This window comes from Vigna unguiculata, chromosome 7 (assembly GCF_037176805.1).
Source record: "Vigna unguiculata cultivar grain cowpea cultivar isolate G323 ecotype 2 chromosome 7, ASM3717680v1, whole genome shotgun sequence".
Taxonomy (NCBI): domain Eukaryota; kingdom Viridiplantae; phylum Streptophyta; class Magnoliopsida; order Fabales; family Fabaceae; genus Vigna; species Vigna unguiculata.
Genome location: NC_140798.1, coordinates 13,837,015 through 13,909,103, shown reverse-complemented (window position 1 = coordinate 13,909,103; position 72,089 = coordinate 13,837,015). Strand labels below are relative to the sequence as shown.

The 72,089-nt window shown below is 34.2% G+C and overlaps 5 protein-coding genes across 12 annotated transcripts; 1 reads left to right on the top strand and 4 right to left on the bottom strand.

The window, feature by feature from the left end:
• Positions 1-23,661: 23,661 nt before the first annotated feature.
• Positions 23,662-27,415, top strand: GRXC5 (Glutaredoxin family protein). Its single transcript, XM_028081576.2, has 4 exons — positions 23,662-24,066; positions 24,564-24,638; positions 26,767-26,793; positions 27,088-27,415. The coding sequence occupies exons 1-4, from the start codon at positions 23,697-23,699 to the stop codon at positions 27,162-27,164; spliced, it is 549 nt and encodes a 182-aa protein (XP_027937377.1). The 5' UTR covers positions 23,662-23,696; the 3' UTR covers positions 27,165-27,415.
• Positions 27,416-27,600: 185 nt separating this feature from the next.
• Positions 27,601-29,356, bottom strand: LOC114192027 (putative glutathione S-transferase). 8 transcript variants are annotated; one of them, XM_085665062.1, is made up of 3 exons: positions 29,254-29,356; positions 28,180-28,496; positions 27,601-28,070 (listed from the first exon to the last, which is right to left on the bottom strand). In XM_085665062.1, the coding sequence occupies exons 2-3, from the start codon at positions 28,471-28,473 to the stop codon at positions 27,714-27,716; spliced, it is 651 nt and encodes a 216-aa protein (XP_085521188.1). In that variant the 5' UTR covers positions 28,474-28,496; positions 29,254-29,356; the 3' UTR covers positions 27,601-27,713. The 8 variants fall into 8 exon arrangements, with proteins under 8 accessions (XP_085521188.1, XP_027937370.1, XP_027937371.1 ...); XM_028081569.2 differs by having other exon boundaries at positions 27,653-28,070; positions 28,159-28,496; XM_028081570.2 differs by having other exon boundaries at positions 27,653-28,070; positions 28,159-28,493; positions 29,254-29,339.
• An 8,634-nt stretch (positions 29,357-37,990) lies between these two features.
• On the bottom strand, positions 37,991-38,377 carry LOC146884643 (uncharacterized). The gene has a single exon (XM_085675955.1). It carries the CDS (start codon positions 38,375-38,377, stop codon positions 37,991-37,993), a length of 387 nt encoding a protein of 128 aa, XP_085532081.1.
• Positions 38,378-40,954: 2,577 nt separating this feature from the next.
• Positions 40,955-42,905, bottom strand: LOC146884642 (uncharacterized). Its single transcript, XM_085675954.1, has 2 exons — positions 41,746-42,905; positions 40,955-41,381 (listed from the first exon to the last, which is right to left on the bottom strand). The coding sequence occupies exons 1-2, from the start codon at positions 42,903-42,905 to the stop codon at positions 40,955-40,957; spliced, it is 1,587 nt and encodes a 528-aa protein (XP_085532080.1).
• Positions 42,906-45,430: 2,525 nt separating this feature from the next.
• Positions 45,431-47,350, bottom strand: LOC114191186 (uncharacterized). Its single transcript, XM_028080367.2, has one exon. It carries the CDS (start codon positions 46,940-46,942, stop codon positions 46,154-46,156), a length of 789 nt encoding a protein of 262 aa, XP_027936168.1. The 5' UTR covers positions 46,943-47,350; the 3' UTR covers positions 45,431-46,153.
• Between the last annotated feature and the right edge of the window lie 24,739 nt (positions 47,351-72,089).

Genomic DNA, 72,089 nt, shown 5'->3' with positions numbered 1-72,089 from the left:
CATTTTTTCTAAAATATTACCAATCACAGTAACACATTACCAACAATCAAAACTTGGATTTTACACAAATCAAACAAGTTTTCCAGATTCCGGGTTCTGGAGCATATCAAAACTCTTATATTTAAGATGTGAGGTAAAAATAACTTGTAAAAATTGAAGTATATCTCGGAGAAACTTTACAAGTATTTTATCCTTAAAATGTTGATTTTTATCCTACAACGAACCTCCTCCAGACAAATAAAAAGTATATCGAAACCCTTGGTCTCTCTAACTACTGCAATAGGTCTCATCTTATAATGAACGAGTCTCATTTGAGCTTTGTCTTTTCTTATCTTCGCTACATGGCCTTGTTCTAACTAAAGCAACATTATTTCTCTAAACAATTGTACTTATACCAGGCATTACTTTTTAGACAAAAGTTAAACATAAATCACAATTTTGGAGTATATGGATGAAAGGAAGAAAGAAATTGAGAGAGAAAAGAAAGGAAATTTTGATGCAAAAGAAACTGATAAGAAGAAAAATCAGATGGAAGAGAAAAGATAACTGTGCAAATTTAACAATCCTACTTCACAGTGTGGAATCTAATAACACTTCTTTCTACTATTGTGGACTCGAATGTGAGTCTTTAGAAACTCTTCTGGTGTTGCATCAGATAATAACCACTGTACTAAATTACTTATCAAATTAATCACCAAGCTTTTAAGTGATTAACTCACACATATCCACTTTGATAACAAGGACAGTTTAACAATGGTGTCTAGAGGCCAAAGAGAAATAATATAATTAATTGGAGGCCAAGGGTCCCTCAAGCTTAAGGGCTCCTTGTGCTGTCCATGCTTGTTGAGAATTCACTTGACATTTCTATTACAGCAAGTGACCAAACACTCCGAGGATTTATTTCTTGTAAACAACAACTAGAAAATCTTTCTTGTCAACAAGTTGCTACTTTGTCAAATATGAAAATGTTGATAACTCAAGTTTCCTTAGACAATTGTATGATGAACTCATTAAACTAGAAAATGGTTTAGTAACCAACATTGACACCACAAAATAGAGAATGACTAAAACATTGGTATGGAGTATGGTGGATACATGAATAAAGTTTATAGGAGTGGTAAATAAACACACAAAATGGTACAAATATTTGTCCCCACAAACAAAATCCAATTGAGTGTAGAAGCTTGACAATGGTGATATATGACCTAGTTCAGCTTCTGAAACAGGACTGAACAAGTAGAAGAAACAGCCCATATGAGTGCCCATACTAAGTGATTCAAAATAATTTCACAAGGTTTTGAAGTGAATGGCCCATATAAATTCTTGATCTCACCAACCCTAAATAAGATGGACATTCAGTTTTCTCCAAACCCGACTGCATTTAACAGCTCCGATTTGTCTTGTTTCTATTGGCTTTATTGCATGTTTCTAACCTCTTGTAATTGGAGACAATCACTGAGAATAGCATTGAAAATAAACACATGGGATGATTACAATACCTGTTCACCACAAGGGCCCATCATTCACCTGCTAATGTTCGAAACAGAACTTGTTCTTCTATTCACATGCAAATGTCCACAAGGTGGACCTAAGAAAATCCACAAAAACATACTCCTATGGAAAATCATAGGCATTACAAAAATTCAATTTGGTGAAAGAACATCGAAGCACATTATGATCTACAATTTTTAAGTAACTGTAAGTCTACATTCCTGTCATGTACTATTTATTTAGTACTGTTGGAGTACTGCATAAAGAAAGTATTTGATTCACGACCACCACTTAAAAATTGATTCTTCGTATGAGTTGATTCTTCATGTGGGAGATGAAACGAAACATCCTTAAATATGAGAAGAGACAGTGGAAGAAAGAAAGGCATGGTCTCATGGGGTGTTGGGTAGACAATGGCAGTATCCTGATGCCAAGGCTGCCACCTCTAATGAAGCAGGCCTAGTTGTGAGTCCACCCTCATGTTCACTACTGGACAATGATACCACATTACCATCATCACTGTGAATTGTTATCTCCAATGAGACTTCATGATTGAACCCAAAACACCAAAGAATTGTGAAACCACCAAAACAGTGGCATGTGAAACACCAGCTCCTTTGACATGACTATACAGGTCTAGACCTTCCTATTTCAGTGGGTGAATGCATCACAATTTGGACCAACAAATCTAGATTCTGCATACAAAAATACTTACTTCTGATGCATACATCTCATCCACAAGTGTATCATTTCAAGCTTACTTTTTTTAACTTTCTGGACAAAAGCTAGTGTTAAGATAAGAGTGGATCTCGTAAGAGCGATCCTTGTGAGGTAACAACACAAGGAGATATGAGACACAGAAGAGAAACAGAGATACAGAATTCGCCCTTCTTCTTACACCCCATGTTTTCCTCCTGCTCCCCCAATTTCTCAAAAATTTTCATTTTACTCTTTTTCTATTCTATAATTCATTCATCCTCCAAAATATCCATACTTCTAACCTCATATTTCAACATTGAATTTTATTCAAAAATCAGTTTAACTCATCATTACAAAATTAGTTTCTAAACTATGGATGCTTTTCTTAAATATTAGGTTTATCACACTAGTTTATAAATAATAATGTTTTATAGACCTAACTTGCAAATATAATTATGAAATTTGGATTATAAAGTCTTAAATACATTTACAAAATATAGGAGAAATCATTTGGGTGCACAGAAAGGAGATATAAAAGATACATGTTACACTCGAGCTTTTAGATTTAGTACGTGAGGGTCTTTATACTACATGCACTACACTATGGAGCCAATTTCTTCCTTCACCCTCCATATATACCGTACCCTAATAATTTTTTGTATTTTAAATTATATAATTCAAAATGTAAATTCTATCTAAATAAACATAGAATTTACATTTTGAATTATATAAACAAGAATGTGCTTTTTATTTTTTTGTATTTTAAAATATATAATTTAGAATATAACTTTTTATATTTGGATGCATGAGCCAAAATGCAAAAATATATATTGAATTATGCAATTCAAAATACATATTTTGTTTTGTATTGTAGGTGTATAGTTCAGAATACAATCAATTGTACTTCACATTGTACATTCTAAAATAGTAAAGTTTATAGCGGTGCAAGCTGAAATTATAGAGGTGTGGAAAGAAATGAGGCACCGAGAATTGCAATAAATATACTAAACTAATTTTAGGTCCATTAATGCAACCCCCGTAAATGTTATCTAAACCCCCTCCCTTCATTACATTCAAAAGTAACATATACCCTTACCATTGCTACACATTTAAAATACCCTCTTTTGGGCAATGATGGATTTTTATATGGAACTTGAAAATAAAGTTTGTGTGATCAAATATGCTAATAACTTAGAAGTATTCAAAGTTCATATAAAAGACAAAAGATTTGTGTTGGATTTGATGAAAGAGAAATTGACTACAAATAAAGAGAATATAAAAGAAGGATTAAAATCAGAAAAAAATAAATATCTCTTGAAGAAATTTGATGTCCAAGTGAAGAAAGTAGATGAAGGTCCACATTCTAATATTCATCAAAGGTTCAATGCTAATACCATGAAATCCATACTTAGACAAAAAAAAGAAAAAAGAAGATGATGTTGAAAGAAAAAGAAATACAAAAAAAAAATGTCAAATTGAATAAAAATATAAAAATGTCAAATTGAAGAAATTCATTGGCAATCAATCGTGCATAAGCAATCAAATTTATTCCTGAAATGTTTCCAATGTGTTGTTGAATATGTAAATATTTTATAATTTGATTTTCTTTTAAACAGTTATTCTTCTTGTATGTAACCAAGTACATATTATATTGAATGTTATAATTATAGAATTCAATTATCTTATCTTAACCTTTTATTTATATTATTCATAATGAATTTGTTCTTACTATTGACTTAATCATAGTCTAATTACATTTTAATGTTGTTATTTAATTGATTAAGATCTATTTTTGTTAAACCATATTTAAGTTGGTTAATCATGAAGGTGTTACGCCATGTAGATAGTTGTCGATTGGTCTTACGCATCAATGAACACAATGTGTGTCCAATATAACCTCTATCAATAGTTTAGTCGAGAAAAAAAAAAAGTGAGGTCATGTGATTTTTTCCGTTTTCAACTAACCTATACAACAACCGAAGAACAATGTTTACCACCCTAATTTTTCATGAGATTACCAAAACCGTCTTTCACCTTCCATACTCCAATATCTATGTAACTATCCACACTCCATACCAACAAATTGTCTATAAGACAAAATTTTCATAATTAGAAATTCTCTATCTCAAGTAGCTCGTAGCAATAAACTTTTCGAAATATATATATATATATATATATATATATATATATATATATATATATATATATATATATATATATATATATATATATATAACTTTAATGCTATCATAATCTTTATCTCTATATATAATCAAAATATTACATTCGAAAGTTTGCATGCACTAAAATTAATCACATAATATTTTTCCATCAAAACGTCTACAAAATTTTGGCATTATAATGGCTAAAATTTTGACATCTCAAAATTAAAAGAGTCAATAAAACACAATTAATCATTAATCTAATTAAAATATATTCATTTATGATCTCAGTTCACTCAATTATCATGAACTCAAGGGATAAAAAATAAATCAATATTCATAGGCAGTGGCGGAGGATCATTGGGACAGGGGTGGCCATGGTCCCTCCCCTTCCCCACAATTTTTAATTTTTTATATTATATATATTAATTATTTTCAATTTTTTAATTTTTTATTATATATAACATATAAAAATTGATAAAAATTAAATGAGATATATTTTTATTTATTTTATAAGGCATAATATTTAATGTTAATAAATATTAAAATATAAAATCAAATGTAATAAATAATAAAAATATTTATTAAGATATTTTTTATTTTCTTTCTCATTGTATTTTTCATTTTTTCACAAGTTATATTAATTTCACATTTTCACATGTTTTCTTTTCGTTTTGAGAAGAAAAAATAGTTAAATACAAACTTATTCTTTTTCCTTTCATTTATCATTTGTTCTCTTTCATTTGTGAAGACAAAAGGTAACTCTCTCGCATTACTTGATAGTGAAATATTTGTTTAATAGTTAATATTATTTTTTACCTCATGAGCCTTATATTTATTTTTTATGATTATAGGAAAAAAATGATTGTACTATGTGTTTTTTCATAATCAGCTTTTAATGGTAATTGATTGTCATTGATTTTTTTCTTTTAGTAACTTAATTTTTATTTTTTTAATTAAATTATGATAAATTATTTTTTAATCTTAAACTTAAAAAGGAAATAGGTATATTGATGAAGAATAAAAAAATGGATTTATTTCTTAAAAGTGATAAAAAGAAAGCTATTGGTGAAGATGAAATCAATACAAATTCAATATCTTAGCTTTATGTATCCTGAATCATGATACAAATAATCATATTGTTCTATTAGAGAAACATGTTTTATATTAATATTTTGGAACATGTTTATCTTTACATTGAAAAAGAAATAGTTAAAAATTTTAGTTTTGACTCAATTATGGATGAGTTCAAAAATCTGAAAAACAAAGGACAATTCTTTGTATATGTGTGATTTCTTTTGTAGATACACGATTATACTAAATTATTTATACATTTTTATTGTGTTAATGACAATAATTAAATATATAAATTTTGAATTTTGAGTATATTATTTTGGCTCCCCCAACATTATTAGTCAAGATCCGCCATTGTTCATAGGTATTGTTTGAACTCGTCCTCGTTTTAACGGAAAATCTTCGCATTGACTGAGTATTGTTATGAGTAGGGATGTCAACGAGGTGGATAGGGTACGGGTAGTAGCTCCCCCATACCCTATCTGCTGGATAAATATTCTCCCCGTACTTGTACCCAAATTCGTCGGGTATCCGTTATGCGGGTAATCGCATAATTTTTAATATCCACGGGTACCCGTGGATATTTAAAAAAAATAAAAAAAAATATTTAACAATATATTTTAATCGTAAATTCAAATAAAATACAATACATAACATTCATAAATTTAAACAAAGTCCAAAAACTCATTTAAATAGTGTTAAATGACAGTTTACAAAGAAGTGAACTTTTTTAAAACTAATTGATAAAAAAATAACTCATTCAAAATTAATATGTTAGTATTTTAATCATGTTTTTTTTTATTTTAATTTAAATTAGAGTATAGCGGGTACGAGTATCCATGGGTACAAATACTATGATACTCGTACCCATCCCGTTAACATGCGAGTATTAAAAATAAACGTACCTGTTACCCGCGAGTATCCATTTACAATATCTATTTCTTACCCGTTATGGATTTTATCCACGAATACCCGTGTACGGATTTTTTTGACATCCCCTAGTTATGAGTATGGGTAATACTTGATTTCTCAAGTACCCCTAGTTTATTAGGTAACCTACACACACACACACACACCTATTCATATCTCCGAGGTCTTTTTCTTCTTATGTGTTTTCAAATGTGTATTATCAATTATAGCGAATCAAATAATATTTAGGTCTCACATTTGATTATTTCTACTCCTTTTTAATATTTTTATTTATTGTTTTATATTTTATAATGAGAATGTTTGATTTTGAGTGTTCAATTGCATAAATCCTTAATTTTTGTTTTACTGAAAACTTTTTGTTTTGCTAAAACAATTTTCATTCAATGGTTTTACTATTCAATATATGAATTTTTTTTTTTAAATATCCAAGGTATTTCTATCTTATGATAATCTTAATTATACATTTGACCTATTTTTCTTTGTGCGGTTTCATTTAATGGTGTAAAAATATTTCTAAGAAATATATTTGATTATTTTTACTTCTTTTTAATATTCTTATTTGTTATTTATTTTTATCATGTGAAATTTTGTTTTTGATGATTTTTTATATTAGTATTTTTATTTTCTAACTCATTTTGATAATATTTGTAATTTTATATCACTGGAATTATATAAAGACATTTTATTTACTATAATATAATAATTTAAAGTGATTGTCACGAATCTTATTTATCACAATTGAATATAGATTGAAGTTCAAAAGATGAAAGATCTAAGGTAAATTTAAATTATCACCATTGTCTTGATGCTTGTTTCAAACCATATAAGGCCTTTTTCAATTTGAAAACATGGTTAGGATAGAGATGATCCTTAAATCCAGGATGTTGTGATACATACACTTTTTCATTTAGGAAATCATTCAAGAATGCAATTTTCACATCCATTTGATGCAATTTAAAGTTACATATGCAAGTAGATGCTAAGAGTAATCTCACAGCTTCTAGCCTAGCTACAAGTGCATAAGTTTCACCAAAATCAATGTCTTCTTCTTCATTATATCCTTTAGCAACTAATCTAGTTTTTTTTCTTACTATAGTACAATCTTCATCCATTTTGTTTCTAAAAAACCCATTTGGTTCCAATTATATTCATATGATCAGTTTTACGCACTAGAAACCACACATCATTTCTTATGAATTGATTGAGTTCATCTTGCATAGCAACAATCCAATTACTATCATTCAAAACATCATTCACATTCTTAGGTTCAATTTGAGATACAAAAGCAACATGTTCACAAAATACAATCATATGTCTAGTAGATACTCCCTGTTTGATATCACCTATGATGTTGTCCTTTGATAAACATCTAGGCTGAATCCAATCCTTGGGCAAGTTGTTGTCTGCAGCTTTTTCAGACGACTATTTTTCCTTTTCAGTCGATTGATTTCCTGCAGTAGAGGTTTTTTTTGCAGCAGAAATCTGTTCCTGTAGTAGATCTTCCTCATCTGCATTCTTTGACACTTGATCTTGCAACTTTGGGTTAGTTTCATCAAATACAACATGCATAGACTCTTCAACAGTCATCAATCTCTTATTATAGACTATATATGCACGAATTTGTGTAGCATAGCCTAGAAAAACACCATCATCCACTTTTGCATCAAATTTGCCAAAACTTTCTTTGTCATTATTTAAGATGAAGCACTTACATCCAAATACTTTTAGGTGACTTAAAATAGGCATCCTCCCTTTGAAAAGATCATAGGGGGTTTTCTTCAAAATTGACCTAATCAACTCTCTATTTAAAACATAGCAAGCAGTGTTGACTGCATCAACCCAAAAATACTTAGGTAGTGAGTTTTCATTCAACATAGTTCTAGCTAGTTCCTCAAGTGACCTGTTTTTCCTTTCAACAAACTTGAGAAATGACACATCCCATCATATTCATTTATGCACTCAAATAGATTCAAACTCTTTTATTGACTTGAACGTCAAAGAATATTTTGCGGATGGATCTTCTGTTGTGCTTTAGTCTCCAAGAGTATTTACCAGGAGTGATCGAGCTACATAGATCTTGCTGTTTGTCAGAAGTTGAATGTCCTAGATTCTAGTAAAAAAAAAAAAAAAAAAATATATATATATATATATATATATATATATATATATATATAAAAGGTTATATAAAGTAATTAACAGGAGATCGACTGATCCGTGGCTGTATTCATTGTTCACGGATGGCATATGTCACTACAACTAACGGTGGGGAAACCCAATGGAACATTTACCCTTTGGTGAAGAAAAGAAATTCGAGAAAATAAAAAGAAAAATGAGAAAGAATGTGAATAAAAAACTAAGAAAGGGAGTCATATTTTGTCTTATTTGATTGTTTTAAATATTGTTTTTTTTGTAATCGTAAACACTTAATTGGAAAGAAAGGGCCAAATAATAATAATAATAATAATAATAATAATAATAATAATAATAATAATTCTTTCTTAAAAAAACAACAAATGTGCCACTAAAATTACGAGTTGTATATGGGGTAGAGTTGAATGAACTAGGACTAAATCTACGACCATATTCACTGATAGCATGTGACAGTTTAATAGTGGTTGAGAAAGCCGGAGAATTTCTGAATAAAAAAGAAGAAGATAATATAAATTTATTATTTAATATTTAAATACTCCATCAAGACGCATTAGAATCATACAAAATTATTTCTACTTTCCATTTATTTAATTAAAAAGAAAGCAGAAAGTTGATTTTTTTTTCTTAAAGATGATTCTGAAAGTAAGAAGTAAATGTGAAATGAACTGACACTTCAACATCTTAAAAATATATATGTTTTTTTATGAAGGAAAATTATTTTTAACAAAATTTTTTGTTGACAAACTTTTAATTATATATCATAGTGGTTCTTAAAAATTATTTTTTGACAAAATTTTGCTTACAAACTTTGTCAAAAGAAAAAGTGTTAAAATATCATAATCTTTTTAGAAATAAAACAAATTTAGATAAAGCAATATCATGCAAAACAAACATAAAATGAAAGAAACTTTAGACTAAATAACTTCTTTTCATTTGAAAGTTTTATACTTCGACTCAAAAGAGAGAAAAAACATATTTAAAATTATGGCAAAATAAGTTGGGCCCAACGGGTCAACCTGTAGAAAAAAACGTGGATTATGCCAAGAATTTTGGTCCGTCAACACATATTAACTTGATTCGTTTGGTCCAGCCTGTTGGGTTGCAGGACAAGTTGACTACCGGCTAGCCTATGACCCATATCAATTTTTTTTGTTTTTTCTTTTTCACCTTTATTTATAGCTAACATAAATAATGAAACCAAAGTTCTTTAAGAGTTTATTTTCATGAATGAATATGTGATTTTTATCTTCATATATTATTGTAGTGTACTTCTATTTATCTTTTCTATTCTAATCAGTAATTTAGTAGGCAATAAAAAACAATCAAGTTAAAAAAACATTTTTTTTCTTTTCTATCTCATGAAATTTTATTTGGTATTATAATCTAAAATGTAAATAATTATAATTTATTTCAAAGTATTTGATATCGAAAAAATAATCATCCTCCTAATATTGAAGTAGTAAGAAAATGAATACGGGTATGTGTACGAAATTATACCCGTTATCCAGTAAAAATGAAGATGAGACAAAAATTTGATATTTAAATTTTAAATATGAGGATAAAGATGAATTTTTTCAACAAAGTTATTAGTGTTAATGTTGACACAACCCACATCTAGAGACTGACCCAAACTGAGTGTCCCAAACACTCATGTTGACGTCAAATAATTTCAAAACACAAAAGTCAGTGATATCATTACACATGAATTTGGTAGAAACATTACCTAACATTCTAATGTACCATTTGATATATTGAATGATATAATAATGTTAATAACTTGTTGAAATCTAGTATGATTCCTCGTCCACAAAATCATCTATGAGGAATAGGTAACAACATCAAGTTGGATGTGTTTAATTAGTAAACTCTCTTGACAATTAAAGAAAGAAATTAAAAGAGATTAAAAACTTTAAAAATAATATTTATCAAGAGTTAAAATTAATTTCACATTAAAAAATATTCATTCACTCAAAGTTAATTCTCCGTTCACATATAAAAAGCTTTTAAATTCTTTAAAAAATTATTTAACCCCTTTTTAACTCGATTTATTTTTAAATTCTTTAAAAAATTATTTAACCCTTTTTAACTCGATTTATTTTCTAACAAACACACCATAAACATAAAATAATAAATGGTTAAAGAAAATAAACACATGTTGTGAATACCCAATTTCATACGAGTGAATAATTTTTTCTAAAAAAAAAATGTGAAATATTATTCTCTTCCAAGATTTTCGAACTTTAATTTTAGCAAAAAAAAGATAAAGAAAAGAAAAAAGAGAGATGAAAAAAAGGAAAAAAATGAAAAAAAGAAGGAAGAGCATAATTTGTTATCACACTCCCCTACCTGAGCCCAACAACTCAACATATCTTTTACCTTTTTCGGATATTAGTGATATGATTCTAATAATTAAAAGCAAGCTTAATTATCATTTTGGTCCCTAATTTGTTGGTTTTGTTCATTTTGGTTCCCTTATTTTTTGTTGGTTCAATATGGTCCTCTAATTCTTTAAAATTGTTCAATTTGGTCTCTGCCGTTAAAATGACGTTAACACTGTTTCTGTACATGCCACGTGTCATTTTGTGGAATTTTGTAATTTTTTTTTTAAAATTCTTTTAAATTTTTTAAAATTTGTTTTTAAATTTTTTTGAAAAAAATTAAACTGCCACGTGTCACTTTATGGTTGTGACACGTGTCAACTTGATAATTTTTTTAATTTTAATTTTTTAATTTAAAAAAAATGCCAGGTGGCACATCACAATTGTGTCACGTGTCAAACTATCATTAGTTGTTTTCAATTTAGTCCCTCTATTTACAATTTTGATTCAATTTAGTCCTCCAATTTTTTAAAATGATACAATTTTGTCTTCTCTAATTTGAGACTAAATTAGTAATTAAGCTTAATTACAACTTATATATACATGTTAAAATCATTTTTATTATATTTATAGATCAAATTACTCCTTCTAACTATTGAAATTATTTTTTTTTACATGTGTACAAAATTTGAAGTGTGAAAAATTACAAGTAAAAAATGTAAAAAAAAAACATGAGTATTTAGGGAGAGATTTGATGTATAAATGATAACAAATTATTTTAATATGAATGTATAAATTGTAATTAAGTTTAATTATTAATTTGGTATCGAATTGGAGAGGACAAAATTGAATCATTTAAAAAAATTGGGAACTAAATTGAATCAAAATTGTAAATAGAGGGACTAAATTGAAAACAACCAATGTTAGCTTGACACATGGCACAATCGTGACCTGCCACGTGGCATTATTATTATTTTTAAATAAAAAAATCTCAATTTGACGTGTGTCACAACCATAAAGTGACACGTGGCAGTTTAATATTTTTTTTAAAAAAATTTATAAAAATTAAAATTTTTTTTTTTAAAAAATACAAAATTCCATAAAATGACACGTGGCATGTACGGAAACGGTGTTACATCAACTTAACGGTAGGGACCAAATTGAATTATTTTAAAGAATTAGATGACCAAATTGAACCAACAAAAAATAAGGGGACCAAAATGAACCAAACCAACAAATTAGGGGACCAAAATGATAATTAAGCCTTAAAAGCAATATCTCTTTATATAATAAGAATCAATATTACTAATTGGGATTGATTTTTGTGCTCTGATTTGTCAAGAGTTAGAATCAATATTATTGATCTTGATTGATTTTGTGCTCTGATTTGCTATGATTTGATCTCATAATGTGCTGCTATCATGACCAATTCCTTCTCCTTATATTGTTCATTACAATTAAGACTGAGATTGCATTGATATTGCAAGATGTGAGTATAAATGCACACTTTATCATGTGAAAATCAGGGACCGAAAAAAATATTTCCTACACTTTTCTAATTCTTTCCAATCACCACTCCCACATATACACCTCATTTTTTTATCTCTCTCTAAAAAAAACATATTGAAGGAGATAAGAATCGAAAAAAAAGAAAAGAAAAAGACATTCTCTATACTCTCTCTTTCTCTCTCATTACCACGCACACAAACGCATCTCATTTTTATCCCTCTTAGAAAAAAAACACACAAAAATATTATAAAGAGAGGTAAGAAAAAGAAGAGACAGAAGATATGTCATTGTTAGTTTCTTTTTATTTTCATTTATTTTTTTAATTTTCATTATATTTTTGGAATCATAAAAAATTGTTTTTTTTTTTCATTTCTTTGGTGTCTATTCGTCCGCTCGCGTTGCATGACACCCATTTCAGACTTTCGTTCCTTTTTTTTTCTAAAAAATATATACCAATCTAAGAATAAAAAAATAGCTTTCTTTTTTTACTCTTTAATATATATCTAGTTGCTCACGTCGCAGTAACATCCACATCCACTTTTAAATAACTTTAAAAAAATATTAAAAATTTATAAATAATTAAAAAATGAAAAAAAATAAAAGATAAAAAAAAATTTATTTCAAGTGTCTGTCTGGCCACTCGCGTCACGTGACACCAATTTTAAAATAATTCAAAATACGAAAAAATTAAATAAAAAGGTTTTCAAAAATATCAAAAAATTCAAATTATTTTCCAAATAGTTTTTGTAAAAGAACTACGTAACCTTGATTCTTCATTGTAAATGGAGATACGTAGGTAGGGATGTCAAAAAAATCCGTACCCACAGTGGGTAGGAAACAAATATTAAAAATGGATACCCGCTACCCGCGGCTACGAATATTTTTTATACCCGCATGTTAACGGGGCGGGTACAGGTATCATAATATTCGTACCCGTGGATACTCGTACCCGCTAAATTTTAATTCACAAAAATACCTTTATATATATATATACATATTAGTAAAAAACATTATGATCTAATATTTTCTAAGTTGCACATCTTATCTTTTTCTGTCTTCATTCTTCCAGCTTCAAGTATTGGTACATTGTCTTCTTCCAAGTACATTCCTTAACACTTTTCTCTTTCCCTTCTTTGAAATTAAACATATACATCAAATCCTATAAAGACAGTGACGTTTGTTTATGGTATGCTTATTGTCAAATGATGGAATCAAAATAAGAATAATTGACACGTGACAGTTGAGGTTTATTATTTGATTATTTTTCAGGAATCAATCGGAGAAAGTGAGCTTGTTGATCAAAACACTAATTAAAAAATTTCCATTGTGTTGAATGTCATTTTATATTTATTTTTATAATTATTTAAACTTGTATGAACTTGAGTTTGTTTGAACTTTATTTAAAATTTATGACAGTGATGTATTTTATTTTATTTTATTTTATTTAAATTTATGATTAAATATTTATTTTTGAATAATTTTGTAAATACCCACGGGTACCCGTGGATACCCGCGGATATGAAAAAAATAAACGGGTATCCGCATAACAGATACCCGACGAATATGGGTACAGGTACGGGGCGAATATTTATCCAGCGGGTAGGGTACGGGGGAGCTACGACCCGTACCCTACCCGCCTCGTTGACATCCCTATACGTAGGAGCGAGGATTAATTCTTGTTGGACCCAAAAAAATATTTTTGTTTCTTTTATACATCCTTTTATTGTTACTTTTGGAGAAAATTAAATATTTTGAAAACAACATAACTTTTGCATATTTAATTAAAGGTATCGTCTTAAGACGGGCGTTATAGGGTGCTAATATCTTCCCCACACGTAATCGACTCCCGGACCCAAAATCTAGTTTTTCGCATACCTTGTTTTATCTTTTTTGGTTTTTCCTTAGTTTTCCAAAATAAAGTATGGTGGCGACTCCAAACTCTGTTTTTACAAATTTTATTTTTGGTTCGTTGTCCCGTTGCAATTTCGGTTTGGACAGATGGCAACTCCACTTGGGATGCTAGAGAGTCAGACCATTTATTTGGATGTGCAAAATTGATGTGGTTTTTCTTCATATTTTTTCTTTCTCATTTTTTTTTTCTTTTTGGGTATGTGTATTTTTATCTCTTTTTATATTTAGAATAATTGTATGTGTATATTCTTCTTTATTTTGGTATTTGGAATGTTTGTTAGGTGGGGGGTTTGGATATACATTGTATTCTCCCTTCACACACACACATTTTGTTCATTACATGAGTGGGGCCCTATACCCAAGTCTGAGTTGCTTAGAATTAGAGGGGATTGTGTAGCATTATCATAGTGAATGTACTTCCCAAGTGGTCATTTTGAGAACCTCAGCTAGAGTTTATTTGTTTCATTGGTACTCCCACTTCTTGTTGTTTACCAATTGTCGGGGAAATGCCATGAAGTGGGTCATAGCTCTAGTGACCTTGATCTTTAGGTATTAGAAAATTATCCTTGTGAGCACATATACTTTGCCCTAGAACTTTAAGTGTCGAACCTATGTCAAATTAAGGTACTAAAGGGAGACTATTTGCATCATTTACCCTAACATTCCCTTGTATATAATAATAAATTCATCACAATCACACCATTATAAGAAAAAAAAAGGCAAAATGCCTCCTAAGGCATAAACATACATTTCATTGGCATATCATGTGAATAAGTGTCCAGCGAGGCACAACCATGCATTGCATTCCCATTCTGTGGTCATTCACGGTACCCTATCCATAGCTTCAAACACATAGCATGTATATGCATAATTAAAAAAAAATCCAAAATGTTTGCACTGCAATAAATTCAATTATTTTCCACTTTTTTTTATCACCAAATTCTTGGAATCTTTCTTATGAAAAATGAGAAAATAATAAAACATTCTTTGGTCAAATCAGTGGATTGAATAAACAAATAAAATTTGTTTGTTATCATGTCTTTTGAAGCATCATATAGTCTTGCATACATGAAATTGCTCAAATCCATCTTCCTTTCCATCTCTCTTCCACCATAAACCTTGTTTTCATTTTCATGGAGGATTATCATAAAGGGGACAAATACCTTAAAAAGGATTACCATAAATTCTCTGAACACAAAAAAAAAAATCAGATAGACTGAAAATTTTGAAGGACAGTCTAGACAAAAATAAGACAAAAAAAGAGAACAAAACAAAAGGCATCTTGTCATATGAAATAAATTATTTTTCTGTGAATTAAATTGTTTGAGAAAAACAATTATGATTTGAAATGATGTGTGACCATGTTTCTTTATCCAAAAAAAAAGTAACTATCCTTTGCTACCCCATTTGAACTTTCAAAAAAATTTCTTTCAAATTACCCTAAACAAGGGTCACCCTCACATTGAGGAGAATTAATATAATGTTTGCATTTGTTTCATCCAAATGATAGTTCACCAATACAAAAATATCAAAAAAAAAGAAACAAAATAATATGGTCATATCAAGAAAGAAAAAAGAGAAGCAAAAGTTTAGAGAATAAGAATAAAAGGTCAAAATATAAAAAAAAAAGGTGAACAAGAAGAAGTCAAACAAATTCTGAATGAAACATTATTCAAAGATCCTTGTTTGAAACAACCATCACATCACTTTTTGGGCCTTTAATATCATTTACATTCATACCCATAGTTTTGGCAATGATACAAGCCTTTCGAAGGTTTTTATCTTTAGGGTTTAGGGTTTAGGGTTTAGGGAAACATGCTTTTGCACCCTAAGACCATCATAGGCTCTCACACTAAGGGCAAACTTTTGAAGTCCCAATCTTTTCCTTAATACCATCAATAATTGGGGAAAGCCCAAACACATTTTGTGCCTCGAGACCAATTCAAATTGGGAGAACTCCCTAGTTAATCTTCATCACCTCATTCAAACCTTTTCAAGCCCTTGGTAATTTCATGCATGTCATTCAAATAGTGTTTCAAAAGAAATGATTAAAAAAAGTGTTTGTTAGTAAATTGATTAGACCAAAGAAATGATTTGAAAAAGTAAAAAAATATCAAAGTTGAATGATTCCATGAATTCAAAATAATAATGAAATGGGAATCAATTCAAATTTGTTTTCAAAAAAATGCAAAAGAAAAATTCATACATCATACCAAGTCATGCATACATGAGTCATTCATCTTTTCGAATAAAATAGTTTCCACCTTTCCAATCAAAACCCTATTCACTCATATGAATGATTATTGAATCCTTTCGTTTTAGAAAGAAGAAATTAAAAATAAAACATAATTTTGTTTCTATGATGTTTCTCAAATTTATGGTCTTCTTCATTCATATGAATGACCAATATACCCTAAGCCCAGTTTCCACACTGGCCCCCAAGCCCAGTTTTCACATTGATCCCCAAGCCCTGTTTCTACATTGGCCTCCAAACCCAGTTTCCACATTGGCCCTCAAGCCCAATTTCCACACTAGCCCCTAATGGATTTTCTCATCATTGAGGCCCCCTACGAGGCAATGGTCATCGATTTCTTCACATCAAGACCCTCTGCAAGGCATGGTCATTTTTTCTTTGTCACATCGAGGCCCTCTAGGATGCAATGGTCATCGATTTCTTTACATCAAGGTCCTCTGCGAGACAATGGTCATTGATTTCTTTCCTTTTGATATAAACCCTCTCCTCGGGATTTGTCTAATATGTTTTTTTCAAAAAGTCAAAAAAAGAAAATAATAAAACAAAGTGATTTGTCAGATCGTGACCCTCTACATGGTAATGGTCACTGAATCTTTTGGATATAGACTCTCCCCTCGGAATTGGTCTAATCTTTTCTCAAAAAGTCAAAAAAAGAAAAATTTCGGATCGGTACCCTTTACATGGTAATGGTCACCAAATCTTTTGAATAGACCCCCTCGACGAGATTCGTCTAATTTAGTTTTTTCAAAAAGTAAAAAAAAAAAACAAAAAAATTAGTGTGTCAAATTAAGACCCTCGACTTGGTAATGACCACCTAGTTCTTTTCTTTCAGATATAGACCATCTCCTCTGGAATGGGCAAGTTTGTCTTCAAATTTGTCTTCTTTTGAAACCAGAACGAAATTAGTGTTTTTATCTTTACTTATCTTTTATTACGATAATATGAAAAAGTCAAATTTTCATATTATCTAGCAAAATCTAAGCAAAGAGGGACAGCTGTCAATGCCCAATTTCGTTCGAGTGAATAAATTTTTCTTTTTCAAAAAAATAAAAATAAAAAATGTGAAACATTATTTTCTTCCAAGATTTTCAAACTTTAATTTTAGCAACAAAAAAAAGAGATGAAAAAAAAGAAAAAAGAGAGATGAAAAAAGGAAAAAAGAAGAAGGAAGAACCTAATTTGTTATCACACTCATCTTCATGAGCCCAACAACTCAACATATCTTTTACCTTTGTTCTAATAGAGAAATTAGTGATATGATTCTAAATTAAAAGCAATATCTCTTCATATAATAAGAATCAATATTACTAATTGGGATTGATTTTTGTGCTCTGATTTGTTAAGAGTTAGAATAAATATTATTGATCTTGATTGATTTTGTGTTCTGATTTGCTATGATTTGATCTCATAATGTGCTGCTATCATGACCAATTCCTTCCTTATATTGTTCATTACAATTAAGGCTGAGATTGCATTGATATTGCAAGGTGTGAGTATAAATAGGCACTCTATTATGTGAACAGGGATCGGAAAAAATATTCCCCACACTTCTCTAATTCTTTCCCATCACCATTCCCACCTATACACCTCATTTTTTTATCTCTCTCTCCAAACAAAAAAAAAACATATTGAAGGAGATAAGAATAAAAAAAAAAGGCATTCTCTATACTCTTTTTTTCTCTATCATTACCACGCACACAAACGCATCTCATTTTATCCCTCTTAGAAAAAAAAAACACAAAAATATTATAAAAGGAGGCAAGAAAAAGAAAAGACAGAAGGTATGTCATTGTTAGTTTCTTCTTCTTTTGATTTATTTTTTTAATTTTCATTATTTTTTTAAAATCATAAAAAGTTGTTTTTTTCCCATTTCTTTGGAGTTTGTTTGACCGCTCGCGTTGCATGACACCCATTTCAGACTTTCGTTCTTTTTTTTTTCTAAAAAATATATACCAATATAAGAATTAAAAGATAGCTTTCTTTGTTTACTCTTTAATATCTATCTAGTTGCTCACGTCGCATTAACATCCACATCCACTTTTAAATAACTATAAAAAAATATTAAAAATTTATAAATGATCAAAAACTGAAAAAAATAAAAGATAAAAAAAAAGGAATTTATTTCAAGTGTTTGTCCGGCCACTCGCATCGCGTGACACCAATTTTAAAATAATTCAAAATACGAAAAACATAAATAAAAAGGTTTTCAAAAATATCAAAAAAATTCAAATCATTTTCCAAATAGTTTTTGTAAAAGAACTATGTAACCTTAATTCTTCATTGTAAATGGAGATATGTAGGAGCGAAGATTAATACTTGTCGAGCCCAAAAAAATATTTTTGTTTCTTTTGTACATCCTTTTATTGTTACTTTTGGGAAAAATTAAATATTTTGAAAACAACATAACTTTTGCACATTTAATTAAAGGTACCGTCTTAGGACGGGCGTTCTGGAGTGTTAATATCTTGCACACACATAACTGACTCTCGGACCCAAAATATGGTTTTTTTCGCAGACCTTGTTTTATCTTTTTTGGTTTTTCCTTAGTTTTCTAAAATAGACTATGGTGGTGACTCCAAACTCTGTTTTTACAAATTTTATTTTTTGTTCGTCGTCCCGTCGCGATTTCAGTTGCAACACATGTAAATAATAATTAAAATAAAAAGTAAATTTCTCTCTCTTCATCACGTGTCAATTTTTGGTTTTTTTTTTAAAATTTTTTGAATTTTTTTTGAATTTTTTTTGAATTTTTTTTTGAATTTTTTTTTGAATTTTTTACACTTGTCACTTCACAGTTGTACCACGTGTCAAAATGACTCAATTTGGTCGCTATATTTGTTTTTAGTTTCAATTTAGTCCAAACTTTTGTAAAAATGAAGCAATATTGTTCCTCCTTAAATTGACACTCAATTTAATTTTTTGTATACAACTTATGATGATATTCTTAATAAAATTGACATTTTTATTAAATATTTGTAGAAATATTTTTAAACAATTTTTTTTTTAGTTTTATTATTAAACAAAGTTAAACCCCAAACTTAATTTCAAAAATTAACAATTTTGTCATCATATATAATGGCATCAAGTATATCATATTATACAAACTTAATGAAGATTAAAAATCAAATAACTTGTTACACATAAGTTTAGGAAATAAATTTCAAGTTCAAAACAAAACCAAAGTCTAATGTTTTGTATAGAATTTAAAATTAATTTAAAATATTTATAGAAATATTTAATAAAAACGTTAATTTTAGTAAGGATATCACCATAAGATTTATAAAAATGTAAATTAAGTGTCAATTTAAGGAGGGACAATATTATTTCATTTTTAAAAAAAAATAGAACTAAATTGAAACTAAAAACAAATATAGGAACCAAATTGAGTTTTGACACATGACACAACAGTGAAGTGACACGTGTAAAAAAATCAAAAAATTCAAAAAACATTCAAAAAAAATTCAAAAAAACTAGAAATTGACACGTGGCGTTGAATTCAACACCGTTTGGTAAAACTAACGATAAGGACTAACTTGAATCATTTTTAAGAAAATGAGGACCAAATTGAGACAACAAAAAATTTGAGAACCAAAGTGATATTACTTAACAAATAGAGGGACCAAAAGAGTAATTTAACCTTATTTTAACTAAAAGTCTCTGGGATGATTTCTTCTCTTGTGTTTGGTTATTTAGAATTTTTTAAATTTCAAGACATTCAAATACATTAAATTTGAATTGATTTTATTTCAACTTTTTTTTATATTTTTCAATGTATCGTTTACATAAGACAATTCTTAGTGAATTTTATTTTTCTTGTTTAGATAAAGTATTTCAATTATCACCAAAACCAAAAATTATTTACATATTAAATAAATATTAAAATTAAAAAAAAATATCAATATTGATTATATTTTATAGTCGAACAAATAAAGTGTTGTTATTTGATGGAAGAGAAAGAATAATTTAAACATGAACCAAAATTTATCATACTATGGTGTAATTGTTATTATTGGAAGTTTCACATTAATTAAAGAAAATTCTAATTTATAGTATATAAGTGTGTGCAATTTATTAGTCAATTTTGTGTGTTAGATTTAAAATATAATTCTTAACATGATATCAAAATCATGAGTTAAAGTATATCTTAACGAAATTTGTTTTTAGTTGGGTATGTTGTCCCACGTGCTAACGAATCGCTCATTAATCTATAGTCTCACAGTCAATATATATATATATATATATATATATATATATATATATATATATATATATATATATATATATATATATATAGAGAGAGAGAGAGAGAGATGGCAAAAATATTCGTATCCGTGAGTATTTACAAATTAAATTCGTAACAGATAGTTGGTACCGGCGGGTAGCTGGTATTTTAATACCTGTATATAAATGGGTCGGGTGTAGGTATCATACTATCCGTACCCGTGGGTACCCATTCCCCGTAAAAAAATTAAAATTAAAATTATGTTTTATTAAGTTAAATTTAATTAAAATTAAATTTAATTTAATTAAAATTTAATTTAATTTATATTTAATTTTACATTTTTTTGTAATTTTATTTAAATTTAATTGCAAATATTTATAAAATATATTTTTTAAATGTTTGTAGGTATCTATGGGTATTTGCAGGTTTTAAAATACCTGCGAGTATTTTTTAACGGGTACCCATGCGGGTAGCGAGGCGGGTAGCGGACAGATTTTTTTTTTGTTGCAGGTCGGGTTACATGTAGACACTATTTGTGCCCGACCCAACTCGTTGTCATCCTTATATATATGTTTCAATGTGAGGGGGTGAGTACGACGGTCCACATGAATTAGAGATGGTCAATTTAAAATATATAATTAGATGCAAACATTACTTTATATGTCAGTTTTATAAGGTCGATCGAGATAGACTTAAAATCAACTTCATACCAATTTCTTTTCTCAACTTTAACTATTATATATTTTGACTTCATTTATTTTATCAATCTCATCCTCTTTGTGTTTATATAGATGTTTCATATAAACACACGGTAAATGTAGTATAATTTATTCCTACACGCAATGGCACACCTAAGTGTACATGAGGGTGGCCAAGCGCACTCCTGAATTTTTTAAATTATTACGAAATATCTGGAAAAAAAATTATTTTGCCCCTCCTAATTCTTTATTTGAACTTTTAAAAGCTATTAGATTGAATCTTAAATAATTTCTAATTATCCTCACTTACTTAAAATTTTAGATCTGCGAGTGGCTACATTATCCAACCATGTAAAGACGTTTTTCTTATAATAAAAAACACTTTAAAACCTTATAACAAAGTGAGTGTTTTTATTTTTTTAAATTGTGTTAAAATTGTTATTGCCATATAATGGACTATAATGTAACAATGACACTTTAAAATTAGATATCTATAACTTTCATATAAATGAATAACATTACTACTATAACATGAAAGTTAGTTAAATTGTAATATAAAATAGAGCGGTGAAAATAAAAAGGCTTAAATACCTTTTTTGTCCTCATTTTTGTAGTGTTTGTTGCGGATGATTCTCATTTTGACATAATGTTTAAAATGGTCTTTATTTTTATCGAATGTTTAAAATGGTCCTCATTTTCGTAATTCGTGTTTTATTTGGTCTTTTTCTGTAACGCCGTTTAAATCATTAACGGAACATTGTACATGTGACACAGTTTGTATTAGGGTGTGTTACGTGTACTGTACATATGGCTAATTAACGTTAATTTTTCAATTTAGGAGAAATTTTACAATTAGAGAAATTTCTTCATCTTCGTCTTTCTTGAGCTCGGATTTGCAGAGGAAGCAATTAATACTTGTCATTTCATCATTGGATTGCAGTTGCAGCTTAGGATGAAATTACAGATTAGGAGGAGGCCATGATAGCAGCTACAAACGTCTTAGTTATTTTTTGGAATTTCTGATGTAGAATTCATTATTGATGTATTGCATTTTGACTTTCCTTAAACTTCGTTCAATTTCACTTTTGCCAAACATTGATGTAGTGCATTTTGATGAGGATGAATTAATGTTATGAATTTAACTTCTTCCATACTTAGATCAATTTAATTTTTTCCAAGCTTAGATGAATATCACTTATTTCAATGCTCAGATTAAGATGTCATTTTGAACATGTTGGGACTAATATCAACATAATCAAACTAATTCATTTCTTCATTTAACAATAGTACAAAACAGATTGGACTTTAAAATATTACACACAATAACAGTACGAATAATACAATAACAACACAAGTGAACCCTATTACTAATTGCAGCCTCTTCTCAATAACCTTCAATGACTTCTCCAAATCATTATCTGCCTCATTTGTGTCATGATGATGACATCCTTTTCATCAACACCACCATTTGAAAAAGTTGCATCCCACATTATTAGAACCACCACTCTGTAAATCAATAAACAACAAATTAAAACCAATTTATTATTAACACAAAAATAAAAACAGATTGTACCAATTTTTTTTTACCAATATTCTTTGGAGTTCTTGGCATTCTCAAAACTACCATCTCTCCGCAGTTATAAATCGGGGTTAATCCATTTCTCGTTGAACCACCAACCGTGCACAAAGTGATACAACACGGTTGTCTCCAACGATTACAATCAGAGGTAAAGGAAGAAGATTGGGACCGTAACATACCTATATAATGGGATTGCAGGAAGAAGAAGATTGCAGCAATACCAATTGGGAATGGAGGAACAAGATTGCCAAAACTCACCAACTGCCCAAACATTCCTTACTAAAACCTTAGCTCACTTATTTATCTCCAATATCTAATTATCACACACTTGTACAACACACGTAACACACCCTAATACAAACCGTGCCACATGTACAATGCTCTGTTAATGATTTAAACGGCGTTACAGAAAAGGACCAAATAAAACACGAATTGCGAAAATGAGGACCATTTTAAATATTTGGTCAAAATGATGACTATTTTAAACATTATGTCAAAATAAGGACCATCCGCAACAAACACCACGAAAATGAGGATTAAAAAGGTATTTAAAAATTTATTCTATTAGTATATTAAATTATGGGTAAAAGGAAAAGAATTAAAAAGGGTAGAATGAGTGTGAAAAATAAAAAGAAGGAAAAGACGGGGTATGTAAGGAGAAGGGAAGAAAAGAAAAGAACAGAATTGAAGAATATAGTATGGCTTCGGCTTTGGGAAACGTTGCTCTTCTTTCTCTCTCAAACTTGAAACCTTCTCCAAAGCTTCCTTCTTCTTCATCTTCTTCTTCTTCCTTCTTTGTAACTAAACACTTCTTCTCTCACTCTCTTCCCATTTCCTCCATCAATGCTTCTCCATCGCCAAACCGCAACTTCCCCTCCGTTCGAGCCACCTCCTCTTCCTCTTCCTCTTCCTCCTTCGGCTCTCGCCTCGAAGACTCCATTAAGAAAACCGTTGCAGAAAACCCTGTTGTCGTTTATTCCAAGACCTGGTGCTCCTATTCTTCTGAGGTCAAATCCCTTTTCAACAAACTCGGTGTCAGCCCCTTGGTCTTCGAATTAGACGAAATGGGTATTTTTTTTTTTCGATTCATCTCTGCTTCTGAATTGTTCATTTATGTTTTCATCTTTCTCTTAGCCCTAACTTTCCTTTCTCGTATTGTTCATTTCCATCAAATTTATACACGCGCCTAGTCATAGTGGTCTTCAATCCAAGTTCGTTCCTTCATAATATAGTGTGCTTATTCCTGGACTGCCTTCTTCTTGTTGAAAAATTAAAATGATTTCAGTATGGTTACTTGAATGAATGGCAACGAAATTGCCACAGCTCAGGTTTTGAATTTTAACCGTTTCATGTATCCTACATAAACGTTTAGTCTTTTCTATAAATGTGATTTGCCTTTCTCTTGGTTACTGTATTGCCAGTAAATAGTTTCACTGATGATAGAAATTTGCGGATTTTGTCAATGTTGTTTTTAACATAATGGGGATTCTCTCTATGCAATTTGCCTTGTCAATTGTGCATTTGGGCACTTTTTTTTGTGTCTTAAATTTTGTATTTCTGTTTAGGTCCTCAAGGGCCACAGTTGCAAAAGGTGTTGGAGAGGATTACGGGGCAACACACTGTGCCAAATGTATTTATTGGTAAGCAGTACCCATCTTGGATGCACTATTCTTGCTTAATCATACTTGTATAAATATTTGGTGACTCATTGTTAGTAGAATATTTATGCCATTGGCATCTATGGATTTTGAATTGTTGTTACTGTTGGTTGATTGGATGCTAAGAGAAACTGCCTGACTGGTGGTGGATATTTCTTTTAATGTTGATAAGCTACTTATTTGACATGTCCTCCCCTTTGAATCATTTCCCCTTGGTACATCCTAAAAACCTTGTGCTTAAAGAGTAGAATGTAGAAAATAAATGGAGCAGAAATGGAAATATTTCTCTCATACTTGCACACATGGCTATGCACGAGAGATTGAGCGAGGAAAGGGATTTCTAAGATTTTATTCAATTTGATACAAGTACCTTATTCCTATAAGATTTTTTTATGGGCTGATTTCATGTAATAAAATAATCCTAAGAGAGCTTAATAGTGAAGTAAGGGATTAAATGCTTGGTCAATGATACCATGCAGTTCAGTTGTAGATTTCAGTCCTAAGACTTGCATATCAAACTTTCAGTTTGCTGTATCAGTTTGTGTCATGTTCCGCTTTCAACTTAGGCACCTATGTTACTGCCATTTCATACAATTTTAATTGAAACTAGAAATTGGTGATTTTATGGATCCACGTATTATTGACTGCTGGGTAGCTGCTGTCTCGAGGCTATAAAATAATCTTGAGTGGGGTACCAATGTGGTTACGCTTCTCAGCTTCCAAATTTCTTATCAACGATCTAGATAATTTTATAAAATGAAAACTGTTAAAACTTCAATTTTGAGTGTAACAATATTTTTGATCCTTTCATGAAATATCAACTCTGACTTATCCAAGGGAAGATGCTAAAAATATTTTATTATGGCGTTTCTGCTACTATATTCCTCTCATGCTCGTTAGGTTATGAAGACGTAATTGATATGACAAAATCTTCTGCATACGTGTATGTTCAACTTCTGCTGCTATATTGAAAATTGAAAATTGTATGATATTAAATAGGACATATGATAGGGCCTTATAGGTTGAGGACTTGGCGGGCATGCTTAAAATCTAATGATTTAGGAGAGTAAGGGTCTATGCGCCTTAAGAGAGAGACAGAAAGAATGGAAAGTTCAGATGAGAAAGTGTTCACTGTTTCTTAAATAAAATCATTTGAGAGAAGAAGAATTTTAACAATTGTACTTGAATAAGGTATCTTGAAGGTGAGTGAAAACCAGTTATGCCCCGGGGTTGCCCATTCTCAGAAACTCCCTACCAACAGTGGACTTTCAGAGTGTTTATCCTGCAATAATAAACGATAAACTGAGGAGATTCAAAACCACCAGAGTGTTTATCCTGCAATAATGTACACAGATGACAAAACGACAAAGGAGGGGATTAAGGTAAGGAGAAACTTAGAAATAATCCACCAAGCTGCCCAATCTCTCTGTAAATGTGAGATACAAACTACCTTAAAACAAACATGGACTTCCAAATGGGTAATGGAGGAGAAAAATGAGCAGATCCAAGTACCTGCAGAAGGGATTGTGTTTATGATGATACCTCAATAACAGGATTCATTCTCTTCATAAAAAGAAGAGTTAGATTAGAGCCGATAAATATTTGTTTTAAATTCATCCCAGTTTTGAATACCATATGCAATATTTGTTGTTGATCTATTCTAGTTTCATGAGGAGTCAATAGAAATGGAAAATCCCTTATGTTACACTAGATCTCGCTTGGTTATTGATGGAATAAATGGATCCACAATTTCTTGAAATCTCACTTTTGACTCAAAAAATCACGATATATTGTATAACCTACTGTCCTGGTCATGATTTTTATGAAATAAACTAAAATTAATTTTTGTTGAAGAAAGGAATTTTGTTATTATTGTTGTTCAGCCACATCATTCAACCTAAACCTGAAACCCAGCTTTAAAACCAGGCGACATTTCACGTCCCCTGAATGCAAGCAGGTGCCGATTTACTATTTCATTTCTTTTCATGCGTGAACTTTTGCATCCTTATATTATCTAAAATAAAAGCACTAAATTCTATTACCTTTATTTTAAGTCCACCTTTTGAACGGAATAGTTTATAACCCATCCTAAAATTGTTCTTCATTGCAGGTGGCAAACACATTGGCGGCTGTTCAGGTATCTTTCTTTGTTTTCTCGTCTTTTAGATAATTGATTGTCTGAGTGGTGATATATCCACAGTTCAAATTGTCTTTTATATTCTTGATTGTCAAAGTGGAAGACATTCTTATTAATTACCATTCTGTTTTTGTTGCAAAATATCTATAAATGCCAATGTATATTGTCTGCATATATGAAGTTAGTATTCTGGAAGTTTCAAGAAGTTTAACACTATACAGTTTAATAAATATATAGAAGTGCAATTTCTCTGTTTTCTCCCTTTTTGTCCAACATAGTTTTTAACTGATGCAGATACCCTGAAGCTGTACCGGAAAGGAGAACTTGAACCTTTGCTGTCAGAAGCTAAAGCTAAAACTCCAGAGAGCTAAGCGTCATAGAGAAAACCTGATCTGCCACCAATTTGTCATTTTGTTGGTCAATGCAGTTCTCTCAATGTTATGTTTGTCACAAATGTTGGTTGAAAGACATCGTAGCGCACTGATAACTCTTAAACACTGACCTTTTTAGTCAGGCCCTTCCTGTTACAAATCTGCTGTTTAATGGTTTGCAGAACTAGAAGTCGCAACTTTGGATTGTACCTGAAATAATTTTAGTGGATATATTTCTAAATTTCTTCTCAGTTATTGTTCTACTTGGCCATTTTGTTTATTGGTCTCAAGCCAAAATGCAATTAAATTCTTAATAATATAAATAAGGAACAATCTAAACCATTATTCGAAGGACACATGCTGAGTATCTAATCAATCAAGAAGGAACGCCCACCATTAAAACCCAAATTATAGTGAACATATTTTATGCATTGAATGAGGTTGAAATGTGAAGTTGGATCCTAGAAATAAAAATATTCTCAGTCTAATTCAATCATCCAAGCACAAGGAAGTTTATTGATATAATATATCGTATAGATACAAATCACTTCATGCTGTATTGGGTGGAATAATAGTCTCTCTCTTTTGCTTGAAATAACCAAACAACTCATGGTGACTTGGAAAGTTCGTTCTGATAGAGGGGTGCTCCCTGAAGTTCCGAATCCAAGTAGACAAGCGAGGAAAATCATTAACCACCAACAACTTCACGCCAACCATATCTTCAATGACTCCAAAGATCAAGGGTATCCATCCCAAGGTTATGTCCAAAACTCCAATTTCTTCACCGCCAAAATACTTTTTGTCCCCAATGGTTTCTTCTAATACTTTAAGCACTTCTCTTACTTCCTTTGTTGCCTTCTGAAACTCTTCTCCAACAGCCACAAAGAATGACATAAACGAAGTACTCTGCAATTGGGATTGCAACTAGATATATAAACGAGAGAACAACAAGAGAGAATTAAAATCTCAACTGTTTAACAAATAACCTTGTTACCTTTTCTTCAGCAAAACTCACCCAAAACCGTGCCACAGCCCTCTCATATGGGTCCTGTGGAAGCAAGTGTGGCTGTGGCCATGTTTCCTCTATGTATTCAAGAATGACAGTGGATTCTGCAATTGGCTTTCCATCAACAACAAGGACAGGAACCTTTTTGTAAACTGGGTTATACTTCAGTAGCAAATCTCTGAATTCAGGGTTATGAAATTCTCCTTGTACATGCTCATACTTTATGCCCTTCAGTTCTAACGCCCATATGATCCTGTAAACGTATGGACTAGGCCAAACTCCCAGAAGCTTCAGTTCTCCCATTCTACTACTGTAACTGCAGACTGCTACTGTGATTGTTAGAGAAGTTAAAATACGATGGTTGCACAATTTTGCCAGTTTCACAAAACCTCACTTCTCATATTATGAAGTATTAAATTGATTTTCTATACACTGTCAATTAACTACATATCATACTTCGACTTTTAAAATAGTTATAAAAAAATTGAAAACATACGATTAAATTGAAAGATATACACAAAAAAACAGTACAAATGGTCAAGATCTAGTTTGGCATGGTAGGAATTATCAAAAACACAAAGAGCAACGTTTCCTTCCATTTTCTATCCCCTCCTTTTCTGTCTTGAAGGTTGAATGTATTAAATTACTTAAAAAAGAATAAGCATTGAATAGATGTGTTTTTTCAAATACAATTTTTGCTGTATGTGAGGACTGAGGAGCTGATTTTCTTTCCCTCGTTTCTCCTCTCAAGAAATCCAAAGGAAATTGAAGCTGAAAGAAAGAAAAATAGGATGACACAAGCGAACTCGAACCAAATTCTACAGATTTGAAAAACTGCTGGTGAAACTTCGAACCTTTTCATTAATTCAATAACATAACTATCACTTCCTGAACCCTGAGAGTATAACAAGAAAGCATAAAATGTTTACTTATGGACTAGCCAAAGATCTTTACAAACCTTGCAAGAGAAGCTCATAGACATGATATCATCAATCATATGGCATCAAATTTCAATATTGCATACATTTATAACAGGCTAATCTAGTTCATACTTCAAATAAAAATTGAAAAACATTGACTCACAATGGTTGGTGTTGATCTTTAATTCAGAGGAATTGTCTCACAATTCATAGCTGCCTTCTACTTTGTTCATAATCTCTCTCCGTCTCTCTGTCTTTTATTATTTATGAAACAATTTTATTTTATAATTAAGAGAAATGATATTTTTACAATTTTTTTTACAAACTTTGACAAATAATTTTTTTTGGTAAAATAAATTTTAAAACTTTACTATTTTATTTTCTTTACTTTTAAAAAAAATAAAAAATTATTCCATTTTATAAATTTGTCAACTTTGTCGACCAATGTTTGTCAAAAAAATTATTTTCCAATAATTAAACATTAAATAAAACCATTCCATCACTGTTGGTCCAATTAATATAACTAATCTTTTATATTTATAAAATTTATAGAAATTAGCTTTTAAAAAAATACAATTATCTTTTTTTTTTTTAAATTTAAGAAAAAATTCAAACCAATTTCAATTTATTTTTTAGAATAATAAAATTCATGGTCCCTTGAGTGAATAATACGGATCAAGGGAGTAGAAAACTTTTACATTCCCTTACCTACGTATCAATTTAATGAAAATAAATATGATTTCTTTTGGTCAACGTTAATTAAAATATATAAAAGTCAATAAAAATAAAAAATTGGCATGACCAATTCAATTATACATATCTTATTCATCAATCAATGGATTCATCAATAGTAACTGGCGTGGCAATGATTCACTAAAAGAAAAAAGAAATATTATTTTGATGGACTTATTGAAAGAGGTTGTAATAATCTTTTCTGATAAACGTGTGTATTGGAGTTTTACAAATCTCGACGGTGTTTTTAGAAAATTACAATAAAATTTGGTAATTTTTTATTGTTTACTTTCTTGCTTTCCTTGATTTTTGTATATTGGTTTTGTCTTTTTTTTTTTAAAATTGTTTGTGCTTTAGAAAAATATTCGAAGTTCTCTTCAAATTTCACTTCATCTTTCAATCTTAGTGAAAGTTCAATTTCACTCTCCTCTTATTTGTGCTTTTGTAATAGTTTTCCTTTGTCCTCTTTATCTTTTCAAAATTATTTTTCAATTTTTCTTTTTCTCACACTCTAACTTACTTATTTTCCTAACTTTTAGTGCATTGTTTGTTTCTCAGAATAAATTTGTTTTAACGGTTGACAGGGAAGGAAAAAAATGAAGAGAAAGAATTATGCACATCAGTTATTTTTATTCTGTAAAAGTCTCATTGTGTTTTTATTTTTCAATTATAGCACATATTCTCTAAAAGGACTCAATGAATTTTTATTTCTCAATTACAACATACAAAAGATAGGTAACTCTTTATCTTGTTGTCAGGGAAGGACAAAAATAAGGAGAAAAAAATTATGCACATAGGGTATTTTGTAAAAGGTGTGTTTGGATAGGGTATTTTAATGAAGTAATTCATTTTTTTGAAGAATTTAGATTTTTTTGTAATGAAATGCTTTGTTTGGATACAGAAATTAAAAAGCATTTCAAATGCAAGCATTTTTTTGAAGGATTTCAATTAGTTAAATTAGTAGAAATTCAAATACCCTCAAAATAGGTGGTGGAATTTGAAATTCTTCTCACTCAACCTCACATTCTAGACTCTCTGGTAGAGTTGTCAAATGGGTACGACGACATAGATGGGACGGGCGGGCTCGACGACCAAGAAGGATCGGGCAGGTTCGACAACCAAGACGGGTCGGGCGGGCCCGACAACCAAGACGGGACAAGCGAACCTGATGACCCAACCAGGTCGGGTGGACTTGACGATCCACACGGGTCGGGCAGGCCAAACGACCTAGATGTGCGGGCAGACTCAATGATCCCAGACGACTTAGGTATGCCTGACCCAAATGACTTAGGCATGGCCGACAAATCCAAAGACCTAGCTGGGTCGGGCCAACCCAATGACACAAACTGGTAGGGCAGACCCGACGACACAAACGAGGTCGACGATCCAGACGGGTTTGACGACTTGAAAGGGTGCGATGATTCAAACGGGCCAAACGACCCAAATGAACCCGAAGACCTAGACGGGCCCGACAATCCAGACGGGTTTGATGACCCGAATGGGCTCGACGAATTGGACGAGCCAGAAGGTTCCTACGAATTGGACGGGCCCGACGACCTCGACGGGCCCGACAACTTGGACGGGTCCGATGAGTCGAATGGGCTCGACAAATTGGACGAGGTCGACAACCCGGACGGGTCTGACGGGCCCTTCCAAACTGTCAAGCCCGATGATCCAGATGGGCCCGATGACACGGACGAGCCCGACAACACGGACAGTCCCAACGACACGGACGGACCCAACGACTCGGACAAGTCAAAATATCCAGACAGGCCAAACGACCCAGATGGGACCAACGACCCGACGAACCCGACGACCTAGACGGGCCCGACAACCCAGACGGGCCTGATGACCGGACGTGTCCGATGACCCGGACGGACCAAACGGTTTGGAAGGCCCGTTTGGGTTGTTGGGCTCGTCCAGGTCGTCAGACCCATCTGGGTCGACGAGCCCTTCTTGATCGTAGGGTTTCCAAATTTATCATGAACTCAAAACATAATTAAGCCTAAAATAAATATTGTTAAAATTAAATTTTATCTCACAATAAATTCATTTTTTTTTCCAAACAAGAAATTTAAATGTAAGGTATTTTAATTTCCTTATCCAAACAAGTTATTTAGAAAATGAATGGAATTTAATTGCAAACAATTCAAATGCAATGCATTTCAATTTCAAAGCATTGTTGAAATGCTCCATCCAAACACAAGGTCAATGTATTTTTATTTCCCAATTCTAGCATACAGAAGATAGGTAACTCTTTATATAGAGTTAACCAATATACTAACAAAAACTAACTATTGAATTACAACATACACAACATTCCCCTTCAATATCGTGAATTAACAACACCTAGTTCAGCTCTCAGCATCTCAAACATTTCCTTCTTCAAAGGCTTGGATAAATTTCAGCCACTTGTAGTTTTATAGAACAATAGATCAATTTCATCTTCCCATTATTAACTTGCTCTCTTAGAAAATGAAATATGGTTTCTATATGTTTACTTCTTCCATGTGATAATGAATTATTTTTCAGATTTATTGTTGATTTGTTATCAATAATCAACTGAATTGGTCTCTTAATCTTCACTCTTATTTCAGCCATAAGAGAATCAAGCCAAATAACCAGACATGCAACATTGAACTTGCAATATGTTCAGCTTCACATGTAGATAACGCAACAATTGATTGCTTCTTACTAAACCAAGAGATTGATGCACCCATGAACTTAAAAATATAACCAGTAGTATTTCTTCTATCATTACTATCACCACACCAATATGCATAAGAAAAGCCAAGTTACTTCCCCTACATCTGATCAGTTTTAGGAAATAAAATTCCAAAATCCAAAGTTCCTTTGATGTATCTTAACACCCTCTTTGTAGCCAGCACATGCTTCTTCCTTGGCTGGTGAATAAATTTACTAAGAACTCCAATTGAGAAGGAAATATTAGGTCTATTGTTGCATAAGTATCTAAGTGATCCGACCATCTGCTTATAGAGAGTGCAATGGATTTCTTCTTCATCGTTTTTTTATGCTAAAACTTTTACCTTGGCTGGTGTTACTACAATGTTGTAGTTCTCCATACAAAATCTCCTCAACATGTTTGTTGCATACTTTCTCTGGTGTAGAATGATTCCTTAGTTGTTTTCCACAAACTCCATTCCAAGGAAGTAGTATCTCAATTTGCCAAGATCAATCATTTCAAACTCAACCATCAATAACTCCTTAAATTTGTCAATTTTTGTTTGATTGCTTTCTACAATAAGCAAATTGTCCATATATATATAAACATTAACAACAAATCAGTTGCATTTAGAGTTCTGACATAAACTTCAGGCTCTCAGGGTCTGCTTCAAACCATACAATGCCTTCCTTAATCTATAGACTTTGCTTTCACTCCCTTTAATCAGGAAGCCAGGGTGTTGAGTGACATACACTTCCTCTTCAAAAGGATTATTTAGAAATGCAGATTTCACATCCAATTGATACAAGGGCCATCCTCTTCCATGTGCGAATGAAACAACAAGCCTTATTGATAGAGGACTATACCTAGATTCTATGCATGAAGAACTTGAAGATGAACCTTTACAATTCAAAGAACTTATGACATGGGTAAGGAGCAAGAGATTGGAAGATCAAATCTATTCAAAGGCTCTTGATGCCACAAGCAACTAGAAATTCAAAAGATTATGAAGATTATGGTTTGAAGCATATTTGAAGGATAATTTTTAGGAAAATTAGTTTATGTTCTTGGACTTTGGGTTTTCTTTTAGAAATTAGTCATTGTCGCAACCGAAATCGTGACGGGATGACGAACCAAAGAAAGAGACAGGTTTGAAAAGAGATTTGGAGTCGCCACAATAGTTATTTCTGAAAAACTATGAAAAACCATAAAAATAGAGCAAGCATGCAAAAAACCAAATTTTTGGATCCATGAGTCAGTTACGCGTAGGGAAAGTTTTAACACCCTACAACACCCGCACAAAGGTGGCAACCTTTAATTAAACATGCAAAGTTGATGTGATTTTCAAAATGTTGATTTTCCCCAAAAATAATGAGACAAAAATGCCAAAAAGAAACAAAAATATTTTGTAATTTTTTAGGCCTGACAAGGATTGACCTTGGTCCTACATATTCTCATTCAAAATGAGAAATCAAGGTTACGTGGTTCTTTAAAAAAAACTGTTTGTTTGAAAATGTCGATGTTTTTAACTTTAGAATATGAAATCTTTTGTATTTATTTTATTTTTATTTTTTTTAAAACAAGAAAGGATGTTAAGTACTAGGACGATGCAAACGGTCACACGAGTACTTAAACCTTTATTATAAAGTGTCAAACGACAAATGACCAAAGAAATATCCGGAAGAAAAATGTATTTTTTGGAATTTTTTTTGAAATAAAACTTTTTAGAAAAAAAGAAAGGTATTAAGTACTAGGACAACGCAAGCGACCACACGAGTACTTATACCTTTATTTGTGAGATATTAGACAATGCGAGTGGCCGTACAAATACCCCGAAATGAGAAAAAGCTTATGAAAAATATTCTTTTAGATTTTTATTTTTTCTAAAAAAAGGATATTTACTAAAAATCGATATGCACAATTATTTTTATTGTTACTACTAGTTTTCAAATATAATTTAAAATGAAATATAAAATAAATTAAAAACACCTAAAAACAAAACTAGGAAACGTTAAAGACAAATCAATGTACACATATTATATTGAATCCAAATATCAAATTTAAGATGGGCCCACATCATACTCATCAATTTGACATGGAAAAAAGAACACACAAATACCATGCACCTTCAGTTTATATACATATACATTTACGTGAATGCCATAATGTACACAAAAGTGTTTTAATGCATTAAATATTAAGGTGGGCTTCGCACTTCACATATGCTTCAAATGACACATTACTACACATACATATGAATAAGAAACCTTGCATAATGTGCTGCACCATACTCGCCAACCCGAACTCAAAACATGAACTCGTATGGCTATATCATCCCATTTTAAAGAAAAGTAAATGAATCCCATTTAAGCATATATATATATATATATATATATATATATATATATATATATATATAGATGCCGAAAAGGCAAAGGGGTACATACATATATTTCTTTGATGCATGCAATCAAAACCATCATGCAAAAGTTAAAGCCCACGGTTAAGCATTGATTTTCACATGGCCTAAAAGCTTTGAAACCCTGCATGTTCTAAGTATGTCCTAGAAAACACCATTCAAATGCAGTTTTTAGATAAACAATCGCATGCAATGAATATCATGAGATGTACCCGTGCCTGACACCACCCAACTAAATTCTTCTCCTTTTTCTTCTCTTGTCCCTTTAAGTAAATGTATGAAATCCAAGATCATGCGTTGATCATTATGTGAAAGTAAAACAATAAACCCACATATGTAGGAACATAGCAAAAGTTAGTGCACGAAGCATACAAGTTCATTACTAATACTCTTAAGACCAAATAACTTGCATATTTTCGTGGACTTACCTGGTATGGCTGCAATGCTTTCAGTGTCACTCACCTTTTCCCTCGGATTAACTTGTATGTTTCTAACCTCTTGTTACACTTTTTCTTCTTCTCTTTGAACAATCCCCATTGGTTCCAATCGCTCCTGGAAGAGATTTAATATAAGGCTTTTCGGAACAACTCCTATCCGCTTAAGTGTTTTAGATTTGTCACAACACTATCACGATTTCTGGAGCAGCGGGATTCCCACGGTGAAGGCTTAGCTATTAATGCAAGTAGTAATGGTTGGCCTGAACCGAAAATAGAAGTTGGTTATTAGGGATTTTGGAAGAAGATGGATAGATTGAAAAGTTTAAGCTAATGAACATGAAGGTTCCCTATGTTGGTTGAGGTGTGAGCTGATGAAGGGACAACACCATTTCTTTTTTTTTGGCTGGCGCATTGGATGGGGATCATAAAAAACAGAGGCACTGTGAAATGAAAAAAATCCTAGATCATGAAGATGAGAGTAACCCCTAGTCCCGTTGCCCCCTCCCCTTTTATCCCTCTTGGAAGAAAATGAAGTTTGAATCTTGTAATCATGATACCGTGGGAAAGGGTGCAAAACCATAATGATGGGTTCTGCCATTTTTTAGTAGAAATGGAAAGAAATTTAGAGGATTGGCCGAATGAAGGTGGTGATGGCAGTAGTTAATTACTTCTCCTTCGGCCTTGCGCATGAAAATGGAGTTGGCGTGTAGAAAGAGAGAAAGTTAGTGATAGGTGTCATCAAATGAGTGGAACGAGGTTTAGGTGGATTATTGGTGAGATGGGCCATTGAATGAGTTATTCTCTAATCTAAATGTATAAAAGGTTATGAGCAAGGTGGGGTAGTGTGGATAGGCAAACAAACTGGACTTAGTTGAAAGGAGGGGTGAAAATAGAAAACTGAATGATGAAATTTAAAAAAAACGTAAAATAGGGCGGCAAATAACAAATATATATATATATATATATATATATATATATATATATATATATATATATATATATATATATATATATATATATATATATATATATATATTAGAAAGTTAGACCAATTTGAAAAGGCCTCAGTTGATTCTCTTTTCTCTCCTTTTTTTCTTTTTCTTTTTGTGTTCTTTTTTTGTTATTTTTTTTGTTATTTTCTATTTATCATTTTTTTTCTTCGAAAAGAAATTCCGTAATTTTCACCAAAATTATATTTGATTAACTTATTTAAAAGAAAAGAAACAAATTAATTAACCATATATTCTTCAAGCACTTTTTTTAATTAAAATTTATTGTCCTGGGACGAAATTGGGGGTTGACAGCTGTCACTCTTTACTTAGATTTTACTGGATAATATGATAATATTATAATTTCGTATTATTAGAGTAAAAGATAAGTAAAGATAAAAACACTAATTTTGTCTAGATTGCAAAAAGAAATAAAGATCGAGGAAGATGAGTAAGGAATAATGATATTTAAGAGGATACGGTGACAATTACCAAGTAGAGGGTCCCAATCAAAAAACTTTTTTTTTTATTTGAAACTTTAACCTTTTTGAAAGACAAATTAAAATGTTCCCAAGGAGAAGGCCTATATTTGAAAGGATTTGGTGACCATTACTAAGTGGAGGGTCCCAATCTGAAAAACCTTTCTTTTTGAAATTTTAACTTTTATGAAGGACAAATTAGACCTTTCCTTTGGAGAGGGCATATATTTGGAAGGATTCAGTGACCATTACCAAGTAGAGGATCCCGATAAAATTTTTTATTTTTTTTTTTAAATTTTAACCTTTATGAAGGACAAATTAGACCTTTCCTTAGGAGAGAGCCTATATTTGGAAGGATTCAGTGACCATTACCAAGTAGAGGATCCCGATCCAAAAAAAAACCCTTTTTTTTTGGAATTTTAACCTTTATGAAAAAAAAATTAGACCATTCCCATGGAGAGGGCCTATATTTGAAAAGATTCAATGACCATTACCAAGTAGAGGGTTCCGATCGCAAAAACTTTTTCTTTTTGAAACTTAAACCTTTTTAATAGAAGGATTAGACCAATCGCAAGGAGAGGATCGTTATTCAAAAGGAGAACCTGAAGTTTGATTTTGATGCAAGCAAATACAACTTGAATGCCTAGTTGAACTTAGAGTGCCCAAGTGGGACGCATATGAAATGTTATGTTTAACCTTGTTGGCCTCTATATTTTTCTTTTTGGAAGATTTTCTTTGAATTGATTTTTATTGCTTTTTGTGAAGTATGATGGATGGTGTAAGCAAATGAGGGTGCATGAATGAATGTATGCATGGATGAAATTTTTGTTAGACCTTTGTATTCTCATTTTCACTATCTTTTACTTTGCTTTTTTTTTTGCTTCCACGACACCCCTCAGGAACGAGTCTGTGTTTAGCGAATATACCTGTGATGTTTCTTTGTCTTGCACGCGCCTTTCTTTCATTTCTGTTATATTTTTTCTTTTTATTTTTTAATTACAAGCATAGCATGGCCCAAAGTGCTTCAAAAAAAATGAAATTTATGAAAAACCCAAATGATTTTTATTGAATGAAATAAAGCAAAATACAACAAATTTTTGGAAACAACGCTGATATCCCTTAGTAGCATCCCCTATCATGGAATCATCATGCATAAAACTTTTAGACTACATCAGAATTAACTGGCAAAGGTAACTCCTCCCCATCCATCCTCGTGAGAATTAATGCTCCACTAGAAAATGCTCTCTTCACCATAAACGAGCCTTCATAATTTGGAGTCCACTTCCCTTTATAATCTTTCTGAATATGCAAAATCTTTTTCAAGACCATCTCCCCTTCGTGGAACTCCCTAGGGTGCACCCTTTTGTCAAAGGCTTTTTTCATTCTCCTTTGATAAAGTTTTCCATGGCATGTCGCTGCTAGCCTCTTTTCTTCAATGAGATTAAGCTGATCAAACCTAGCTTGAACCCATTCTGCTTTGTCTAATTGGGTTTCCATTAATACCCACAAAGATGGGATCTCCACCTCGAAGGGAAGTACTGCCTCCATTCCGTATACCAAAGAAAAAGGCATTGCCCTAGTTGATGTACGTATTGACGTACGATATCCATGTAAAGCATAAGGAAGCATTTCATGCTAATCTTTATATGTGACCACCATCTTTTGTACGATCTTCTTGATATTTTTTTTAGCGGCCTCGACTGCTTCATTCATCTTTGGGCGATAAGGAGAAAAGTTATGATGCTGAATTTTGAACTCTTCACATAGCTCAACCATCATTTGATTGTTCAGGTTAGTGGTGTTATCGGTAATGATCTTGCTAGGTAGCCCATATCTATATATCAACTCTCTCTTTATGAATCTTGTCACCACCTTTCTAGTCACATTAGCATAAGAAGCCGCTTCCACCCACTTAGTTAAGTAATCAATTGCGACTATAATGAAACGATGCCCATTTGACGCTTTCGGCTCTATAGCTCCAATGACATCTATTCCCCACATTGAAAATGGCCATGGTGCGATTAATACATTTAAAGTCGTGGGTGCCACATTAATATTATCTGCGTACGTCTGACATTTCTCGTAATTTTTTACATGTATACAACAATCATTTTTCACGGTCGACCAAAAGTAACCAGCCCTTAAAATCTTTCTGGCCATTGAGTACCCGTTCATGTATGTGCCGAAGGTACCCTCATGGACTTCCTTCGATATCCACTTGACCTCTTTTGCATCCACACATCTAAGGAGAACCATGTCATGATTCCTTTTGTACAAGACATCCCCGTTTAAGATAAAACTAGCCGCCAATCTCCTTAATGTTCTTTTGTCATTCTTGGTCGCATTTTCTAGATATTCTCGAGTTGTGAGATAATGTTTAATATCAAAATACCAAGGTTTGTCATCTGACTCTTACTCAATGAAATTGCAATATGTTGGCTCCTCATAACTCTTCATTTTGATCATTGGCAATTCTCCATCCTGATCAATCTCAAACATTGATGATAGGGTAGCTAAGGCATCTGCCAGTTGATTATCCTCTCGTGGGATGTGATGAAACACAATAAAATCGAAATGCTTCCACAATCCCTTAATGTAAGCTTGGTAGGAAATCAGTTTTTAATCCCTAGTCTCCCATTCCCCCTTCATCTGATGGATAACTAGAGTTGAATCTCCATACACATCCAAAAATTTCACCTTTGACTGAATTATTGCTCGAACGCCCATAGCACACGCTTCATACTCTACGATATTGTTCGTGCAATTAAAACACAACCTCGCTATTATTGGTATGTATTGATTCTCTGGAGAGATAAGCACCGCCCCTATTCCACGCCCTAGTGCATTGGAGGCTCCATCAAACAATAAGGTCCACGCCCTTTCATCTCGACCCTCCTTATCCTCCCCAAATAGAGCCATGATATCTTCATCGGGAAATTCAGGATGCATTGGTTGATAATCTTCAATGGTTGTTGAGCCAAATATTCAGCTAAAGCACTTCCCTTAATAGATTTCTGAGTTACATATACCATATCATATTCTGATAATAGCATTTGCCACCGTGCTATCCTTCCGATGAGAGCAGGCTTTTCAAAAACATACTTGATTGGGTCCATCTTAGATATCAACCAGGTGGTATGATTCAGCATGTATTGTCTTAGACGATGAGTAGTCCATGCTAGTGCACAACAGGTTCGTTCTAGCAAAGAATATCTTCGTTCACACTCTGTGAATTTCTTACTAAGGTAATATATGGCGCTCTCTCTTTTACCAGTCTCGTCATGCTGACCCAACACACAACCCATTGAATCATTTAGCACAATCAAATATAAAATTAGGTGTCTCATAGGCTCAGGTGGGCGCAGTATCAGAGGATCTTGTAAATATTGCTTGATTTTTATCAAAAGTGATTTGACAATCCTCATCCCACTCAACAACATGATTCTTGCGCAACAACTTGAAAATTGGTTCACAGGTTGCGGTTAATTGGGAGATGAATCTAGCAATGTAGTTCAGTCTGCCCAGAAAAACTCACACCTATTTTTCTATACTGGAGTAGGCATTTCTACTATCGCACGAATCTTCTCAGGATCAACTTCTATCCCCTTTTGGCTGACAACAAAACCTAACAATTTTCCAGATTTCACACCGAAAGTGCACTTAGCTGGGTTTAGTCTGAGTTTAAATTTTCTCAATCTCTCAAATAGTTTTCTCAAGTTAATGATGTGTTCTTCTTCAGATTTTGATTTAGCAATCATGTCTTCCACATAAACTTCAATCTCTTTGTGCATCATATCGTGAAAAAGAGCCACCATCGCCCTTTGGTAGGTTGCCCCAGCGTTCTTAAGCCCAAAAGACATAACTTTATAGCAAAATGTGCCCCACAATGTGATAAAGGTGGTCTTTTCCATATCCTCCGGTGCCATCTTGATTTGGTTATATCCCGAGAAGCCATCCATAAATGAAAATAGTGAGAATCTAGGTGTATTGTCCACTAAAGTGTCAATGTGTGGCAATGGAAAATTGTCTTTTGGACTCGCGCGATTCAAGTCCCGATAATCAATAATCAACACACATTCAAACTTTACCATCCTTCTTAGGTAGTAGTACAATGTTCGTTACCCATTAGGGATATCTTGCCACGGCTAAAAATCCCGCGTCAAACTGCCTTTTCACTTCATCTTTAATCTTCAAGGACATTTCAGGTTTCATTCTTCTTAACTTTTGTCTAACTGGGGGACACTCCAGCTTGAGTGGGAGCTTATGTTGTACTATATCAGTATCCAAATCGGGCATATCACTATATGACCAAGCGAACACATCTCTAAACTCCTTCAGTAGATCAAACAACTTTTCTCGTGTTTCTTTATTCACACTGGTACCGATTTTTACCTTTCTTTTCTCATCTCCATCTCCGAAGTCAAGTATTTCAACCTCTTCCTGATAGGGTTTTATTTCTTTAGATTCTTGTTCTACCAATCTCAAAAGTTCAGGGGAGGGTTCCCAATCATCTTCACAATCATTTTCCGTATTATCGATAGGGTGCTCAAATCTAGGGATATCAACATTATTATTTTAAAAACATTCATTATCGTGTCTGCATTATTCGAGTTTAAAAAGGATAAATAAACCACAATATTAAAGCTAAGACACGAAGAGAAGAAAACACGATTTGATTATCACACTGAGCATAAAAGAAAAAAGCATCAACCCATAAAGTCATTGATCCTAACGCTTTGGGCAAAATAATAGGATTAACTAAAAAACATTACATTTTATTCAAATCAAACATCATAGGCAAATCCACTAACTTCGAGTTGTTGAGTTGTGCGTTTGGAGGACAGGGCCACACAAAATTTGAGCATTCAGTCCCACACACTTCCTTGATGGTTGCTATCTAATTGGTGTCGATCCACCTAGCACTGCGAAAGCTCTCCTTGATGTCACAAATGTGAATCCTTCCTACCCTCAGTTCTCGTCCTTGCATGCGAGCCAGACTTTGTTCCTTCTTTTCTTTCATTAGCCTTCTTTTGTCCTCCCTAGTTGGCTTGTACCCCAAACCATATCTACTCTTATTCTCAACAATCTCCAGCGGAAAAAACAACCCTTGTCCACTCGTACCTAGTTCATTCCCATATTTATATCCTTCTCTTAACAAAACTTTTGCTAACATTAAGGACGCACTTGACAAGTAAAGGTTTATAGGGAATGATTCGACATAAGCAGTCCCCACAGTTTCTAGAGATTGGAAAGAAGTTTCCAGAGCCTCTTCAGTAGCCTCAACGTAACAGGTAGATGATGGCCCACTCACCAATAAATCTTCTTCTCCAAAAACTATAACTAACTTATCTTCTATTATGAATTTTAGTTTCTGATGTAAAATAGAGGGTACCACACCAGCTGAGTGTATCCAAGGTCTTCCTAGCAAACAACTGTATGTTGGAAATATATCCATTACTTGAAACACCACTTGAAACGTGCAGGGCCCAACTTGGACTAGCAATTCTATTTCTCCTATGACTTCTCTCCTACTTCCATCAAAAGCCCTTACGACCATGGCACTTGCGCGCTTGTGATTCTTATCATAGGGCAACTTATCCAAGGTGGACTTTGGCATCACATTCAAAGATGATCCATTATCAATTAGCACACGTGCTATAGCATAATCCATGCATTTCACAGAGACATGCAAAGCTTTATTATGACCCCTTCCCTCAGCCGGGATTTCATCATCAGTGAAGACAAGGTAATTATTAGCAGTAATGTGGCTAACAATTCCCTCGAAATTATCCAACGATATGTCCTTCTCTACATGTGCACCACTTAAAATCTTCATCAATAGTTTTCGGTGTGTGTTTGAATGCATTAGCAATTCCAACAAAGAAATCCTAGCTGGCATACGATTCCACTGGTCTACCACCTTATACTCACTTTGTCGAATGAATTTCAAAAACTCGCTTGCTTCTTTATCAGATATCTCATTCTTCTCTTTCTTTCCTATATTTTCATCCTTCTTGGGCTTTCCCTCAGCTTGCACCACCTTCCCTTTCAAAAACTCTTTTGTCTTTTCTACCATAACCTCTTCATTTCTTTGCTTTTCTTGATGATTTTCTTCTTTCCTCAAGTCTTATGGTGCAAATATACGACCACTTCTTGTCATGCCTCCAATTCCAACAATATTATCAATTGTTGGTGTCGAAGCCACGACAAATTGTTCTACTCCTTTCACAACATGAACACCATATTTCCAGGGAACCGCTTTGTCATTTTTGTAACGAAAGGGGGTAAGAGTTTGTATCACCACAGGTTGTCTCTCTTGCGGTCGATGCAAAGTTTTGGAGAAATGAACCACCAAAGATCTTGGTCCAGTTATATTTCGTTCTTCATTTGTTTGAGCAAATACTTATTCTTCTCAATCTTGACAACACACATGCATTATATGTCTGTCTATCAACCATTGCAGCACTTGCTTGAATTCTAGACAATTATCAATAGAATGCTCAACACCTGGATGGATACCACACTTATCATTGGACTTTGCTTCGGATTCCAACATTAAAGCTTTACATAAAGTTGCTCTCGATACTAGGTTTATCCTCTTGAAAAGTCAACCATCCTGAATCAAGCAAGGATTGTACCTTGTATTTGAGGGCCAAACATCTCTTAGTTGAATGCCCATTGCCCCTCCGTGATAATCACATTTAGCATCGACATCATAATTTTTGGGATAAGGAGGTTGCAGGACAAATTGCTACTAACTTATGGTGGAGAAGATCCGACAACAACTCTGTGTAAGTTACTAGAAGGGGAGTAAAATGAACGAAATTCTTCTTTGCATTTTGACCTTGGCTAACATCATTCTTCCAAATCTGCTTGGGTTGATAAGTATTATCACGAACAGGTCGTGCTTGATAAGAATTCAGAGCCTGATAAGTTGGCATAGTATTAGCAACATATGGCAATTGAGTGGTGTGTTGTTGATGATTCTTATAACGAGGTTGATCATGAGTTTCCCACAAAGGCGCAGATGATGTTGCATAAGTTTCTCCTTCTTTCTTCTTTCTATAAGGCTTTTTCACTTGCGAGCCTACAGACGGGCCATGAGTAATCTTCCCATGCTTCAGACCTACTTCAACCCTCTCTCCAATCACAATGATATCTGCAAAATTTGATGAGACATTGCCTATCATATGATCATAGAAAGGAGATGATAGAGTGTCTATAAACATAGCCACCATCTACTTGTGATACAAAGGCTGTTCCACCTGGGCAGCTACCTCTCTCCATCTCTGTGCGTACCCCTTAAAGGTTTCATCCTCCCTCTTGGCCATATTTTGCAACTATAATCTGTCTAGTGCCATATCAAGATTGTACTAGTACTGCTTTACAAATGCATCCACTAGATCTTTCCAAGAGCGAATACGAGTAGGCTCAAGGTGTATGTACCAATTCCATGCCATTCCAGCCAAGTTATCCTGGAAGAAATGAATCAACATTCTATCATCATGAGCATTAGCTGCCATTTTCCTACCACATCTAGGGCTAAGCATAATCCAGCAGCATTACTCAGGCCATAATTCCTCACTCCCTCAAACTCTCTTACCCTTTCTTCTAAGATCTCCAACTTATCCCTTGCCTTGGTATCTTCAACTGATCCTTCAGGCTTTACAATATGAGAAGATGGTTTTATTTGAGCTCCATTTGTAGTTATTGTATGTAATGCTTTTGACAGGATAGTTGCTTGCGGGTTTGCCATAGTGTTCACCCCTACCACATTTCCATCCATATTATGTGCCAACGATCTATGACTTGCAGTACCAGACACCAATCGGTTCTCCGTTAATATTTTCTTGTGTCGTAACAACATTGGCGTGAACAGTACCAGACATTATTGGAACTCCTTCTTAATATTCTTCTGTCGGGGGAGTATATCCTGGAGGAAGACCATACTATGGAAACACTAGAGGCACCACATTCCCCTGTGTGTTACTGTTTTGCACTCTCATTCCACCTTGTGAAAAATCAGGGGATAGGAAGGAACCCCTTGTTCCGTCATAGAATTCAAACTTTCCAACTTGTTCTTTATCGCATTAAGAGCTTCCATCATAGCAACCACTTGCTCCTTCATAGAATTCATATCAGCCTTTAGAACCTCGTGAGATTGCTCTAGATTCTCCATCTTCTTTACAGTGGCACGAGTCCTATAAAAGTGTCGTGGAAGTCTTATCGTTGTATTTTTTATTTCTTTCACATTGTTTTATTATTTTAATTAACCTAAATTAGATGAAATGAACATGTAGAAAAGAATAAAAGAGAAAGAAAAAAAAATATAAAATATAAAAAATAAAAGAAGAAAGAAAAAAAAATAATGATGCATGCTAATAATGATGGAAATCACAGGGTCATAATAGCGTTATTGGGAAATTCATCGATGGAAATTAATACATATTGATACCAACCACAACAATCCAAATCTTTTCATTCAAAGAGACATAGTTTCACAACGTAATATCAAAGATTTGGGAGCAGATAAAGGCATCCCATTTTTACATCAATCCCTAGCACATGCAATCAATGTTTTCATTTCGCCCACTAGCCATTTACAATGATTAATAAAAATTCTGATCTCTTCAGGGGGGTTGCAAAATTGTGCCATCATATCAGCATCATACACCATTCTTGGGACATTCACAATGGCTTCATTAGCTAAAGCGGCCAATTGGGAAAAAGTTATCTTCCAGTGTCTCACAACCTCCTCTTGCTCCATAATATAGTCCTTCATTTGCTTCTCCATAGCTTGATGCCTTTCTTCAGCTTCAGTCAACCGCCATCGCTCTTGACTCATTTCCACTTAAAATGACGTAGCCCTTTCTTTCATCTGATGTCTCATCTCCTTGACTTGAATTTGTACTTCCCTCAGCCTCTTCCAAGCCTCTTATTTCTCCCTCTTGGCTTCCTCGTAAAGATGCTTCCAATATTTTTCTGCTTCCAATGGTGCGTTTTTTTCCTTTCCCCTCATGGATAACTCCGTGTTCGCAGCTACAAGATCTTGTTTTACTCGTAATGCATGATTTCTCTCGGCCCTTTGGCTTATAATGAGCTCCTCATACGCTTGTGCCTTTTCCTCTTTTTCTTTCCTTATGTCTACAAAATCATTACGTGAGCTTTGTAATTCCTTCATTAATCTAACATTTTTTTCTCTTTCATTTCTTTCATTTTTGCCTTCAATTGCCTTACCTCATCGGTCTCTACATATTGGGATTGTCCTTCATTTGTCGGCCGAGCAATAGTTGGTTTGAAAGGTAATTTAATTTCCTTTACCCTTTATGCTATCCAAGTGTAATAACTGACTCTCCCATCCACCACTCCTACTCTAGGATCCATTTCTAGTCGCACAACATTCTCCCAAGCAGTTCTAATCTCTCTTAGCACTTTAATGAAATGTCCGTCTTCATAATGAACGAATAATGGGGTGAAAAAATCTGGCAAAGGTGCCCCTTTCATAGGATGTCCAAATTGTCTTTGGACCAAGATAGGATTATAATTGATACAGCATCGAGCACCTATGAGTGGCACATTAGGGAAATTGCCACAATAATGGATGAAATGATTGCTCTTAAGCCAAGAAGGACGCCACCTTACCTTTCCTCCATTCAAACCAGCAAAGAATTGAGCCCATTCATTTCCCCCCTTGACCTTAGGCTTATGCTGCGACATTTGCTCTACCGAGCACCTGACATCAACTGACCCTTTAAATACACGAGTGAATAACCACACATAGACTGCTGGCAAACAACAAAGAATCTTCTTTCCTTTCCTTTCATGGCAGAAACTCATAGTCCCATAAACATCAGCAAGGAATGCGGTTACAGGATTCTCTGATCTTGTTTTACTTGCTATAAAGACGTCCATTGCAGCATAGTCCACAAAATCATCTATCTTGGGAAACAACATAATGCCATACAAGGTAAGGGCTAGCACATCCATAAAGGTCTCCCATTCTTCTTTACCAGCCAAATGATGTAGATATTGTTCCAAATACCCTTGTGTAAGCCCTCGAACTTGGTTCCTTGTCACTAGCCTATCTTCTAATTCTTTTGGATGTAATTTCATAATGGCAACAATAGTGGAAACAAATGTATGATGCTCCAAATGTCGATAAGGAGTCGTTCCTTGTAACGGTAAACCCAATATATTTCAAACTCATCAACAATCGGTGCTAGCTGGAAATCTTGAAATGTAAAACATCTAAGTGGAGAGTCGTAATATTGGGCAAGAGAAGTGATAGAAGGCCGTTGTACCTTAACCTCCATTAAGTTCAGTAAGTTTTCGTACCTCTTCCCAAAAGCTTCTATCTTAATAGTCTTCAATTTTCTCCCCAACTCTATCAGACCTGCTAGATTCTCTCCCTTAATCTTTAAACGCGGCTTCTTTCTCAACATGACAAAATTAAATTGTTGTACAGTCTTAAGTCCCATGTTAATTTCCATCTTTTATTGGATCAATCCAATGACTGTGTGATTTTCCCCTAAAACAAATCAACACTTGACATGAATGGGTGCAATGCATGTAGATGTGGGGACATAACATAATTACCAAAATGCATATACCAAATAAAATGACATCATAAAAATTCAAAATAGGATTAGAGTCATAAAAATACACACATCTCCCTTTGTGCCTTAACGAAGGTTTCATACCTACAAGGATCTAAGGTTAAGTATATGTAATCTCATAAGGATGGTTCCCAAAACCTAAAGACCAAAGTCACCAGAGCTATGACCCTCCTCATAGCATTTCCACAACAATTGAGGTGCAATTAGGTGTGAAAATACTAATGAAGAGAACAAACTCTGGGTGGGGTTCTTACGATAGCCAAACAAGAAGTATGTCCCAAGTGGAACCGCTACACAACCCCTCTAGTTCTAAATTTCACTCAGACTTGGGTATAGGGCCTCACTCATGATATGCATGAGATGTGTATGTGTGAAGGGAAAATGCAATGCATACCACAAGCCCTCACTTGCAAAATAGACAAAAAAATCCCAAGCAGATATAAAATAATGTTGTCTACCATAGGTTTCATCATCGAATCGGACAATTATTCCACACATAAAATAGACACACAAATATAATCTTCAAAAATAAATAGGAACATATTCAAACTACAATGACAAACATCAAAAGAGATAAGAAAAATATACATAACAACAAAAGGGAAAGAAAACATTTAACAAGAACCAATAAACTTTTGCACATTAAATTAAATAGGCATGAATTTCTAGCATCCCTAGTGGAGTCGCCATATGTCACAACCGAAATCGCGACGAGACGACGAACCAAAAAAAAAGACGGGTTTGAAAAGAGATTTGGAGTCGCCACCATAGTTATTTCTGGAAAACTATGGAAAACCATAAAAATATAGCGAACATGCAAAAAACCCTTCAACGCCTACCCAAAGGCGATACCTTTAATTAAACATGCAAAGTTGATGTGATTTTCAAAATGTTAATTTTCTCCAAAAATAATAAGACAAAAATGCTAAAAAGAAACAAAAATACTTTTTAATTTTTTGGGCCCGACAAGGATTGACCTTAGTCCTACGTATTCTCATTCAAAATGAGAAATCAGGGTTACATAGTCCTTTAAAAAAACTGTTTGTTTGAAAACATCGATGTTTTAACTTTAGAATATGAAATCTTTTGTATTATTTTTAAAAGAAAGGATGCTTTGTACTAGGACGACACAAACGGTCACACAAGTACTTAAACCTTTATTATAAAGTGTCAAACGACAAATCACCAAAGAAACATCCGGAAGAAAGACGTATTTTTTGGAATTTTTTTTGAAATGAAACTTTTTAGAAAAAGAAAGGTATTAAGTACTAGGAGGACGCGAGCGGCCACACGAGTACTTATACCTTTATTTGTGAGATATTAGAGGACGTGAGCAGCCTTTCAAATACCCCGAAATGAGAAAAAGCTTATGAAAAATATTATTTTAGATTTTTATTTTTTCTAGAAAAAGGATATTTACATAAAAGTGATATGCACAATTATTTTTATTTTTACTACTAGTTTTCAGATATAATTTAAACTGAAATATAAAATAAATTAAAAACACCTAAAAACAAAACTGGGAAACGTTATAGACAAAGACATCAATGTACACATATTATATTGAATCCAAATATCAAATTCAAGATGGGGCCCGCATCATACTCATTGATTTGACATGGAAAAAAGGAACCTCCAATTACCATGCACCTTCAGTTTATATACATATACATTTACGTGATTGCCATAATGCACACAAAAGTGTTTTAATGCATTAAATATTAAGGTGGGCTACGCACTTCACATATGATTCAAATGACACTTTACTACACATACATATGAATGAGAAACCTTGCATAATGTGCTGCACCATACTCGCCAACTCGAACTCAAAACGTGAACCCGTATGGCTATATCATCCCATTTTAAAGAAAAGCAAATGAATCCCATTTAAGCATATACAAATACCGAAAAGGCAAAGGGGTACATACATATATTTCTTTGATGCATGCAATCAAAACCATCATGTAAAAGTTAAAGCCCACGGTTAAGCATTGATTTTCACATGGCATAAAAGCTTTGCAAACCCAACATGTTCTAAGTATGTCCCAGAAAACACCATTCAAATGCAGTTTTTAGATAAACAATCACATGCAATGAATATCATGAGATGTACCCGTGCCTGACACCACCCAACTAAATTCTTCTCCTTTTTCTTCTCTTGTCCCTTTAATAAAATGTATGAAATCCAAGATCATGCATTGATCATCATGTGAAAGTAAAACAATAAACCCACATATGCAGGAACATAGCAAAACTTAGTGCATGAAGCATACCCACTGCTAGTATGGCTATAGTGCTTTCAGTGTCACTCCCCTTTTCCCTCGGATTAGCTTGTATGTTTCTAACCTCTTGTTACACTTTTTCTTCTTCTCTTTGAACAATCCCCACTAGTTCCAATCGCTCCTGGAAGGGATTTAATATAAGGCTTTTCATAGCAGCTCCTAACCGCTTAAGTGTTTTAGATTTGTCACAACACCATCACGATTTCTGGAGCAGCGGGATTCCCATGGTGGAGGCTTAGCTATTAACGCAAGTGGTAATGGTTAGCCTGAACCGAAACTAGAAGTTGGTTATTAGGGATTTCAGAAGAAGATGGATAGATGGAAAAGTTTAAGCTAATGAACATGAAGGTTCCCTATGTTGGTTGAGGCGTGAGCTGATGAAGGGACAACACCATTGTTTTTTTTTGTGGCAGATTGGATGTGGATCATAACAAACAGAGGCACTATGAAATGAAAAAAACCTAGATCATGAAGATGAGAGTAACCCCTAGTCCCGTTGCCCCCTCCCCTTTTATCCCTCCTGGAAGAAAATGAAGTTGGAATCTTGTAATCATGATACCATGGGAAAGGGTGCAAAACCATAATGATGGGTTCTGCAACTTTTTAGTAGAAATGGAAAGAAATTTAGTGGATTGGCCGAATGAAGGTGGTGATGGCAATAGTTAATTACTTCCCCTTCGGCCTTGCGCGTGCAAATGGAGTTGGCGTGTAGAAAGAGAGAAAGTCAGTGATAGATGTCATCAAATGAGTAGAACGAGTTTTAGGGTGGAATATTGGTGAGATGGGCCATTGAATGAGTTATTCTCTAATCTTAATGTAAAAAAGGTTATGAACAAAGTGGGATAGTGTGGATAGGCAAACTAACTGGACTTAGTTGAAAGGAGGGGTGAAAATAGAAAACTGAATGATGAAATTTAAAAAAAAAAAGTAAAATATGGCGGCAAACAACACACACACACACACACACACACATATATATATATATATATATATATATATATATTAGAAAGTTGGACCAATTTGAAAACGCCTCAGCTCATTCTCTTCTCTCTCATTTTTTTCTCTTTCTTTTTGTGTTTTTTTTTTTGTTATTTTCTATTTTCTATTTATTATTTTTTTCTTTGAAAATAAATTCCGCAATTTTCACCAAAATTATTTTTGATTAACTTATTTAAAAGAACAGAAACAAATTAATTAACCATATATGTGTGTTGACAGTCATGTTTATATGTTTATATGTTGACAGTCATGTTTATATGTTTTTGGGTTTTGGGCTTTCTTTTGTAAATTAGTTTATGTTTTTATGTTTTTGAGCTCGGGCCTTCTTGTATGGTTTTCAGGTTTTCTTAAACTTAGGTGCCTATATATAAAGGTACCAAAAATTGATGTAGACACTTTTGAGTTATATTATATGCATTTGCATTATTTGAGAGAGGATTCTCTTGGTTCTTGAATTATACTGATTCTTATCGAAGATTAACATCTTTGTGGTGAATCTTCACTTGACTTACCAATCTGTTAGATTGTGACGTCCTCCATCTTTGTCTTATTCTGCGTTCTTCTATGATTTATTCATGTCGTGCCTCTTGAGGATTCAAATTAAAAAATGATTGTACTCTTTCCTGAATAGGATCGTATCACTTATAGTTTCTCTAGCTACATGAGCAAACACCTTTATGTAGTCTTGACCTTCTTTCCACAAAAAACCACGTGCCACCAGTCTTGATTTTCTCTTGTTAAGGATTCCATTCAGATTTAGCTTCAGTTTATACACTCACTTAACATTAATGGGGCTTTTATTTAATGGCAAACCAGTCAACATCTAGGTTTGACTTTTCTCAATTGAATGTAGTTCCTCTAACAATCTTAAATAGTTCATGCTTTACTAACTCTTCATAACAAATAGGTTCAACTTCTACGAGTAAAGTAAAATCAACCAAATCACCATTATCATTTACTGCATTATCAGGATATACTTCAAAATCAACCAACGACCTTAGCAAGCTTCTTTGTCTTAGTTGTCTCGTCTCTCTCTACACTTGTTGTTGCACATACATTGTTTCATTACTTTGACTACCACCAAGATTTTCTTGACAAACACTAGAGTTTTCTTCTCCATTTCCAATGACCACTAAGACATTCTGACTTCCCAAACCACCATTCAGATTTGTCGAGTCCCATAAATTTTTCTCATCCATCACTACATGTTTACTTATACAAATTTCATTTATTGCTGGATTATATAGCCTATAAGCTCTAGTAGGATGATATCCCACCATTATCATAATTGAACTTTCATCTTGTAACTTCCTTCTCCTTGCATAAGGTGTAAGACCCGAAAAATTAAATAAATAAATATTTATTTAATAAATGTGAGGGCAGGAATGCGTAAGGTAATTAATGTGGAAAGAGAAGATAAAGAACAATACTAGCTCAAGACCTGAGAAATTTAAATAATTAAATAAAGAATTATTTAATAAGTCCTCGCTCATGTGGTTGAGAGTACTTCATTGTGTGAAAGGACTTGGGTTTGAGTCCTATGTATGCCATTTGTATGTTATTTTAAAATGTGTATTATTTTAATGATATGTTGGAATGTGATTAGTGATAATTTAATCCTAAAATTATAAGAATTATCACGAAACATGTATTAGTTGAATTGGTTGTACATTGGCTTTGTAATTAAGTGGTTGTGTGTTCAAACCTTGTTAAGAACGAATTTAACTTTATTTTTGCCAAAATTTCTTTTTGCATGGAGATGAAAAGGCAGAGTAATCCTAGCTGCCAAGAGAGGCAGCCTAATGGGTTGGAGACAACCAAATAATGATCCTTGAATACCAATTTTAAGTAAATTTTCATTTTAGTAGTAAGGGGTGATTAATGGGAACATTAACTTTGAGAGAGAAGAGAATTAGAGGGGGAATTAAGCACTGTGTATTTTCGTATGAGCATTGAGCAAAGGTTATCTAGAGGATTCGTGCTGGCTTGTAGAGAGAATTGAGGATGAAAGTTGTTATTGGAGTGGAAACAAAGGTTAAGAGAGTTTTGGTTGAAGGACACACACTTCAAATTCAAATTTGAGCAAGGAATCCAGGTAAGGGGAGCTATTGTTGTATGTTTTATTCTTGTTTGATAGATTGTATTCTACTCTGATCAATTGCATGAAATTCACTTATCAATTATGCTGTTTTTCATAGTTTATGGGTTTCTGCCCAAAAACCGTTTGGCGGTCATGAGTATGCCGCCAGGGGATGCATCATTTTCTGTCCAGTTTTCTAGGTTCTACTATGAACCGCCTGATGGTGAAGGTGGACCCACTAGGCGACGCGTGATGGTTATCCCTGTTTTGTGTGTTTCACGAATTTTCGTGGTACTGGACTTCCTAGTTGGGTTTCTAATTCTGGGAAATTCATTATGCCATCGTATTGTTATAATTATGATGTGTGGGAACTGAATTGGGAATTTAAACATGAAGCAATTGTGTTAAAGTGATGAATGAATCAGGATTAGAGAGATAGGGGTCAATTACGAATTTGGTGTGTTTAGTATAATGTGATTGGTTGAGTACACAACTAGAAATAATTTGATTGTGAGTCATTGGTTCGTGCATGAATGACTGGACTTTGAAGGTTAAAACAAAATAGTGACCCAAGGCGTAGAGAAACCTGGAATTTTCCAGGAACTGATACGCCACATGGCGGCATCTCATTGGCCGCTAGGCGATAGCAGTGGGTGAGGGTTGTTTTTGGAAAAATTAGCATATTGGCTGTGAGAGTGATTACTAGAATAATGAGTTGAGAGAAAATTTAGTGTTACTAAATGATAAAGATAAAGAAAACAGGGGGTTAGTGATGATATTGGCAAAGTATTGATCGGAAGGGTGTACTTGGAATGATTTGATGCCAAAATGGGTAATGAACCTCTAGTGGTGATTAAAAACCTAATATCAAGGAACAGTAGGAATAGAGAATCACTAAATGGAAATGGTGGGTTTCCATGACCATGGATTTGGAAGTCAATGAATAATAATTGAATGAAGAGATAAGATATTAAATTGCTTAAGTATAAGATTGAGGAATGAGTGAGCTATAGTGGCAGAAGAGGTAAGGGATTATTCATGGTAAGTGTATGTTGTGTCCAAAATGGGTTATCAGTTGTTGAATGAAGGAATGATGGAGTGGAGGTCTTATCGATAAGTTGACAAGGGTGGGCTAGAGTGACTAATGAGTAATAAGATTTCAATCAGGAGTTGAGTAATCAAGCTAAAGTATTGAAGTATGGATGTAAAGGCAAAGTATATAGACTTAGATAATTAATGAGAATTAGAAGTGTAGGTTGAGGACACTTCAGGGTGGAATATGGTCTGTTTAGGGACCAAAACTAGCAGAAATGTGCTGTTGATATAGCACTTGGCGGCACAGGTGTGTGCGCCAGGCGATAGGATCACCAGGGGTATCCCTACACTGCATGGCACCTAGCGGTACGGTATACTCCGCTAGCCAATAGTCACTGAAACAATGGTCTAGGAGAGGCTTGGCGCCTGGCAGCAATGGTGTTCTGCCAGGCGGTCTGTACAGAAATTTTGCCTGGCGACGCTTAGGCTGCGCCAAGCGATAATGTTGTAGGTATTGGGCCACGTGTGTTATTTGTACACAGTGATGCGAACGTGGATCAAGAGATGTTGTGCCATGAGCAGGTAGGTTCATGGATGGTGGTAAACACATGATGATATGAGCGGGGAGGTTCATATCCTGTTACTCTCGTGTGGGGATATGAGCGAGGTAGGTTCGTATATTCCGTGCTCACACTTGAAAGATGCTGCGTGCGGGGAGGTACGTAGCTGGTGGATCATATGTGTTGGACTACGGGCGAGTAGGTTCGTAGAGTAAGACTACGAGCGGGGAGGTTCGTAGAGCAGGACTACGAGTGAGGAGGTTCGTAGAGCAGAACTACGAACAGGGAGGTTCGTAGAGGCAGGACCACGAGCGGGCATGTTCGTGTGAGCATTATAAATACTGAGTCCATGGCTAACTACTTATTTGAATTGAAGGTTGAAAAGCCTTGGAGTTTTAAGGTCTTGGCCAAGAACTAATTAGAATCAAACAGTTGGGTGTATTGTTAATTTTATTAACTTATTTTTGTTAATTACTTATAAGCTCACCCTTTCTGTTTTTGTTTGTCAATGATCGTGTGACTTGTCACATGAGAGCAGATGATATTACAGGTGATGCTATTGACACACAGTGACGAAGATAGGGCTAGCTTGGAGACTTTAAGCTAGGAAATTATTCATGTTTTCTACTATCTTTATTGGATTTTGGAATTTGTAATAACTATATTACTTTTGTTAAATGAATTATGATGCACTGATGAATGTTTTAAATTTTCCCGCGTATGGGAATAATAAAATTACGATGTTTTGATTTTCAGATTTTATATATTTATTTTAATTAAGTAATTTCTAGTAGGGACGTTACATTTGGTATCAGAGCAAATGTTTTAAGATTTTTGGGGACTATGGGGAGTGAGCTTATCGTGTTTCCTTTGTGAAATTATTGTATGTTATTGATTGCTAGCATTTGAATTTCTAAGTCTTAACTTAAGTTGTTTAATGTGAACAATTGAAATATGTGGCGTGCGTAGGCTATGGCTAACAAGAGGTGTAGAAATAACGTCGGGGCTAACGAGATTGCGCATGCAATTCACAGGATTTTAATACCTATGGGGAAGTGCTAAACTAGAACTGATCACGCTACTAGCGTAGCGTTTGGCGGCACAGATTGGACCGTCAGGCCATAGAAGTAACCAGGGAAGTCCTTGGAGCACGTAGTGCCTGGTGGTGAGTAGTGAACCGCCAGACGACAACCACTAAATCATTGGGTATGGAATTGCTTGGCACTTGGCAGCGAAAGGTGACTGTTAGGCGGTCTACAACGAAATTTGCCTGACGGTGCTTAGGCAGCGCCAAGCGAGATAACGTAGGGACAATGGTTATTTTTATTGTGTCTTGCATGGCTTATTGTGTTGGTCCTGGTATGGGATATGCTTGATTGTATCACGAATAGGTAGGTTCGTGATTGTTGATGGAACACGTGCTTAATATGAGCGGGGAGGTTCATATTAATGATACTCTCATGTGAGGATACGAGCGGGGAGGTTCATATGTTTCATGCTCACACTTGAGTGTTGCTGCGAGCGGGGAGGTTCGTAGCTAGATGGATCATGCGTGTTGGACTACAAGCAGGGAGGTCCGTAGAGTTGGACTACGAGCATGGAGGTTCATAGAGTTGGACCACGAACGGACAGGTTCGTGAAAGCATTGGAATCCCTAAGATTGGCTTGAGTATGTATCTTGTGTAGTGTAGTGTACTTTTCTTAATTTTGTGTTGATGTGTTGAGATGTGGACTTGGACCAGGAGATGCTTAATAGTGTCATGAGTGGGTAGGTTCATGACTGGTATTGAACATGTGATAATATGAGTGAGGTGGTTCATATTATGATGCTCTCGTGTGAGGATACGAGCAGGGATGTTCGTATGTTCTGTGCTCATACTTGAGGACTGTAACAAGCGAGAATGTTCGTAGCTGTTGGAGCACGTGTGTTGGACTACGGGCGGCGATGTTCGTAAAGGTTGGACCACAAGCGGGTAGGTTTGTGGAAGCATGATATATCATGAGTCCATGGCCAAGTAATTGTATGGGTAAATGAATTAGTAGTTTCATTTGTATAATGAGACAATGATCTGAAATCCTTGGGTATTGATTGTTAAGATTAAGAAATTTAGAGAAAATAAAGTAGTTTGGGATGAATCTCTATTTTTATTAATTATATATTTGTATTGTTATGAGGTCACCCTTTTTGTGTGTGTTTGACGATGCTCGTGTGACTAGTCACACGGGAGTAGATGATGTTCTACGTGCAACTAGTGAGGCATAGAGCCAGAGAGTGGCTAGCGTGGGAAAGCTTTTTATGGAAATTTACTATCATTTTATTTTCAGATTTTTGTAAACCGTATTTTTACTAGAAATGAACTAGTATGGATTATTGGCACACTGTGGTTTAATTGGATGAGTTTAATAAATGTTTAAAATTTCCTGCGATTTTGGGAAAGACAATAATAATAAATGCAAATTTGTATTTATTTCTATTTTATTTTATTTAAATTAGTAATATCCGACCATGATGTTACATAAGGCACATGGTCAGACCCAAAAAATTTTAAATTACTCACCACTAGTTTCATGTCAGACCATATCTCTTATGGAACCTTAGTTTCAAGCTTCTTTGTAGGACACTTATTAAGAATATACACAACAGTTGACACTGCTTCACCCTAGAGACTGAGGCAAACTTTTTTGTTTCAACATACTTCAGGCCATGTCAAGTATGGTCATGTTTCTCCTCTCAGCCAGTCCATTGTGTTGTTATGTATAGGGTGTTGCCGATTCGTGTTGTATGCTAAATTTTGTGCAATACTCTCTGAATTCTTTGGACATATACTCTCCTCCTCCATCAATTATGAGGATCTGCAACTTCTTTCCACATTGTCTTTCAACCATCTCCTTGAACTTCTTAAAGACAAGAAATACATCACTTTTAGCCTTAATCAAACATAAATAGACCATTCTGCCGAATTGATCAACAAAAGTCACAAAGTATTTATTCTTCCTAGCAAAGGCTTCTCAAATGGCCCACACATATCATAATATACAACATGTAAAAAACCTCTAGCCCACTTATGAATGTGTGAATTAAAAGCATTTCTAGGTTGTTTTCCCTTCAAACATTCCTCACATATTTTCTGTGGAACATATACCTCAGGCAAGCCAATCATCATACTCTTAGCAGCTAATTTCTCTAAACTATTAAAACCTAAGTGAGCAAACCTTTTGTGCCACAACCAACTCAGCTTGTCGGTGACTGTGGCTGCAAGACAGTGTTGCTCAATAGAATACAACCTTGTCTGAAATGTCCTATTTCTGGACAATGGGGACTTCAACACCATTTTTCTTCTTGCATCATAGACTTTCAACATATTTTTTTGCATTATCACAGAAAACCCCTTCTCAAGCAACTGGCCCACACTTAAAAGATTGCACTTCATTCCAGGAACATACAATACATTTTCAATTATTGTAATGTCTTTTCCATCTTTCTTGATCACAATATCACAAACTCCCGCTACCTTAATCACATTATCATCTACAAGTTTGACTTTGCTAGTTTTACTATATCAAGGATTGATATCCAACTCCTGTGTCCTGTCATATGGTTTGAACACCTTATGTCCAGAAACCAATTCTCATTGACAAATGAGGCAATGTTTTGTGTTCTTTCTGTTTCTTTGTTTTTTGGTTTTCAAGACTTGTGATTTCTTCATTTTCAATATTTTTTCTTTCCCTTTCCTTTGTTTGTCTAAATATTTGTTGAATATTTTTGAAAGATTGAGAATGAGGGTGTTGTCGACATGGTTTTTGCTTCACTTTTTATCTAAGAACTCCAAGAAGAATGGTTGTTGGACGATGATTCAGGTAACAAAGTTATGGTTACATAGAACAGAGATGTGCACTGTACAAGACTTATAGAAGGCTAGTGGGACCTTAGAGAAATTTGTAACATCTTAGGACTAGCATGTCACCTTCGGGTTTCTTTTTCTATATCATTTTTTTCAAACATTTTATATTCATTTGTACTTATTTTATATTTGACTATTTTGTAGTCACTTTTTTTTCTAATAGGTGGGTGACTATTTTTTCCAAATAATAATTCTTCTAATAATGGTACATTATTATTCTACATCATTATCATTCTAAATTGGAAAGCAAAGTGCCGACTTTTTTTTATTGAATGATTGAATTCAAGTACCCTCAGTCCAAAAAATGTTTCAAGTACCCTCTAAAAAAAATAACAAAGGAAACGGAAATAACATGAAACGTAACCTAATTTTCAAAATGAAATGTACAAAATGCATCAACAAGCCCAAGCCCACCTTGGGGCCCAATCACTAGAATGAAGAAGATACAAATGGGCCTCTCACAAGATGATCAAGTCAATGATGGGCTTTTCACTTTATTCACATGGGCCAAAGAAATCTACAAAATATGAGTTGATGCATGGAAGGCCGTAGTTTAGATTTAAATTGGGCCATTGTTTAGGCTTTGCTTTCAATAAATAAGCTAGAACAATTGTGATTACATGGTGCATAAAATTGGGCCGAACCCAATTTTCTTCTTGGCCAAGAATACTTAGGCTACACATGGAGACAAGCAAGCTAAGCATGAGCAAAGCAAGGAGAGTGTGATGGTGGCATGGAGCGTGTGACATTGGCAAGGAGAGTGTGACATGTCACTTGGCGTCATCAAGGCTCATCTCCTACATCATATGGTTTCCAATCAATCTTCTCCTCCAAGCTACATTTGCATTACATCTTTGTTGCATCTTCATTTCATTTGGTCGGCCATGTTGCCTATAAATAGGGTTATTCCACTCTTGTAATGGACTCTTGAATTGCTAATAGATGCTAGTGTTGAGATCACTCCACCCTTCTATTAATTTGAAAACACACATGGCTAACCTTCTCCAACATTTCTCCTAGCCACCTTTCATTCCATAGTTCCATTTCTACTCTTCATCTTCACCAATCTTCCATGGCCGAGAGTTCAGCACACCTCCTCCTCCATTTCCGCTGCAATTCTATGGATCTCCTTCCACTTCTACTCCAAAGAGGTCCATCAATTGGTATCTAGAGCCATCCAAGCCTTTGGTGCATCCATCCTCTTGGTTTGGGTATGGTTCTTGGTCCATACTTGTGTTTTGTTTCAATTTACGTCTTATCTTTTCTTCTCCACTATTTTTCTTCAAGTTTTTTTTTTGTTTCTTCATGTTCTTGTTGCTCTCCACCATTTGACATTGAGGCTACATGAATCTCCATTGATTCATCTTGTAGTACTCCTTGCTTCATTGGTGTAAATCTATCTTAGGTTCCATTTTCGTTTTCCAGCACTTGTTCTTTGATTCCTTGCTATTTTTCTTCATTTTAATAAGTGCGTCTTTTAATTTTTAGTTCCTTATGTTGTGTTTTGTCTTAAGTCATGTTTAAGCACTTTAATTATCTTAATTTTCGTTCATATGGCTGAATTTTGCACTTGCTTGATGAGAACCAAGTCCTACATCACACAAAATGAGCTATGAACTTCAATTGATGCTTGTGGATGTGTAAGGCAATGGTCTCACTGTTTTTCTTTCATTTCACCGATTGGATTGTGCTTTTGAGTGTTTAAGATGTTTTTCTATGATTCATACTTGATTTTATATCATAATCAAGTTTATTCATCTTGAATTTTCATAGAACATCTTACAATTTTCGTAAGCAATTCTACTCTAGTTTGTTTTTCCAGTTTTCACTGCATGCACACCTACTGTTTGAGATTTATCATGACTCACTGCCTCGTCTAAATTTTAATCTGAATTTTTCCTTATTTAGCTAACATCTAGACGAAAAATACAAAAAATAATCATTCAAAAATGTTGAGTAAAAAAAATCCGCGAAGTTAAGGAAAATTTTCACGTTTTTTTGGCCCAGTGGTCTTGGAAATTCTCTGTTTTACTGCTGTTTTGTGCGTTTTGTGGTGCTTTTAAGTGCTCTTTGTTATTCTAATTGATTCCTTGATTGTGTACTCTATATTTCCTTGAGTTTGCCTTCATTAGAAGTGGAATTTATTCCCTCAATTTGGCACAAAATTGCAATGAGTACAATGACTGTTTTTTAGCACTTTTTATTCAGTTTTCAGTTTTCTTCTTCTATTGTACTGCTATTTAGGTTCCTTTTGTTTGTGCTAGCCTTTATTTATTGCCTTAATTTCTTGTTTGTCAATTCTTTTTTACTCATTCAGTCATGTTTCATTAAATTCTCTTTGGTTTAGCATTTCTAATTAGCTTTTCTTGCTTTCTCCTTTGATTGGTTCATATACTTGCCTCTCGGTTTTTGGTTGTTTGATGATTCTATGGAGTTTAGAATGGTTTCTACGATATGGTAGCATCTTAGGTGGTGGATATTAAAGTAGAATTTTAGCTTGTGTGTTTTCTATAAGATTTCCTTCTCCTCACCTTTGAGAGTTTGAGAGTTTTGAGCCTATTCATTTGAGAGAGTGTGTGCTAACTAGCTTGCTTGCCATAGTTTATTTTGTTTCTTTCTTTCACTCTTTTGCAGATTTGGTTGCTATTTTTGGGTGTTGTGGTAGTGTGGTTCTACAAAGGAAACTTTTACACACTTTGGTGCTTGAATTTGGTCATATACAAAGGCTACCAAAGCCTCATTTGCTCTCGGGATAGTGCATTTTCCAATAGTTGTGATCTTTGGAGAGCTTGTTTTGGTGCTGTTTTGGAGTCTTTGGCTCTACATTTCTGACCTCATTTTAGCCACACCTTTTAGTTATTTTAGTTTTGTATAATTTCGATACTTACTTTGGTACAATTGAAGCATTCTAAGGCATTTTATTGGTTCTCCAAAAAGCCTTAAAATCTTGTTTTCTAGCATCCAATTTGCTCTCGGTTTGATACACTTTCTACCAAAACTTGTGCATCAATTTCTTTTGCTTTGAACATTCCATTGTATCCATGGCCTACTTAGGTGTCTTAAGGAGCCAAAGGTGTTCAATCCCATCTCCTAAGTAGAACCTTTTTCATACCAATAGTGCAACATTTTAGTAAGTGAATGTGTTGAAATTTCTAAGTGCTTTCTCACCTTGCTTTTAGGCTGCATAGTTAGATGCTTAGTGGTTTAAAATTGTGAGACCAAAGTCTCTAAAATTTTTTCCATTTAGGGGTCCGTTTTTAGTGTTAGTCTTTTCTTTTCTTTGAGTCTTGTTTGTGCTTGTTGTGTGCTTTGTCTCAAGTGATTCTATCTACTTATTACTTGAACATTTGTGTGAACTTTGAGTACTTTTACAACTGTAACCTTGGCAAGGATTAGCCTTGGTACTTAAGAAGTCCGTGAGACTCACCTCGCTTACCTGGAGGTACAATTGTGCTAGTCCTCTTCTTTCACTCTGTTTTCCAAGTTTATAAGTAAATTTAATCACCATGAGTACATATTCTACATATAGCCCTAGGTTGCATAAGCATAGTAGTCATGAGTTTCATCATACCATTCAAAGTAACATTCCATTCTTTGGCGAGGATATAGGACCAATATCATTTAGAGATTGGATGTGGGATACAGAGAAGTTGGTGCAACCTTTGTTTTGTAAATATAGTCAATTTGACATTCTTAGGCATGTTATTTCTAGATTTGAAGGACGTGCATGTGAGTTTTGGCATCAAAGGCAATTTAAAGTGGAAAAGGGAAGAGCATCATGCATTAATACCTTTCATGAATTGAAAGCATGCATGTGGAAACATTTTGTTCCCTCTTCATATAGGATCACTTGAGAGCAACAGTGTCGACTAGAAAACTTCATTGATATAGGAGATGCATTCATTAAAAATCTAAAGAAGTTTTCTCATCAAGAAAGAGATTTTAAAGATAAACTTGACTTGATCTTGAGTAAGAAAAGAGAAAAAGAAAAGCTTGAAAAGCTTAGATCATTTGAAAAGCAAAGAGAAATTGAAAAGCAAAGAGACCACGTGGAAAAGGAGAAAGAGGAGAAGGAAAGAAGAGATAGAGAGAAGAGGAAAGGAAAGAATCTGAAAGGGCATTGGGAGAAAAGAGAGAAAAAGTAAAGCTTGAGAAGAAAGAGAAAGAGGAAAAAGAAATCCTACTCAAGAAGGGAGTGCTACTAAAGGCACCTCCCATCCCCACAATTCTCATTAAATAAGGAATTTTAAAGGGAGTGCTCAAATCTTTTAACTCTTCTAATTTAATCAATCATTCTCATTTTTTCAACCCAATCATTACTTTTATTGAGTTTTTCAAGCCAATTTTCCTTCCTATTGTTTTAAACTACTCAAAAGATTTTGCAAAACAATACTTTGAGTTAATGTTGCTTACTAGGTTTGAGACAACCCAAAGTACACAAAATTATTTTTGTGAAGTAGGTCTTGTTCATCTTCAAGTAACTTTCACTAATACAACAAGACCTTCTTTTGTCCTCTACTTTAGATATACTCTTGGTTATCAATTAGATCTTCCTTATGAGTTTGGTGTTCATTCCACTTTCAATATATCTCATTTAGTTCCTTTTATAGGATCCATGGATGCTGAACACCAGGATTTGAGGGCAAATCCTCTTCAAGGAGGAGGGGATGATGTGATCCCAGCAAGCTTAAGCTTAAATGCATGAACAAGCCCAAGCCCACATCGAGGCCCAATCACTAGAAGCATGATGAAGAAGATACAAATGGGCCTATCACAAGATGATCAAGTCCATCATGGGCTTTTCACTTTATTCACATGGGCCAAAGAAATCTACAAAATATGAGTTGATGCATGGAAGGTCGTAGTTTAGATTTAAATTGGGCCATTGTTTAGGCTTTGCATTCAATAAATAAGCTAGAACAATTGTGATTACATGGTGTATAAAATTGGGTCGAACCCAATTTCCTTCTTGACCAAGAATACTTAGGCATGTGCTACACATGGAGACAAGCAAGCTAAGCATGAGCAAAGCAAGGAGAGTGTGATGGTGGCATGGAGCATGTGACATTGGCAAGGAGAGTGTGACATGCCACTTGGCGTCATCAAGGCTCATCTCCTACATCACATGGTTTCCAATCAAGCTTCTCCTCCAAGCTACATTTGCATTACATCTTTGTTGCATCTTCATTTCATTTGGGCGACCTTGTTGCCTATAAATGAGGCTATTCCACTCTTGTAATGGACTCTTGAATTGCTAATAGATGCTAGTGTTGAGATCACTCCACCCTTCTATTAATTTGAGAGCACACATGGCTAACCTTCTCCAACATTTCCCCTAGCCACCTTCCATTCCATAGTTCCATTTCTACTCTTCATCTTCACCAATCTTCCATGGCCGAGAGTTCAACGCACCTCCTCCTCCATTTCCGTTGCATTGCTATGGATCTCCTTCCACTTCTACCCCAAAGAGGTCCATCAGTAAGTTTTTGTACAATGAAATGTAACCTCATTTTCATAATGAAATGTACAAAATTTCCCTCTGGTAAGCCTATCACATATTGCTGCAAAAAATTCCACTAAAGGGTGATAAAGAATAACACAAAGAAGGTAGAGGAAGGATGTAGGAATATAAAGACTGAATTAAATAGCCCAAAGTAGGGTATTTAAAATATTTTTCGGACTATTTGTATTAAAGCTTATCATTTCCCAAATTACTTTGAATTCAATGTCTCAATAAAAAAAGTCGGCACTTGGATTTCCAATGCAGAATAATAATGATGTAGAACAATAATGTACCATTATTAGAAGAATTATTATTTCGAAAAAAATAGTAGATCACATACCAGAGGAAAAAAAAGTGACTGCAAAATAGTCAAACGTAAAAGAAGTACAAATGAATATAAAATGTGTGAGAAAAATTGAAATAGAAAATGAATCTCGAAGATGACATGCTGGTCCTAAGATGTTAAAAATTTCTCTAAGGTCCCACCAGCCTTTCGTAAGTCTGGGACAATGCACATCTCTGTTGTACGTAACCACAACTTTGTTACCTGAATCTTCTAACAGCAACCATTCTTCTTAGAGTTGTTTGAGAAAAAGTGAAGCAAAAACCAGGTTGACAACACCTTCATTCTCAATCTTTCAAAAATGTTTCAACAAATAATTAATCAAACAAAAAAAAAGGGAAAAAAGAAATATTGAAAACAAAGAAGAAATCACAATTCTTAAAAACAAATAACAAAGGAAACAGAAAGAACACGAAACATTACCTCATTTTCAAAATGAATTGTACAAAATTCCCTTCTAGTAAGCCTATCACATATTACTACAAAATATTCTATTGAAGGGTGACAAACAAGAGCACAAAGATGTTAGAGGAAAGCCTATCACATATTACTACAAAATATTCTATTGAAGGGTGACAAATAAGAGCACAAAGATGTTAGAGGAGGGATGTAGGAATGAAAATATTGAACAAAATAGCCCAAAGTAGGGTATTTAAAAGATTTTTCAAACTGTTTGTATTCAAACTTATGATTCCTCAAATTAGTTTGAATTCAATCTCTCAATAAGAAAGTCGGCACTTGGTTTTCCAATATAGAATAATAATATTTTGAATATTAATGTACCGTTATAAGAAGAATTATTATTTGGAAAAAGTAGCCACCCATGTACCGGAACAAAAAAAAAAAGTGACAACAAAATAGTCAAATGTAAAAGAAGTACAAATGAATGTAAAATGTTTGAAAAAATGAAATAGAAAAAGAATCTCGAACATTACATGCTAGTCCAAAGATGTTAAAAATTTCTCTATGGTCCCATAAGCCTTCTATGAGTCTGGGACATCGCATATCTCTTTTGTATGTAACCACAACTTTGTTACGTGAATCGTCTACCAGAAATCATTTTTCTTGGAGTTCTTTGACAAAAAGTGAACCAAAAATCATGTCGACAACACCCTCATTCTCTATCTTTCAAAAATATTTCAACAAATATTTAGTCAAACAAAGGAAAGGGAAAGAAAAAATATTGAAAATGAAGAAGAAATCACAATTCTTAAAAACAAATAATAAAGAAAATAAAAAGAACAGAAACATTATCTCATAGAAATGGTACAAAATTCCCTTTTGGTAAGCCTAATAATATTTTTGATTCCGTATGTCAATATATTTTCCTATATCTATATCTATCTACATTTACATGTGCTTCTATCTACAAATTTTAACATCTTTTTGTTGTTTTTATTTCCACATATCTATAATAATATATTTTCCTGTATCTATAATAATATCTTCATACCGTTTATATATGTTGATTTACATATATTTTTTAGTAATTGAAAGATATGACTTGTTTATATATTTCTATATATTATTAAAATTGACTATTTTGATTAAATTTTATGTTTTTTAAAATAGGTTTCTACGCTAACATCATAAGTTAGCGAAATAAAGATAGTGATGATTTTCTTTTTATAAAACTATCATGGGAAATTTTCTTAGGCTTTATATTCTACATATAGTCAGTAATATTTAAATCTTTAATAAATTAATATATATTTTATATTGTAATTTAAATTTACTAACTATGACTAATTTTTATATGTTAGTGTTAGGTATTTAATCAAGAATTGTATCTGAGTTAAAAACAAATTATGAGCATCAAGATCTATAATAAAAATTGTTGTTAATTTTTCATTGCCTTGTTTTTTTCATTATTTTACATTGAAATTGTAGAATTTATTTCATTTATGAATGCTAAATTTAATTATAAATACAAAATTTTGAAATCTGTGTCCTTTACCTTTTTTCATTTACCTTAGAATTTATGTGCACTAAGAAAAAAAAACAAAAAATGAAATTAAAATAGTTTAAAAGCAAAGTTTTGATAAGATATCGAAAACCGTACGTCGATAATTCATTAACGACTCTCATTTTATCTAAGAAAAGACTAACTATATATGACACACTTAATTGGGTTAAAACTGTTGAAATATATTAAATATAATTTCAGTTAAGTACATTCTTTTCTTATAATCATTTACGTGTAGATTACCATCAACAACTCCACTATAAAAAAATTTAATTTAATTTTTATATCTTTATTAATATTTGATTTAATTATATATATATATATATATATATATATATATATATATATATATATATATATATATATATATATATATATATATATATATATATATTGTACGTGGTGGACAGGAGAAGACACCTCGGAAGTAGGAGAAGACACCTCAGAACCCGGACCAAGGAGTATATCTCAAACCAAAAAGTTGAATGTGCCACACACTATAAATGAAGGCATAAGTATCCACCACCATAAAGGGGATAATAACACTCCATACAAGTATAACGACCGGTGGTTGGAAGTACATATCCTTGTTGGCAAAATTAATATATTTAGACTAATAAATGTTAATTAGGAGGTGTCCATAAGAAACATGACAAGTAACGACCCCGATGTACTAACAGTCGAGAACATTTAGGCAACAACAAGGAGCAGTCAGATGGCAGTTATTTTAGCCATACAACAAGAGATAACTGAATTGCGAGAAGAGAATGTTAGAATTAAACGAAAGCTTGAAAATACAGAGGGTTAGGGTGATCAACAACATCCAAGCAAGACTCATGTTACTTCCCTGCCTACACATATGGAAACAGCATGAGAAAACACACAAAACACTCATACCCCTAGGGAAGGCACAATAAATATCATGGCACCACGGCGGGGCGCGCATAAGCACCCCTTTGTGGATGGTATAATCGAAACACCCTTGCCATGAGGATGGAAGTCCTTGACCATGGACAAATACGATGGAACCACCGACCCAGATGAGAACATACATGTGTACTTAACCCAGATCGGACTCTACACATCTGATGATGCAATTTTTTGCAAAGTCTTCCCAACATCCCTCAAGGGTGCATCCCTCAGTTGGTTCACTCGTCTTGCCCAATTCTCCGTAGATTATTTCGACACCTTATCATATGAGTTTGGAGCGCAATTCGCTACGTCAAAAACCACACGATCTCACCTATCTAGCATTCATCAACATACGCCAAGAGGCAGGGGAATCGTTGAAAGCATTCGTGGAGCGCCTCGGCAAGCTAGCCCTCAACATCAATAACTTGAGCCCAGAGATAACCCTGCATCAGATGATTAACGCACTAAGAAGTGGACCCTTTGCCGATAGTCTGTGTAAAAGACCAGCAACTAGTATGGTTGAGTTCAGGCAAAGAGCGGCAAAATACATGCGAATGGAAGAGTTAAAGGAATCTAAGATGCAGCTGCAAAACAAAGCATGTCACGAAGATACAACTTTAAGGTCAAACAAAGGAAGTTCCACCTAGGTGACTTGGTTTGAAGAATGAATAGTGATGCAAGGCAAACAGACAGAAGTTCTCCGCGAATTGGCAAGGCCCTTTCTGGATGCTTGCAGATGTTGGAAAAAGAGCATACAAATTGGAATATATTTCCGGCGAGCCAGCTCCCAGGACATGGAACGTGACTCATTTAAAGTTTTATTACAGCTAAACTTTGCAACTAGAGGTCTTCTTTCCTACTCCGATCTTTTAAAATACTTTGTCATCACTACATTTTTTATATTAATATCTCCATATATACCCCCTCCCTACAAAAGTCCCTGTTGATACAACCTATCAACCAAGGTCGGCTTAGGGTTTCTCCTAAGACCCCACATCTCACAAGTCCCTGTTGATACAACCTATCAACCAAGGTCGACTCAGGGTCTCTCCTAAGACCCCATATCTCACAAGTCCTTGTTGATACAACCTATCAACCAAGGTCGGCTCAGGGTCTCTCCTAAGATCCCATATCTCACAAGTCCCTGTTGATACAACCTATCAACCAAGGTTGACTCAAGGTCTCTCCTAAGACCCCATATCTCACAAGTTCCTGTTGATACAACCTATCAACCAAGGTCGACTCAGGGTCTCTCCTAAGACCCCATATCTCACAAGTCCTTGTTGATACAACCTATCAACCAAGGTCGGCTCAAGGTCTCTCCTAAGACCCCATATCTCACAAGTCCCTATTGATACAACCTATCAACCAAGGTCGACTCAGGGTCTCTCCTAAGACCCCATATCTCACAAGTTCCTGTTGATACAACCTATCAACCAAGGTCGACTCAGGGTCTCTCCTAAGACCCCATATCTCACAAGTCCCTGTTGATACAACCTATCAACCAAGGTCGACTCAAGGTCTCTCCTAAGACCCCATATCTCACAAGTTCTTGTTGATACAACCTATGAACCAAGGCCGACTCAGGGTCTCTCCTAAGACCCCATATCTCACAAGTTCTTGTTGATACAACCTATCAACCAAGGTCGACTCAGGGTCTCTCCTAAGACCCCATAACTCACAAGTCCCTATTGATACAATCTATCAACCCAGGTCGACTCAGGATCTCTCCTAAAACTCTATCTCTCACAAGTACTTGTTGATACAACCTATCAACCAAGGTGGAATCTTTCAAAACCTTATTTCTTGATATAGGAAAATTTATCAAGACTATCTGCCTAGAGGGACCCTAGTACAACACCTTTCCCACACAAAGTCAATTACACACACCACAACGTGTACGCGAACAAAAATAATCGCTGACAATCTAAGATATTACGGTCCAACGACTATAGTACCAATACCAAAGAAATCAAGCAATATAAGTCGTACAATCAAGCGAAGTAAATAGACTCGCGATAATTAGAAAGGATACAAACTCTGCAAACTACAGCCATGAATAACAACCTCACTCTCTCATCAACGCATACTACGCAAATACTGAGTAGGTGATACAAGCAATCAGCGGAGACGTCTTCGGCAATCCAACGATGTTTAACCAAGATAGGCCGGTTATACTTAACCACCCATAAGTTAAACCTAATCCTATACATACACATTCCAAAAGCTACACACCATTCGGCCAAAAAGGGCTTACAAAGCCAGCGACAACACAAAAAACATTTGTCAAGCTAACAACCTAGTCTCTTCCCTCAGCCCCATCTGCATCAACACCCTCGCGATCTTCCCTAGAGGGAGTATCCTCGGCATGTTCAGGAAAAGGGGGAATATCTTCAAGTCGAACCAAAGACTTCTGATACGCTAAACAGAAGATTAGCCTGCCGCAATGCCTTCTTGAAACCCAATTCATGTTCTTCAATCACGCTTTCTCGTAACTCCCACAACTCCTTATCCAGTTCAGCATTAGTAATCTTCAGCTCCTCCACCACACGTTTGGATGCAGCAATCTTTTCGAGGGTCTTCTTCCCCTTTTCCTTGGTCTCCAGACAACGATTCTCCTAAGACTTCCTGTCATTAAGAGCTTGGCTCAGCTAGCTTCGCAAATTGCTCACCTCATACATTAGGTTTTCTTTCTCGACCTTCAGCGACAATACCTTCGTTTCTAGCTCTTCCACATGGCTTGATTTGTCTAGCTCGTGATCTATATGCCTCCCAATCACTAATGCTCGAGACTGATATTCAGCGAAGGCCTTCATCAAGGTAGGCAAGGGAGAGTGGGCAATAATATCAGCCTCCTGCTGGGAAATGATAATACTCATGCCATCATAAATTTGCATCTCAGTCCCCATCAAACGAGTATAAACAACGACTTCCGATACTCGACTACGCTTAGGAGAGGAGTGTCGAGACGAGCTCTCACCTTTCTGGGAAGTCTTCTTCCTCTTCTTTTTTGTAGCAGGTGGAGGCCGAGGAGTACCCCTACCTGCACTATTCCTCCCAGCTGCACCTGAACTAGAGCCCACGAGAGCATCTTCATCCTTCTTGCGAGCATTCACTTTCTCGCGAAGTAGTTGAAAACGACTCTTTTGACCAGCACCCACACCCTCATGCGAAGCCATCAAAGCTGGCAACAACAAACGCAAAGTAAGATAAGTTAACATTATAACATAAAGTAGGAAAAGTTGACACATACCCAACATATCCCTGCTAGGACGAGGAGAATTCAATATAGCCACAATACACTTAGTAGGAAGCCGTCGAGGAAGGGAATCTAGCAAGTTAAGAATCTCACAATCCTCAGCAGACAACATAGTCTGAGGCCACTCATCATAGTGCAGTGGATTACGTGTCCAATAGAAAGGAAATTTAGGAATATCACCGTCAAAGAAATAAGGTCGACCAGGAGGATTCACCACCACTCTAAAAAAGGTATTTTTATAACTTTTAAAGGATGAAGAATAAGGGGCTAGGAGACCTATCCTAGGTTGCCCAAACAGAGATAACCATCCCACAGGCTCCTTAGGTCGGGTACTATAATAATGCAAAAATACCGGAGGAGAGGGCTTCAAGCCTAAGGCTCTACAAACTAACTTAAAGGCTTGCAAAGCGGCCAAAGCATTAGGCTGAAGTTGGGAAGGTGCCACGTTTAAGATGCGTAACACCCCGACAATAAACTCATCGAAAGGTAGTCGAACATGCAGGCTTGTTAGTAACACGGAATACATAAAAAAGAATTCATTAGAATACCCCTCTCGCCCATCACAGGCATTATCCGCACGACCAACTTGATCCAAAGACACTGCCTCATCCGGACTATCCTCATCCAAAATCGCGTATGCCGCGGCAAACTTGCGAATGGATGAGGACGATTGATACTTTGAAAAGTATTCATGCACACCCTTATGAACCCACTCGTATCCCGAAGATGGAGAACCTACCACTCCATCCTCATTAGAAGAGGTTGTGCTACTACTAGTGGAGGGAAAGGCCAAAGATGCCCCAACACGATCCAAGTGGATCTTGGTAGCTGACCTATCAGACAAAGAAGACGAAGACATACCTGCCTAAAATCACGATCTCAACGACTCAACTTCAAATACGACCACAAGGGGTCCCAGGAGGTCAAAGCTATTTATAGGAGAGGAAGAGTCAGAGCCAATCTCACCCCATCCATCAGATTAAGAAGATCCAATGGCTACACAGTGGCAACGGTCACATTTCCCTATGCAAGGTCACATCAAAGGGCCCAAGCCCACTTAAAATCCTCAAAGCCTTTCAACTCCCTCGTAGGATACTCGATTGAGAAGAACTATAAAAGGGTTAAACATCCCAAAAGCAGAAGCAGGGGAATTAATCGGCCTATTAATATATACCAAAAGAAAGCATATCGAAACCAAAAAACATCATTAAAAGCACACTTAGAGTCTCAACAATACATTCTTCGATAGTAAAGTCTTAACTCTGGGGGACTAGTGTACGTGGTGGACAGGAGAAGAGACCTAGGAAGTAGGAGAAGACACCTCGGCCCCAGACCAAGGAGTATATCTCAAACCAAAAAGTTGAATGTGCCACACACTATAAATGAAGGCCTAAGTATCTACCACCATAAAGGGGATAATAACGCTCCATACAAGTACAACAACATGTGCTTGGAAGTACATATCCTTGTTGGCAAAATTAATAGATTTAGACTAATAAATGTTAATTAGGAGGGTCCTAAAGCAAATGGACACCACAAACCCTAGGCCCACGAAGTCAGGCCCATTCAGGTAGTATATAAGACACTACTCACGAGGTAAAACATATTGTTCATTATTACTGCTATCATTGCCTAGATCATATATCTAACTTGAGCGTCGAAGTGGCTTTGCAGACTCCCTGCCCAGTTCACCCCACACATCTGGAGAGGACACTTCGATAGTGGGCAACACAGAAGGCTCCTTGTCCAGATCATCGCACACATCTGGAGACGACACTTCGGCAGTGAGCAACACAGAAG

Excerpts from the sequence above, each read along its gene's own strand:
- GRXC5 (XM_028081576.2), top strand. The coding sequence starts at position 23,697 with ATGGCTTCGGCTTTGGGAAACGTTGCTCTTCTTTCTCTCTCAAACTTG. Across the intron at positions 24,067-24,563 it reads CTTCGAATTAGACGAAATGG|GTCCTCAAGGGCCACAGTTG; the intron begins GTATTTTTTTTT and ends ATTTCTGTTTAG. Across the intron at positions 26,794-27,087 it reads ACACATTGGCGGCTGTTCAG|ATACCCTGAAGCTGTACCGG; the intron begins GTATCTTTCTTT and ends TAACTGATGCAG.
- LOC114192027 (XM_028081569.2), bottom strand. The coding sequence starts at position 28,473 with ATGGGAGAACTGAAGCTTCTGGGAGTTTGGCCTAGTCCATACGTTTAC. Across the intron at positions 28,071-28,158 it reads TGAGTTTTGCTGAAGAAAAG|AGTACTTCGTTTATGTCATT; the intron begins GTAACAAGGTTA and ends TCCCAATTGCAG.
- LOC146884643 (XM_085675955.1), bottom strand. The coding sequence starts at position 38,377 with ATGGAGGCAGTACTTCCCTTCGAGGTGGAGATCCCATCTTTGTGGGTA.
- LOC146884642 (XM_085675954.1), bottom strand. The coding sequence starts at position 42,905 with ATGGTAGAAAAGACAAAAGAGTTTTTGAAAGGGAAGGTGGTGCAAGCT. Across the intron at positions 41,382-41,745 it reads GAGAGCTTTCGCAGTGCTAG|ATTTGAGCACCCTATCGATA; the intron begins GTGGATCGACAC and ends TGATATCCCTAG.
- LOC114191186 (XM_028080367.2), bottom strand. The coding sequence starts at position 46,942 with ATGAAATTACATCCAAAAGAATTAGAAGATAGGCTAGTGACAAGGAAC.